Genomic DNA, 72,089 nt, shown 5'->3' with positions numbered 1-72,089 from the left:
AGGTATAAAATTTTATTAAAATCGCTTTAAAGGGCTACATCACAACAAAACGTTTTCGATTTTATAAAAAAAATCATCATCAGTGTTAGATAGATTGGATGCTAGCTGAGCCACCAAAGAAAAATATTCGGGTAAAAACCCTTTAAATATAACATGGATGCATTAAAGGTGCATACTTTAATAAAATGCCTTATGATGGATACATGGCAACAGGATAATGCCCGTAGGTAATGTATTGAATTTACCAAAACGTGGGATGCAAATTGACTTGTTTACATTAGAATGACTTAATAACTCCTCCGTTATTAATACAGATAGAATAACAAATGAGGTGTCAAATGAAAGCTTATAATCCAAGGATGGTATTATAGATGAGAAATTTGACCGCGGACTTACGGTTTTCTAGCTACAACCGGAAGTACCGTGTGAAAGTTACCGAAGTAGTATAAGTGACACATTATTCAACGTGCTTTAGTAAGATGGGAACAAATGTATACATTTGGTTTTTTATATCATTTCCGGTTAAAAAGTTCTAACCGGAAGTGCAGAAATATTACATGTAACACATCAATCGAAGCGTATTGAAAAGTTGAGTTTGAATCTTTATTTCGGTTTTAAAGTAATTTCCGTTTAAACAATAATTATGACCGAAAGTTTAGTAAAACTGACTCAAAATTAGTGAAATCGTATATTAATCAACTCGAAATTTCACGAAGAGTTTAAATATCGACTTTTGGTTCTACTTTCGATCACTTTCGGTGAAAACCTAGGACTTACTTACATAGTCCCAAGCCATTCTACCTTTAGGTGTAAGGCTGGTGGAGTTGAGTTTGACAATGTAGTCTTCATGCTTTCCGATCTCGCGTTAGGTTTCTTGCACTTTCCAATGTCAATCTCTTCTTCTCGACTTCTTTCCTGATTTCATCTACCCATATGGGTAGAAGGAAGACTCTTGGTCTTCCTCTTTTGACCTAGGACTTACGAAGTCCAATTACTTGTTATTGAATGCAGTGGCGTAGCTAGGGTGGGGCGGAGGGGGCGGTCCGCCCCGGGTGTCACCCTTTTGGGGGTGACACCCGAGAGACCCGCTCACAAAAGAATGAATCGTTAATTTGTAACTCTACCCACTTTATAATCAAAATACAATTCGATATTATTTTGTATACACACGAAACCGAGAAAAATCGAGGTCAAAGAGGCATTTCTTTGATTTTTCCGTTAAAAGGAAAAAAACAGTTATTGATCTAAATAACGATATTCTCAAGAAGCTTGATATATGAAGTGCCGTTCACAGGGATACAATAATGCAGCTGTGGAGAGCGGCGTACATGGAGGAATACAAGCTATTATTAAGGGCGTAGGCGCAAAATTTCGCTCAAATTTGTTTTAAATGTTTTAAAAAACATTTTGTTTCGAGTCCTGAGAAAACGAATAAGTATTTTTGGAAAATTTACACGCAGAATGAAAGATTGCATTATTTCCCGGGGCCGAAAGTCCCTGAAAACTTCTATAATGTTTATTTTAATAAGTTACAGGGGTGAAAAAAAGAGAAAATTTAGTGTGATTTTTAATTTTAAATATCTTATTCAAAAGAAACCTTTTGGTTATTTCGAAAGATTTTCGGCCCTAGGTACCTATGTAATAAGGTAATCTTTGATTATGCGTTTAAATTTTTCAAAAATACTTGTTAGTTTTCTAAGGATTCGAAAAAAATGAATTTATTTAAAACACATTGGCGCGAAAATTTGCGCCTACACCCTTAAAGCAAAAAACAAAAAGAACATTTTCGTTGGATGTATTGATCATGATACCAATGATTTTTGTGGCCAGCACTCTTTTGCGAACAATACATCCTGAGTAACTTTTATCAGAACTGTAGAGGAAAATTTTTATTTTTTTTTCTGCTTCCGCTAGCTGCTGGGATGGGATGTGCTTATTTAACACAGCAAAGCATCTGTTAAACGACTTTCCACAACGCGTTTGAGTACTCACTATGCTGCAGTTAAAGGGTTGGGAGAATATTTTGATAGTTTTATTGCTGCAATTGAGGAACTATGTCATCAAAAAGAAAATTTAGACACCAGAAGTGCATATAGACATACCCTATTGATGCCCGACGTGTGTAATTTCACATTTCTTTGTCATCTTTTCCTTTGGAATGATGTTCTAAGAGGAACCAATTTTTGTCAGATTGAATTTCAAAGTTAAGGCATAACCATTGATCAATCTGCGACCAAAATAGGTGCATTTTACATTGAAGAAAAACGTGAGCATATTATAGATGAAGCAATAGATGTTGCCACGAAAAAATATGAGGACGACGATATTCCCACCGAAAAACGAATTCGACGTCAAAAACGAATGGATGGTGACCTAGCTACCGATACAGGACTGACACTTCGAGTCGAACTTCAACAGGATATGTGGGACTGTTTTGACCTATTCAATTTTGAACTCGAAACCTGATCAAAGTCTATTCATAATGTGGCTTCATTGTTCGATGTTGTGCAGACACACACACTTTGATTTTCACGAACAGTTAACAATTGAAGTTAGCTGTTTCAACATTTTTTGACTTCACCATGAAGAGGTATCAGAAGCAGACCTTGTGCTAGAAATATCAAGGATCAGAAGACATTTACAAGCGACCATTATCGTTAGCGTTAGTTGTAGACTTTTTAAGATTCCTTGTGGAGTGGGTTTTCATGGAATATCTCCCAAACTTAATGGTCGCATTAAAATTAATATAACCATTTGTGTATCGGTTACTTCATGTGAGAGATGTTTTAGTAAGCTAAAATTAATCAAGAAATACTTGCGAGCAAAACTGGCGCAAACAAGGCTAAATAACCTCGGTTAACTATAATTCTTAATTTTTTCATTATTCAAAACATACGTTTATAGTATTTCCGTTGATTTTAACAATCCTTAGATATTTTTAGGATTGGGGGTGACACCATGGATTACCGCCCCGGGTGTCACCCATGCTAGCTACGCCACTGATTGAATGTATTATCAAAAATAGTTTTTTGGTTCGAAGCTATAGAAGTTGCATGCGTTAATGCTTAATTAATGCAACGGTGTGCTTTTTATTTTTGGTAAGATGTAGATAAACAATATATATATAAAACTTATTTCAATTAAAGAGTTTAAACACAAAACCATACGTAATTTCTTAAAATAAAACCTTTTAGACGCTTTTAGTTTAGATATTCAAAACATGACTCAGATAAACGATTTACATTCAAGTTTAATATAAGTTTTCTGGAAATTTTTAAAATCTCCAAGGTATGCAAAATATTTACAAAACGCGAATAGTTGCCGTGAACTTTGTTATGGTAGGGGAGCACAAGCGGAGATTTTGCGCGTTACTCGAGTGCGTCAGAAAACCACATGGAGAGAAACCTTGTACCCTGTAAATGTACCACTAACATATATGGACTCTTAATATTTTAATACAAAGGCGTGCGTTGGGGCAGTCAGTAAAATATATTACATCCTTAGAATAATTCGAAAACGTCAGATTAAGATAAAGTAAGTTAAGTACATCAAGAACATATATTTAAAAAATCTGACGATTTAAGGGGGGCGTTTAAAAATGGGCGGGTCACAAAGTTTCACAAAGAAAAGCGAAAATTTCGGGAACTGAACATCAGCTAGAAAAACTGAAACAAACGTGTTAGCGTGTTTAATATTATTCAAAAATCTATCGAATGATACCAATCACGACCACCACGGAGGGGATAACATAAAAATTTTAAATGAGAACCCCGCGATATTTCTCGAGATTAACATCAGATCGAAAAGCTGAAAACACGTGTTCAATATTTTTCAAAAATCTATCGTATGACACCAAACACGACGCCCCACGTAGGGGGGTGATTAGTTACTTTAAAATCTTAAGTAGGAACCCCCGTTTTTTATGGCAAGTTTCGATTTCTTACGTAAAAATAAGCAATTTTTGTTTGAGGCATTTTTTCGAATTATGGATAGATGGCGATAAAATCGGAAAAAAAGATTTTTGGAAATGGAAAATTAAATTTAAAAATGAAAAACCCCACTAAGATGGAAAATATAAATTAACTTGTTTTAGCTTTAGTACTTCATCTTCACAACCCAGTAGGAATGACGCTTTAGTATCAACTGCAAATTTAGTATCCAACGCTCCCCTACTATTAAATTAGAAAGACTAGGTATATTTTCTGTGTTCTATTAGCTACAGCTGTTGTTTTGATGTTTTCATCTTACTGGTGACCTTTAAGCTTACTAATTTTGTAGCAGTTTATGTTTTATATTAATATTAGATAATGCAAAAATTGGCTTGTTTTCCGGATTCTCTTCTATAAAAATAATGCGTTAATTTAGTTTTTCTACGACCGTTTAAAAACTTGCTCATTATTCACTATTTTTGAATAGATAGTAACACCCATTACTTTACGTAACAAAAATCTAGACAGAGACCCAGGAAATAATTTCAACATAGAACAGCAGTGGCAATTCTTCAAAACCTCTACTTTAGAGCCAAGTAAGAAAGTAATTATAACATCCAAATGTAAGAAAAAAGAATGGATGAAGGAGGAAATTCTAGAGTTGATGAATGAAAGAAGAAAAAACAAAACCATCAATAAGACCCGCTATAAACAGCTTCAAAACCAAATAAGAAGAAAAATTAGGGAGACTAAAGAAACCTACTTCTCTGAAAAATGTAAAGAAATAGAAGAACTGCAATACAGATATGACAACTTCAACCTACATAAAAAAGTCAAAGAACTAGCCAGAATAGGAAATAAAAGAACCTCAAATATATTGCTCGACAAAAATGGAAATATAATGGAGACAGAACGAAAACTACGACGATGGAAAGAGTACATCGAGGAGCTATTTCATGACCAGAGAAAAGCTAGTACATCCGTAGATAGCCAAACCGGAGATGTGGGCCCAGAGATAACCAAATAAGAGGTTAGTCAGGCAGTAGACTCTATGAAAACCAACGAATCTGCTGGTCCAGATGAATTACCTAGCGATCTGATGAAGTTGGTCAACGAGAAAAACTTGGACATAATAGTAGAACTGTTCAACGCTATCTATACTACGGGAATCATCCCTAGAGAAATGTTGACAACAGCATTTGTGTGTTTGCCAAAGAAAGTGAATGCCAAAGAATGCAGTGACTCCCGAACCATAAGCTTAATATCATATACATTGAAAATTCTGCTGAAAATTATCCACACCAGAATACACTCTAAACTGGAGCTGGATATTAGTGACACTCAATATAGATTCCGCAATGGTGTGGGTACCAGAGAGGCATTCTTCTCCTTCAACGTGCTGGCACAGAGATGTTTGGATGTTAACCGTCCTCTTTGCGTCTGTTTTATATACTACAATAAAGCGCTTGATAGAGTAAAACATGATCGACTCATGAAAATTCTGAAGACTAAAAACCTAGATGAAAGAGATTTAAGACTAATAACACATCTCTATTACAATCAGCGATCAATAGTAAGAATTGAAAAAGAAACATCTGAAGAAATGGAAATAAAATAGGAGTCCGGCACGGCTGCATACCATCACCTCTATTATTTAACGCTTATTCTGAAGAGGTAATGCGAGAAACTCTGGAAGATGAAACAGTCGGCATAAGAGTAAATGGAGTCTTAGTTAACAGCATCAGATATGCAGATGATACAGTAATAATAGCCGGTAGTTTACAAGAACTGCAAAGACTCATGAGTAAAATAGTAAGGTGTAGTAAGGAGTACTGACTCTCTCTCAATATCAAAAAGACGAAGTTATGAAAATGGGTAAAAACAACCATAATAATAACGAAAGCTTTATAGAAGAGGGCCAGCAGATCGAAAGAGTAAAAAAGTACACTTACCTAGGAATACTTATAACAGAAAATAATGACTACACTGCAGAAATCAAAGTCAGAATCGAAAATGCACGTTCTAATTTTATGAAAATGAAAAAGGTCCTATGTAACAAAGATTTAACATTAGCTCTTAAAGTACGCCTAACAAAATGTTACGTATGCAGTGTACTATACTATGGAGTGGAATCATGGACGTTAAATGTAGAGACAATGAGATGACTTAACGCTTTTGAAATGTGGACCTATAGAAGAATTATGAGGGATTCCTGGGTAGATAGTGTTACGAACAACGAAGTACTAAGAAGAATAGGTAAAGAGAAGGAAGTTTAACTCACAATAAAAGAAAGAAAACTACAATAGCTCGGACATGTGATACGGGGCGAGAAGTATGGCATCCTGCGACTCATAATGCAAGGCTTGCAAGGAAAGATAGATGCCAGAAGAAGCATCGGAATAATACGAATTTCGTGGCTGAAGAACCTGAGAGAATGGTTTGGATGCAGCTCAAAACAACTATTTAGAGCTACTGCCTCAAAAATTAAAATAGCTATGATGATTGCCAACCTCCGTAGCGGAGATGGCACCTGAAGAAGAATAAAATTTTGTCTGGTGAACAAATTATAATTGTGTGTAACACTGATAAATATCTGACAAACTGTTGAAAAATTTAATTCTGAATTATTTCCTCAGTTTCAATCTCCAAGAAAATATCCTTGAATGAAATTAAACCACTTTTCATTCTACTCAGTGTAATGAGATAATTTAGGCAAGGAATATAACGAGATTTATGCATAAAATGAGATTTATTCATTAATTAGACTGTCATTAAGAAGAAAGCTGTCGAATTCTCGAAGCTGGTGCAGCAGAATAACGACGAAATTTCTGCACGATAAGCCAATTTCGAATAAAAGATGGGGTCTTCCTTCCAAACTTAATTGAAAGATGTTTAAAAGTATTATTTTTATTAAATGAGTAGAAAAATGAAAAGATAAGATCTAATAGTACGACATCCCTCTGCATAATCACTATGTTCGTAACTTAGTTATAGGTTATTGATTATGTACTATAGAAATGAACTACAACGTTAACGGGGTTTTATTATTTCATATGGTCAATGAATCTCTATATATGAAAAAACCGCCGAGTGCTATCATTTAAAGGGGTGCGTTTTTGAGAAATGGGTGAACTAGTCCCTGGGCACAGGTTACACTAGGGTGAGTTCTATACACTTTTGGTACAAACACGTCTACATAAAAATTGTTCCTGGTTAAATTTCCTATCTAAATATAACTTTTTAAAGTCAAAGATACTTTTTTTTACAAAAATATATTCAAAAGAAAAAGCACAAAAAGAATCCCAAATGAAAGAAATTTGGTTTTGTCCCATAACTTTTGTCCAGGGGGTATAGGTGTAGACATTGCTTAGCAGGAAAAAAAATTACATATTTTCTGTTTAAAATGATGTTTGGTAGAGGTCATTAGGATTTACAGTTTTCAAAATATTATTTTTCAAAGTTCGCCACTCACAGCAATTTTGGGCAATTTTCCTTGTTATTTCGCAAATATTGTTCTGTAACTTTTTTCTACGTAACTTTAGGTATATTCAATGGTACATGTAAGAGGAATAGAAATCAATTACCTTTAAAATGGTCTACTATATAATGTTGTACGACTTCTTTTAAAGAGGTTATCTTTTTCAAGACTTTATACTTTTAACGAGTTTTTATATTTTTTAAGATTATTTTTTAAATTTCCCATTATAACTTTTTTTTATATATATGGTATATATTATATAACAAAAAAGAAAGCTTATTCTATTTATTTTAAAATGGTGTATTATAAAAAATTCTAGGGTTATTTCTGAATAACATATGCTTTTTTCAAATTGTAATAAGTACTTGCAACGATTTTTGATTTTAGGATTATTTTTTAAATTCCTCATTATAACTTTTTTATGTGATTGTGTGTTATGATTGAATCTTATTTTTTATAAGTAATATTTTGGATCCACTTGACTCGGCCGGGCAAACTTCAAAATATGGATTAATTCCAATATTTACTGTCAAAGCTCCTGCACCACAAGCTTTGCTTCAAAAAATAGCATGTAAATGTACCAAAGGATGCACAAAAAACTGCGGTTGTAGGAAGATAGGAATTAGTTGTTCAATATTCTGCAAAGGGTGCATGTGCATGGGTACTAATTGTGGGAACTCTAAGATAAATGAAGTGTCAGAGGAAGATATTGAAGCTAATGCTAACGAAGAAATGGACTTTGATTTTAAAATTTTTTTAAATGTCAACGTTTAAATAATTTTAACTAAAGTGATGTTTTTCAAGACTAATGTTTATGTAGCTTTTGTAAAAGAAATAATTTTAAATAATGAGGTAAAAAAATATCAAAGAATCACTCGGTTTCCATTATGTATTAAAATATAAATTATACACCATTTTAAAGAACAGAAAGTAAGCCCTCTTTGTTGCGCAATATATAGATAGTATATTGTATATTCATGTACTTACAAGAAAAAAAAGTTATAATGAGAAATTTCAAAAATAATCGTAAAAAATGTAAAATATAATATTTTTTTATATTAGGTATTATATAATATATAATATAATTATATAATAATTTTATTTTATTTTTATATTATAATATAAAAAATCGTTAAAAGTATAAAAAATTTGAAAAACCATAATCTCTTTAAAAAAACTCGTTCAACGTTATACAGTAGACATTTTAAAGGTAATTGATTTCTATTCCTATTACGTGTACCATTGCATATACCTAAAGTTACGTAGAAAAAAGTTACAGAACAATATTTGCGAAATAACAAGGAAAATTGCCCAAAATTGCTGTGAGTGGCGAACTTTGAAAAATCATATTTCGAAAACTGTAAATCCTAATGACCTCTACCAAACACAACTTTAAAGAGAAAATATGTGAGTTTTTTTTTCTGTGAAGCAATGTCTATACCTATATACTCGTGGACAAAAGTTATGGGACAAGAAACAAAATTTCTTTCTTTTGGGTTTCTTTGTGCTTTTTCTTTTGAATATGTTTTTGTAAAAAAAAGTATCTTTGACTTATATTTGATTATATGAGTTATATTTAGATAGGAAATTTAACCAGGAACAATTTTTATGTAGACGTGTTTGAACCAAAAGTGCATAGAACTCACCCTAATGTAACCTGTGCCCAGGGACTAATTCACCCATTTCTCAAAAACGCACCCCTTTAAATGGTAGCACTCCGCGGTTTTTTCATATATGGTCCATTGACCATATAAAATAATACAACCCCGTTAACGTTGTAGTTCCTTTTAGCTATCTTATTTTGAATATAATCAATAGCCTAGTAACTTAGGTAATTAAAATCACATTTTTATATAAATTTAAGAATACGAGAATTATGATAAAAGGTTGCCAATCCAAAAGTAACTGCAAATACTTTTAACTAAATTAGTAGTACAGTGGAACCTCGATAAGTCGGCCCCCGATAACCCGGAAGTCCGGCTAACCCGGCCCATTTTCATCAGACAAACATTTCAACAATAAAAATGTATGAATTATATTAAAACATTTTATCTGTAGCCTCTTCTGGAATGTCTTAAAAATATCGAGTTTTATTGATAAAAATTCGCTTTTACCATAATATAATATTTGAGATATAATGGGTATTTGTGTAATTTGAACTATATGATAGTAAAAATGACTCATGGCACACGGCGGCGGCGGCAGAGCGATGTTAATTATCTGGGACTATCGCAAATAACAGGCACCTGTTACTCCTTTATTTATTTCCAACTGTCTTTTAAAAAATTATTTTTTAAACAATGGTCCTTTAAACAATTAAAAAGCCACTGTTCTTAAATAACCTAACATTGTTCCGATGGCAGACGAAATTGACACAACCCGACACAACCGAAACTGACTGAGTTTTTTACCTAGAAATGAACAATACTCTATACCAGGGGTTACCAATTACCGGACCGCAGTCCGCATCCGGACCGTGGGCGCGGTCCGCATCCGGACCGTGGGCTAGTTTTGTGCGGACCGTCGATAAATTCAGAATATACCTAGTGTTTGGCAATTTTGAAAATGTTTGGCCATGAAATAATTGTGTACTATGTTTGGCTCAACTTATGTGTGCTAAGCCGCTTTATCAAGAATGAACTTTATTAAAAATCGGTAGAGATCTCACTTAACAGTTGAATATCTCAACTCCCTAATGAGACTCAGCTGCACTAAACTCACTCCAAACTTCAGAAGGTTGTACATAAAAAATGTCATTTTTCTCTCTAATAATTTAATTTTATAAAGAGTTTTCCCCCTTATTGTTATACTTACTAATCATTAATTTTAAAATTAAGTAAACTGGAATATAAAATTGTCATGTACATTTTATTATATTCATTTCCTCTTTACCATGTTTCAAGTAGGAGTACTTTTCAGATGTGCATTTAATTAAAATAATTTTCAGATTTAATAAGTTTGCAACAAACACCTTGCATTGAAACTAATGTAGAAAAGATAACATGTTAATTAGCATTTTGTACTATGATTATTTATTTTAAATTCCTCAGTTTCCTTTCTCCAAGTTGAAGATGTCTAAAAATTTCATTAGCATTCGAAATAGAAATTCCTAACTTAAAATAGTCCCAGTAACAATTTACAATACTGCTGTTTTCAAAATATACTGATAATAACATCAAAACAATACACAATGAATTTATATTTTATTTATTGTACCAGGAAAACTTACAAAAAAGTATACAGTAACCGAAAAACAATCAGATATTATTAGTTTTTCTTTCCATATTAGTCCATGTGCGAGGAAATTTTTCCTATAAAAAATGTTTCTGACCCGAATCTTTGCAGATTCCTGTTCAAAAATGTCCCCTTTAAACAAATCAGAAGGGTGCTGGGTGAAACAATTTTTTTAAGCAAATTCAAAATTACTTTTTGTCCCGAAATAGTTATTTTCCTAACAAGTGCAGAAAGTCAGAACTCCCGCTTCGCGTCGTTCGGCAAACTGCAGTCGCGTGCGAAAAAGAGACTTTCTGCAAGAATTAGGAACAATAGTTTTTCTAAGAGTCTTTAAAAAATTACCAAATCCTAATCAATTAATTTAATTAATATGAAAATTCCACACCTGTAATTTTGAACCAATCAAAATACGTTATTTTGACAGATCACCATGGCAACGGAGGTATTTTATCGGAAATTTTTTGCTCGTGGGGTACCCAACAGCGAATTATAGTGGAAATTTTTTGACGTTTACAATAACAGAACATTTTTGACAGACTGGTTTTTATTTGTTTACATAATTTAGTTTTGATTCATTTTAGTTACAAAGCTAAGATGTTTTCTATATTCTTCGGACAACTCCTCTCTTCTTAAGAGGATCGGTACGTATTTTCGGCTGCAATGCTATTCAAATGGGGATTCATTTTTTTCAAATCCTGAGAAAACTAATAAGTATTTTTGAAAAATTTAAACGCAGAATGAAAGATTACGTTATTAGTGAGGGCCGAAAGTCCCTGAGAACTTCTATAATGTTTATTTTAATAAGTTACAGGGGTGAAAAAACTAAGAGAAAATTTAGTGTGATTTTTAATTTCAAATATCTCATTCAAAATAAACTTTTTAGTTATTCTAAGGGACTTTCGGCCCTCGGTAATAATTTAGTCTTTCATTCTGCGTTTAAATTTTTCAAAAATATTTATTGGTTTTTTCAGGATTTGAAAAAAATGAACACAATGCCGTGGTAATATTTTCCAAATCTGTCTTTGTCTTACAACGCACTCAACCGAATATAATATTGTCAGCATATATTGTCAGTCAGACACTGACAATCAGTGACAATTTTAAATATTTGACATTGCATCGGGAATATTTTGAGAAATTGATTAAATATTATTGATATATAGTGTATTTGATAAATAATTGATTTAAGACGTGAACTTAATAAAAAGTTATTTATTGTGTATTATTTGTGGAAGATCCAAGCAGAGAATACATCAGATATATCCTGTGATCCAAGTATTTTGTTGTTAGAGATGTTCAAAATTGTAAGCGTTCCAAAATAACAACATATTATTAAAAAATCACTTTAACACTTTTCCTCTTTTCTCGATTGATTATTAGTTTTTGTTGTACAAATAAATTATTACAACCACTGAAAACATAGTTAGTGAAAAAATTATCACATTTATTAACTGAATTAATAATTTGCAATTATAAAAATAACAGTTATCCAAGAACATTCAAAAGCCATCTCTTTAAATTAATTATGACATTTTCAAGTAGAATGACATTCTAGTAATGTTTACATATCCACACCAGTGTGAATTTTACTACACGTAATTTGCCGTGTAAAGACAGAAAAAGTAGGGATACACGTAAAATATTTGCGAATTATGTACCCATAGCCTTAATGGCGAAAATGCAGGACTTTGAATGTTTTCAATTAAGTGTCTACGTCTAATAAAATATATATAATATTTAGACACTAATTTATTTACCTTTTTCCCATTCAGTACTTTCAATGTTGCGTAGTTTAGTTTTAAAAACGCCAAAAAATAATTTTCTGTCACTTGTAGTTACACAAAACTTATGTAAAATTGAAGAATATACTATTTTCTATCTTGAAATGGTATTCCCATGCAACTACAATGAGTAGAAATTACGAATTTGAAAGCCTAAATAATTGCTGACAAAGCTATGGCGCGCTATTAATCTGTTCATGCAGCTTTGGATTTTCAAATGCAAATTTGGTGTGGAATTTTCTTACCGAATACCACGCGAAGTCAAATTAATATTCGGAAATTTTTTTTGATCATGAATATTTTTAAAAAATTTCCCTCGTCTGCGACTCGGGAAATTTTCAAAATATTCATGATCCCCCGGAAATAATTTGACCTCTAGTGGTATTACTAGTGAAAATACATACACAAATTAATTCTTTGACAAGGTTGTCAAAACCAAACTTTCAATATAATTAGTTAGCATGACGACGATCTTGGTTTCCATGACGATGATTCAAAACGACTGTTATTGTCTACCGATTTGACTTTCGAATATTATGTCAAAATAATTGTATTTCATCGAATTGTCGTGTTAATTTCATTAAAACAGGAACACAATAAGATATATTTGAAATAAATTAGTAAATAATATCTAAATCTTAGTTTATTGCATGTATTATAATTACTTTAAGGCCATATTAACATATCTAAATTAACACTCGTGCGGAAAAGTAGAAACCGCGTGCGGAAAAGTAACACGCGTGCGGAAAAGTGAAACTTTCTAAACTAAAATGCGTGCACGAAAGTAGACATTTTTGCACGCTCGTAGAAAAAATGTATTTTTAGGTTTCTTGGGTAATTATATATAAACAAAAAAGGTCTCTTGTCATATTTTTGAAAAGTTAATAGTTTTCGAGTTATAAGCGGTTAAAATCTAAAATATGACAGAAAATAACAGAGCTTTTTTGTTTAAAATGACCCAAAAATGCTAAAAACATATTTTCGGGGGCAAAAAAGGTGATGTTTTGAATTTGTTAAAAAAATGTTAAACAATTTCTGCCCAAAAATTTCGCCCGACACCCTTCTGATTTGTTTATAGGGCATATTTTTAACAAGAATCCGCAAAGAAACCGAATCAGAACAGCCAGATACAGGCAGTATAAATCCGGTCCCCGGAAGTGTCATAGGTTTTCGAAACGGACCCTCAGGGAAATTAATTGGTGACCCCTGCTCTATACTGTCTATACTATACTCTATCTATACAACTATAGGTAAGTTAGATGTGTACTGTGCATATATATTTCATGTTATTTTAATTATAACGGACTTTATCTATAAATATACCGTATTTTATTAATTTTTACCATGCTCTCCGGCTAACTCGGATTTTCGATAACCCGGTTCGGCCGCGGTCCCGATTATTCCGAGTTATCGAGGTTATACTGTAATTCATTTAACAAATTCGTGCATGACTTAAATTCATGTTTTTTACATTAAATTAAAGCAATTTTTTTTATAATACAATGAAATAAGATTTCCTATTAGTCTCTCTCTCTTCAATCCTGACCTACCGGAGGGAGTGTAGTGGTCGAGGTGATGTCGTGTATTGTGCGTCTCCAAAGATTTCTGTCTCTGGTCATTTCTTTTAATTCATGCATAGGTCTTTTGCATATTCCTGTAATCTGATCGATCCATCTTGTTGGGGATCTTCCTCGTGATCTTAACAGCTGTTAGTCTATCAGCTGTTAAAAACCCGAGCTATCACAGAAAATGTGAAAGAAAGCTGGCGCGCAACGCCACTGCTTTGACAAGGTTGACAATGTTTTATGGAGAATGTATTCACAGAATAATCTGTAAAAAAATTAGCTCATTGCATAGTATATTTTTGCTTTTACTATTACTTGAAATAATCGTTTTAAAATTATTTGAAATTGAAATGTTAAGTGGCCGTAATGAACTTATTTATCCTGTAAATTGTTTTTCTTAATAACAAGTCAATAGTAAACTTTGTTCATCATTATTATAAGAGATATATCCGTTTTCACACGAAAGTGTGAAAGTCAAGTTATAATTATATAATTCAAATACAATAGTGTTTTCCCATAATATTTTGATATTGTTCTGAAGCTATTTTCTTATGACATATTAATGGAATTTACTGTTTTAGTTGAGAATAAGCCACAAATTTACTTTGAAATTCAAAGTGAATTTCAAATGTTAATTTCAAAGTAAAGTTCTGGCGCATTGCTAATGTCAAAATATCAAGTTTTATCTAGTTAATATTAAATTTACTATTTTACATTCAAAATGTTCTTTCTAAGGAAATTTACCGGGGTATCTGCTTCTCAATAAATAATTTAAATAAATGTGATATAAATATGAGATACAAGTATGATATCAGATACATTTAAAAATAATCATTATATTGGCATGTAAGTAAAAACCATAATATATCATTACAACTATTGTACACACAAGTGTTATCCCCCTTAATAACTTATTTATTAATAGCACATAAGCAAAATGCTCGGACAGGTCGATTTTTAAAATAATCAAAGTATATTATAACATCAATGTTTCGAACTTTACGTGATCCCTCTTCAGGTGACAGGCAAAACTTTGATTTTTTTTAATGGTAAAGTACATCATATGATAGCTCATTTAAAATCGTTTGAAATACCGATTAGAAAAATGTACAACACTTTAATCATTTTTAAGAGCTTAGGCGCAAAATTTCGATCGAATTATTTTTAAACGCATTCATTTTTTTCGAATCCTGAGAAAAGTAATAAGTATTTTTGAAAAATTTAAACGCAGAATAAAATATTATATTATTACCGAGTGCTGAAAGTCCCTTAGAATAAACAAAAATTTCTTTTGAATTATATATTTGAAATTAAAGGTCCGAATAAATTTTCTTTTTTTTTTTCACCCTTGTGACTTATTAAAATAATCATTATAGAAGTTCTCAGGGACTTTTGACCCTTGATAATACTGGAATATTTCATTCTGCGTTTAAATTTTTCCAAAAAAACTTATTAGCTTTCTCAGGATTCAAAAAAAGATGAATACATTTCAAAATAATTTGACCGAAATTTTGCGCCTACGGTCTCAATAAGGATAAAAGTATTATACATTTTTGTAATCAGTCTTTCAAAAGCTTTTAAATGCGGTGTCACATGATGGACTTTCCAATTTAAAAAATTCAAAGTTATCACTGTCACCTGAAGAGGGACCGCGTAAAGTTTGAAACGTTGATGTTATAATATACTATGATTATTTTAAAAATCGACCTGTCCGAGCGTTTTGCTTAAGTGCTAAAAATAAATAAGTTAGTAAGGGGCGTAACACTTATTGCAGCGCACTGTATAATATTAACTGATCGTAATAAGGGTTATTATAAGTTTAGAATTAAAATTTTGATCTACCGGAGACCTGATGATGCTTTGTAAATTATAGAAAACAAAACCAGTCGTCCAGTTTAAAACCAAGTGACTTAAAATCTTCGGCAACATATTCAACAATTACCTATTTTCTGTAAACGTATATTGTTTAAAATCAATTATTGACCATTTAGTTAATTTGTATAACTATGTTTAATTAAGAATAGTACAAAAACTCAAAGCACAATAGGGATAAAAATCAATTGCCACGTGTTTCTCTCTTCAACAAAATCCATTCATGATTTTGGGTTTGTTTTTTTTTATTATTAGTGTGGGTTGATAAAAAGCTATGAAAATATTCACCTCAATTTTTTTTGTCATTAGTTTAATCCAGTTGTTGATCACAATCATCGAATACACATATGATTACACCTAAACTTATGATTGTAGAGGCCATTTACGTGAATATGAAATAAATAAAAACCCCTGTTAATGACATTCATAGCCAGTATAATATGTCTATACAGGGTGTCTCGGAAAATACTGCGTTCCTTTAAGGTATGGATAGAATACACAATTTAGAACAAAAAAGTCCATTACCATTTTTCTCTAAAGTTAACAGTTTCCAAAAAAAAGATTACATTGTTTTCCATATACCTGCATTTTAATGTTTAGAAATTTAAATAGCCTAACAACATCGTACGCACTACGAAATAATAAAAGATAATAAGAACCCGTTTGTGATTTTTTACAGTACATATGTTATAGTCAAAGCCCGAATTTCAGGCACTCCTAGGTTTGACTAGGCAATCCTCAGGTCTGACTGACGGTCTTAGTCAAAGCCCGAAATAAATTACAGTTTCGGCCTTTGACTAGTCAAACCTAGGAGAGACTAAGTTGGTCAGGCAAAGGTCGAGATTTAATTTTATGAAATCGGGGTTTGACTAGTCAAACCCCGATCTAGCTTAAAATGTCGCAATTTATTAGATTAGGTTTAATAAAACGTCATTTTTTAATTTTAGTGTTTATTATTTTTACATTGTCGTAATCAAAATAAAAAAAATTAGTGTTTATTCTCACATGTTGAGACATTATGGCATTTAGAGTTGCACAATACGTTAGATCTTTACACTTGCATAATTTTGAGGAGCATTTCTTATTGCAGTAGCATTTTATAAAGCCTTGTCATCCAAATTTAGAATCTTTTGTACCAATTTCTCTTAGAGACAGCTTAACGTCTGAAACATCTTCGAAATTAAGAAAATTCTCTTATTTAATTTCTTGAAAAAAGTGTGTTTATTGTTCCGTATTTCGTACCAACTCTATATAAACCGTCAATTATTGTTTTATCTTGTATGATACCCAAAATATTTCGAGCATCTGCTTTGGCTGTATCAAATCTAGGGATCGGTATTGTTACAGTTTTTCCGATAGAAATTAGAGGATTTTTGTTTCACTTAATTGTTCCATAGCATTAGCCTGGGCATAAGGACCTTCAATCGCCTTTGCTTTATTTATTTTAATCTTTTCTGTGTGTGCACAAAGCATGCAAGTAACTTTTCTTTCAAAACCTTCATAATATGCACCAAGTGTGCTATCAGCGTATACAACATGTACCACCAGACTACAAATTATGCACGTATGTACGTCAGAGCTCTCTTTTTGGCAAATACAACAAACCACATCTGAAGAAGTAATCTGAATTGTTTGACAATTTTCTTCCTCTCCTAGTGACGACGGTCCAGGGGCTTCGTTAGTATTATGGTGATACTGAGTTTTTTCTCCGATTGCAATATCTTCTTTCACAGTTGACGATAAAACAACTGACGGTTTATAAAGAGTTGGTACGAAATAAGGAAAAATAAACACACTTTTTTCAAGAAATCAAATAAGAGAATGCAAAGAGAATTTACTTAATTTCGAAGATATTCTAGACGTTAAGCTGTCTCTAAGAGAAATTAGTACAAAAGATTCTAAATTTGGAGGACAAGGCTTTATAAAACGCTACTGCAATAAGAAATGCTCTTCAAAATTGTGTAAAAGGTCTAACGTATTGTGCAAATCTAAATGCCATAGTGCCTCAACATGTGAGAATAAACACTAATTTTTTTATAAAAATGTATACCATTTTTATTCAGTTGCAATGCGAAGCCAAAACCGTCTTATTTTTACTTAGATTAGAGAATGATCAATTAAAAATATTTTATTTTATTAGGTTGAAAAACTTAGTCTACTAATTTTTTTATTTTAATTACGACCATATAACAATACTAAACATTAAATTTAAAAAATGACGTTTTATTAAACCTAATATAACAAATTACGACATTTTAATAGCTGATCGGGGTTTGACTAGTCAAACCCTGATTTCATAAAATTGAATTTCGACTTTTGGCTGACCAACTTAGTCTCTCCTAGGTTTGACTAGTCGAAGGCCGAAACTGTAATTTATTTCGGGCTTTGACTAAGACCGTTAGTCAGACCTGAGGATTGCCTAGTCAATCCTAGGAGTGCCTGAAATTCGGGCTTTGACGATAACACATATATTATTTAAAATAATCCAACCTAATAGTACTTATGAACTATTATTTCTTTTTTTTGTTATTGGTTTACTGTAATTATTTTTTTAATGTATTGAAATACTTGTTGCACAATTTTAAACGAATTATACATCTTTTAACATAAAAACACATCTTATAACTGAACTAGTATTATGTATTTAGTATGCTTTAAATGTGTTGAATGCCGAGGGCTTTAACATAGCTTACAGTGGAAATTAAATACACCAGATTAAGTTGTATGTACTTACTTGAAAATAATTTTTATACCCAATAAATTTTCAAAGTAACTCACTTTCACGAACACATAAGTACATTCATACGACGAGAAATACCGACAAAGCGTTTTGAAAGAATTTATAGTATGTTTCTAGAGATCTGCCATAAATAATCAACATAATAACATAATAGGTAATGAACTCACGATTCGAAAACATTTTAGGCATTGGCACTTGGCACTAAACAGGATCCTTCCAAACTATTTGTTTACTAAACATGGGACTGTCTACGGTCAAATTTTCGTACCTCGCAGAGTTGCCAGATTTTAATTTGCATACCAAAATATATTTTGGTTTTTTAGTCAAACGGTTGCATTTAGAAAAAAATGTTATAAGACTTTTTTGCTCTACCTATACCTTTAAGGAAAGCATTATTTTCAGGGACACCCTGTATAGGTTGTTGGGTGTTAAAATCGAACAAATAAACAATTTAATGAACTTGGGATGATAATTGTAGCAAGCGGAGTAAGTTATGCAGGCAGATGATAACATGTGATAATATAAACACTCAATAAATTCATTGTAATCATATTGTAATTTTATCGTTACATTTTGCTATACCGGAGACCTGATGATGCTTTGTAAGTTGTATAAAGCGAAACTGGTCGTCTGTGTTAAAATCAGGTGACTGATTAAGTCTTTCATTTATTCCACTTTACCAAAATTTGAAATGGACTTACAATAGGCAACATATTTAACAATGAAATATTTTTTAATTCTAAATGTCTGCAAACATATTCCAATGTACTGGAAATAAACAACCACCGAATGAACATTGAAAAAACTAAAAAAAAATCTATTTTTCCATTCGCGAATCAACACGCTAATCACACACACAGATCGCCAAAATTCATTTATCGGTTTACAAACCCATCCTCCATCATGGCTGTGGATGCATTTAAAAAAAGCTAATTAAAGCCGTTTCGTCGGTGCTATTTGTACTATTTCTAAAACTTTTCAATAATCTGGTTTTTTTGACCACGTTTTGCAAACTTTTGTACAATTCGTTTTTCAATTCTTTACTATCAAACAAGCCATCGAAATACACTCACCGGCACAAAACTCCGTCACCCAAATTTTTTGATTAAGTTTGACAATCTATAACTTTATTATTTATACTCCTATTTTCAAGATTCTTGCACCAGTTTGTAGGTATATGTATTAATGTCGCGTGTTATTATTCCGGTAACAAAATTTTTTTGCCTAGGTGACATTATGCGGGGTTCAAGGGAAATGTTGTATTTTCTCCAAACTTTAAAAAATTCTGTGGAAAAATTGGAGGGCTGATTTTATTTCATATTCCTTTTGTATTATCCTGGAGGTACCTATCCCTAAGATTTTGTTTTTTGAATTATCCGAATATCTCTTTTCTTGTAAAAGCTGTAAAAAACACTGCTTTGAAGGTTTATTTAATTAGAACTATCAAACGCACTAGAATTAATAACACAAAACCAAATTAACAACAAAACAACACAATTCAATAGCGGGCATGTCCACCTCTCGCAGCAACGACTGCTCGCAATCTGTTTGGCATCGAATAAAGATGTGTTATTCTTTCCTGGGGAATAGCCCGATATTCCTCTGCCAGGGCCATAATTGTACCAAGTTTTCTGTTCTAGCTATTTTTATTCTTTCTATAAATTCTCAATAGGATTGAGATCTGGGCAACATGCGAGCCATTCTAACCTTATCAATCCAACCTTTATTTAAGATATTTATTTTTATGGGTCAAAGTTTTTATTTACGAAAAATTATACAGCTCTTACAAAAAAAGAGATATTTGGATAATTCAAAAATCAAAATTTTAGTAATGCCTCCTTGATTCCTAGTGAATGTTTTTTAGTTTTTCCAATGTTCATCCAGTGGTTGTTTATGTCCAGTAGATTGGAATATGTTTGCAGACATTTAGAATTAAAAGAAGAATGTGTGTGTACTTTGTACGCACGTAAGAAGTTATACACTTCTATTATATGATTTAAACGAAATTAATATACTTTTTATTTATATTTTGTTTAAATATTAAACTAATTTATACTTACTACTTCTCAAACATTTTTATTAGAACAGTGCCAAAAATTAAAAGAATAAAACACACACAAACACATTAAACAAGCCACAAATGATGTCTGAACATTAATTGTCGAAAATGTTTTTAACTAAATACGTATTTTCTGAAAATGCAATTATATAATAAATATACTTACAATCATAAAATGTATTAAAAAAAAACAAAAAAGAAAGTTTCTATTGGGACTCGAACCAGCGCTGATAAGCGCGGTTGGTATAGGAATTCATTCGCCTTCAACGCTTAGCCACGGACACTATGTGTCATTATTTACGAAGATCGACTAACTAAACGGATTAAACGTGATATTTTGATATTTTGAAAATTGATCAAATAATTTTAATTTTGAATTGAAATGATTTAGAATTGAAAAAATACAACAAAACATAGAGTAAGAAAACAATATATTAGGTGAATATTGATAGAAATTTTGATGGGAATCAAATTATATAAATAAAAGTATTACATACTATGTATTTTGGCAGATCAAATAGGTAGGTTTATACCCATGATACATTCACAATTATTACGTACCTGTTGCTTTTAAAAACTATTTAAAAGTCACTACAATATTATAAACTTTTTTGTTTCTGTCCTCACAACAATAAAACTAATATATTATACATTTGTTTACCTTTACCTTTACCTCCAAACCACAGCTGTCCTACAGCTGCCATATCGGATAATTTTTGACATGTCATTTGAACATCCAATCAGAACAAAGTTATAATGCGCATGCGCCGGGCTGATAGGTTTTAACATATAAAAATTCACCCTCTGTCGCCGGTAAAGAAGTATAACTTCAAAAATTTCATTGATGAATATGTTGCCTATTGTAGGTCCATTTAAAATTTTGTTAAAGTGGAATAAATGAAAAACTTACTCAAAATCGCCTTATTTTACCATAAACGACCGGTTTCACTTTATACAATTTACAAAGCATCATTAGGTCTCCTGTTTAGCAAAATGTAATGGTAAAATTACAACATAATTATGTACTATGAAATTATTGAGTGTCTATATTATCACATGTTATCTGCCTACATAACTTGCTATCCGGGATAATATGACAGGACTATGAAACAAAAACAGCTCTTTAATTTTTCCACATAATTTTTTAAATTGAGGAGAAAATACAACGCTTCCATTCACTCCCGTATACTGCCATGTAAACATTTTTTTGTTACTGGAATAATAACAAACGATATCAATACATGTACCTAAAAACTTATGCAAGAATCTTAAAAATCGGAGTACAAATAATAAAGTTCTAAATTGTCAAACCTAATTAAAAATTTTGGGTGGCGGAATTTTGTGCCAGTGAGTATAGAATCTATTCACTTCTGTATAGTACATTTTGACCTTATCTATATTATACAGGGTGATTGATTAGTAGGGAAAAGCTCAATAGCTCCGCTATAGTAATAGATAGCAACAAAAGTTAATAACAAAATTTTTAGCCACCTTTGAGCTTCACATTACAAAATTAGTTAGAATGTTACAGGGTGTTCGATAACACAGTGGCAGACCTAACTTTTGTTTTTTTATATAGAACACCCTATATTTTATTTTATATTCGAAATCCTGTTAACTTCTCCATCACAAAAATATAAAGGTTTGTAATGTTACACAGGGTATTTACAAAGTTATAACCAATTTTGTATGAAAATCGTAACAAGTTCACCTTCCTGTATAAATAAAAATAAGCATAACAGCAATGGTTTATTAATGCCATATTTTTTTATTTATTTTCAAAATTTTTAAGAATTATTGATATTGCTAATTTTCTTTATATCAAATACAGGGTGAGTCAAAACGCAAATACATTATTTTCTCAGTAATGTTAAATAGAACACCCTCTGTTTTATATCATTATTAAAAAGTAACATTAACGTACTTTAATTTTTATATAACATTTCCTATGCCCAAATTTATTAGTTTTCGAGATATTTTTATGTTTCAGAGCAAATTATTTTATTTGTTTAAATAATTTGTCTAAATTTTAAGTAAGCCATGACTGAATTAACAATTGAAGATTACCGATTATCAGTCCGGTAATCAATGTAACAATGTAGCAAATAAAGAAATAAAAATAATTTATTAGTAATACATTTTACAAACAAAAACACAACCACTACAAGCAACATTTTTGAAACAATTAAAAACTATCTTTTTATGTAAATGCAACAAATAAACAAAGAAAATTAGTAATAAATTTTACAAAAAAAAACACACAAACACAAAATACAATATTTTGTTAAGACAATTAAACACTACTTTTGTATGTATATGTAACAATGTAAAAGCCACTTTACACGATGCAAGTAATTGCGCAATTAATTGCACAATTTCTTGCGCAAGAACTTGTGCAATAAGTTGCAACTAACTTTCTGCAATAAAGTGATTACACGGTGCAAACAATTGCATAAACTGACATGAAATAGACAGAAACTTTGACAAAATAGCATAAATTTTAGGTTATGTTTGTTTTTACAAATTAAATGTAATTTTTTGAGTAGAATTATCAGATATTAGATTAAAGATGTTAGATTATAATTTGAGAAAATTATAATATTATGTATTGAGTATAACAAAATCAATTAATACCTAATCCAAGTATGTAATACATATTATTCATTTACAAAAGGAAACAAGTTGTAAGAAATAAAATAGTTTTTTTTAATCCCTATGTTGCATAATTAAAGTTATTCACCTGAATAATATTATCTGTGAAGCTTGAAATTGGTAAAAAGTTCCTCTAGTTTTGTTAATAAATTGTTTGGTTTGAAATTTAAGATGACAGAAGTTGAGAAGTTCAATGTCATCAAAATCTTTTATTTGTTGACAGCAGAAAAGTAAAAACAAACACTGTAGCCTTAAAAGTTACTAAAAATATAACCAAATTGCAGAAAAAATTGCATGAAAAATAGGACATGTTCTATTTAGCTGCAACTTATTCTTGCAGCAAGGAGTTGCAGCTTTTCTGTGCAATTCGCGTATGACACGATGCAATTTCTATTGCTGCAAGAAATTGTGCAATTAATTGCGCAATTAGTTGCATGGTGTAAAGTGGCTATAACAAATAAAGAACGAATCATAATTTATCAGTAATACATTTTGCAAAAAAACATGCTTGAAAAAATTTGAAGCCACTTTTAATAAAATATTTTTAATATTGAATTACATAAGGTGTTCAAAATTATCTCCTAACACATTTATGTACCCCTAAAAAAGATCATTGAATGAGCTACTTACTCTACGGAGCATTTGTAAATTAGCACATCGAAATACACTTTGTATTCTATTTTTCATCTCATCCCTTGTTGTTGGAGGTATTTTATAAACTTCATTATTAACGTAAACCCAAAACAATCAGTCCAGTTTATTAAATTCTGGTGATTTGGGTGGCCACGCTACTGGTCCATTGATAAATGAAAATATCTCGAAAACTAATAAATTTAGACATAGGGAATGTTATCTAAAAATTAAAGTACGGTAATGGTACTTTTCAATAGTGATATAAAATACAGGGTGTTCCATTTAAAATTACTTAGAAAATAATGTACTTGCGTTTTGACTCACCCTGTGTTTGATATAAAGAAAATTAGCAATGTCGACAATTCTTGAAAATTTTGACAATACGTTAAAAAGTATGGCATTAATAAACCATTGTTGTTTTGCTTACTTTTATTTATACAGGGAGTTGAACTTGTTACGATTTTCATATAAAATTGGTTATAACTTTGTAAATACCCTGTATAACACAACAAACCTTTATATTTTTGTGATGGAGAAGTTAACAGGATTTCGAATTTATAATAAAATATAGGGTGTCCCATTTAAAAAAAAAACATAAGTTTGGTCTGTCACTCTGTTATCGAACACCCTGTAACATTATAGCTAATTTTGTAATGTGAAGCTCAAAGGTGGCTAAAATTTTTGTTATTAACTTTTGTTGCTATCTATTACTTCTTCTTCTTAAGGTGCCGAGACCGCTTGTCGATCGTTGGCTCTCATGTTGCGCAGCATATTAACAATCACTGTCTTATTTACAGCCACACGAAATAGTTCAGTGCTAGTTTTCCCAAACCATTGGCGTAGGTTTTTAAGCCAAGAAGTTGTACGGCGGCCCACACTTCTTTTTCCCATTATTTTACCTTGCATGACAAGGTGAAGTATGTCATATTTTTCTGGGTGACGCATTATATGACCAAAGTATTCCAATTTGCGCCTTTTTACCGTGTTCACTACTTCGCAACTTTTATTCAAACGTTGCAAAACCCTTTCGTTTGTGACTCTTTCTACCCAACTGATCTTCAGAATACGGCGGTAGACCCACATTTCAAATGCTTCTAGGTTTTTTAAAAGCGATTCTGTCAGTGTCCATGCTTCAACCCCGTAAAGTAGTACTGAGAATATATAACATCGGACAATTCTTATGCGAAGTTCCAAATTTAGATCATGACTGCACAGGATTTTCTTAAATTTCATAAAACTTGTTCTTGCTTTGGCATTCTACTTTTTATTTCTGTACTAGGGTTCCAGCTTTCATTAATATGAGTACCCAGATATACAAGATTACTTACTCGTTCAATTGAGTCATTACCGATTGTTACGTTATAGTTATTATTATTTACGGCTGCCTGTTTACTAATAACCATAAAATTTGTTTTTCTTGCGTTGAGTTTGAGTCCATATATCGCGCAGAATGCCACCATTCGATTCAATAACGCTTGAAGATGTTCAATTGATCCAGTCAGCAACAAGGTGTCATCTGCGTATCTGATATTGTTCATAAGCATACCATTAATGAGTATTCCCTCTTTTGCGTTTTCCAAGACTTCATTTAAGATTGTTTCAGCGTAAAGATTAAACAACATTGGTGACAATATACAGCCTTGTCGAACTCCGCGCTTGATTTTTACTTCTTCAGAGCACTGATTCGCAACCCTAATACATGCAGCCTGGCCCCAATACAAATTTGCGATTATTCTAATGTCCCTACCGTCCAGACCGGTAGTTTTGAGAATATGTAGCATTTTTTCATGGCGAACTTTATCAAAGGCCTTTTCAAAATCAATCGCGCACATGAAAACGTCATGATTTACATCTCTGCATCTTTGAATTAAAACTTGGGTTGCGAATAGTGCATCACGCGTTCCAAGGAAACAGCGAAAACCGAATTGAGTACTTGAGATTCTTTCCTCAATCTTTCTATATGGTCTTTGATGAATGATTCTAAGAAACGTTTTCAATACATGACTCATTAGGCTGATGGTGCGATAGTCGCTGCATTTTGTGGCTCTGTGTTTTTTTGGTAGTACAACAAATGAGGATTTAAGCCAATCTTTAGGAATTTTTCCGCTTTCATAGATTAAGTTGAACAATTTCGTAAGTATCTTAATGCCCTCGACACCTAAAAGCTTTAGTGTTTCTACGTAAATCCCATCTGGTCCGATCGCCTTCCCGTTTTTTGCGTTCTTTATAGCGTATTGCACTTCTTCTTATCTATCTATTATCTATCTATTATCTCTATCTATTACTATAGCGGAGCTATTGAGCTTTACCCTACTAATCAATCACCCTGTATGTATAGCATCTCTATTGATTTCAAATAGTTCGAATATTTCACATTGAAAATAGGAAAATATGCAGAGATGAGAGATGATGAGTGTCGAGATTCGAAAAGAAATAAGATCGAGACAATATGAGAGACACTTGTAGGAGACACGAACGTGATTGTAAATGTTGGAATTTATTGATGAGTTCCACAATAGAAATATTCCATACGCTTTCATATACCAATACCAAATAAACCAAATAAAAACGGGACATACTCAGTTAATACAGTAAAAAAAGTCTGTTTTAGACTATAACATAAAATGATATAAGAAAATGGTATAACAAAAACTTACATTAAATGATTGTGTACAATATTAATACAAGAAGTTTTGTGTATTACATTGTCACATTTTGGTATCAAAATATGTTATGTGATTCTGCGAATTACATCCTAAAAAAGTACTTTTTTATATTTTTGTCATCGTACATGTACGGTTAACCTCAATTTTCTTCTTCTTATTTTCTTTTAAGAATATTTTAACCTCATTTTACCCAACATTTAACCTAGTTAGTTTTATCTTTGATATTTTATATTACAAAGATATGTTATATGATGGATAAGAAAACTATATTATTATCAGCTGCTTCCATTGCAACCATATTGCAACATTTCTTAAAAGAAAAGTTAACCTTAAAAGCACCAATGTGACAGTATAACGAAAATAACCTAAGTGCGCATGCATGTGTACTAAAAATTGTTATCAAATAGGACATGTTCTAATTTGTATAACATTTTCTGTTAACAGATTTTGTTTCCTGTTTTACATTGTAACAAAACTTAGTATACCATTATCGTATATAATTTTATGTTATAGTCTAAAACAGACTTTGTCGGAACGACATTTGAAATAGTCGATCAATATAAAAGTTCGACATACATAAATTATAGCGATGTTAAGATAGGCATGTATAAAATATCGTTCAACTACCTATGTATATTAGGCTATGAATTATGTTCAAAATATAGACGAGGCAACGAAGAATTAAACCCAGGAATTTTGTGCAGTGAGATGAATCGTCATCCAACTTTTTGCATTCGATTCGTGAGAGTGTCAGGCAATTTTGTGAACTAAACTAATCTCCGGCAAAAAATTTTTGTGCATGAGAAAAAGCATCATTATAGTGCATCTCGATGAGATGGAAAATAAAAAATTTAGGAAACTTTTAACTGACTCAGGAAACATTGACGGAAATGAGTTCAATTTTTATACTTAGGTGGGGTAACCCCACCACACCTGAAGGTGGGGTGGGGTTACTTTAAAATATTAAATAGAAACCACACTTGTTATTGCAGATTTGGATTGCTTACGTAAAAGTAAGCAACTCTTATTCGAGACATTTTTTAGAATTGTGGATAGATGACGCTATAATCAGAAAAAACGATTTTTTCGTGATACCATAAGTAAATTATAGAAACGGTCTAATATCTCGAGAAATACACTTCCAAAGAAAAAACCAAACAATATTTTTTTATATTTTTTAAGAATCTCTCGAATAACATAAAACACCCTCCACTCCACCCCCTGGAGGTGTGGTGGGTGTAACTTTAAAATCTTAAATAGGAGCCCCATTTTTTATTGCAGATGTGGATTCCTTATGTAAAAATAATTAACTTTTATTCAAGACATTTTTTCGAATTATTGATAGATGGCGCTATAATCGGAAAAACACTATTTATTAGCACCATCTATTACCAATCCTAAAAAATGTTTCGAATAAATATTACTCATTTTTCATGAGGAATCCACATCTGCAATAAAACATGGAGATTCCCATTTAATATTTTAAAGTTAACCCCCACCCCACCTCCAGGGGGTGGAGTGGAGAATCGTATTGGATGTTAATCGATAGGTTCTTGAAAAATATTAAATACGTAATTTTTGGTCTTTTATTTGGAAGTGTATTTCCCAAGATATTAGACCGTTTCTATAATTTACCTATGGTATCACGATAAATCGTTTTTTTTTCGATTAAAGCGCTATCTATCCACAATTCGAAAAAATTTCTCGAATAAAAGTTGCTTATTTTTACGTAAGCAATCCAAATCTGTAATAACAAAAGGGGTTTCCGTTTAAAATTTTAAAGTTACCCCCACCCCACCTCCAGGAAGTTGAGTGGGGATCGTCTTTAGTGTCATTATCGCGAATTATTCGATCCTCCCGCGAATTATTCGATTGCCCCAGCGACGAGCTCCACCCTGGGCACCAGGTACCTCGGAGACCATCGTCGTCATGAAATTTGTGTTCATTGACCTCCAAAACCCCCAGATATAAAAATTGAACGCATTTCCGTCAATATTCCCTAGAGTTCTAAATTTTTCATTTTCCATCTCTTCGAGATGCACTTTGAAAATGCATTTTCTTATGCACAAAATTTTTTGCCGGAGATTAATTTAGTTTACAAAATTGCCTGACACTCTCTCGAATTGAATGCAAAATGTTGCATGACAATTCATCTTACTGCACAAAATTCCTAGGTTTTTGGGCTTTTTAGTGCTTCGTTGCTTCGTCTAATAAGAGAGATAAAAGGAACTACAACGTTAACGGAGTTTTATTGCCTCATATAGTCAACGGACCTCTAAGTTTGAAAAAACCTCGAAGTGCTACCATTTAAATAGGTGCGTTTTTGAGAAAGGGGTGAATTAGTCCCTAGGCACAGGGTGAATTAGGGTGAGTTCTATGCACTTTTGGTACAAGAAATTAAAAAAAAGTGTGCTTATATGAAAACCATAAAATGAAACTATTTCAAATAACAAGCAAGTTCATCGTTAAACATTATAGGTAACTACTTACACAATTAAAGTTCAATGTACAGCACTATAGTTCACCAAGCAATATTTACCTGCAACAGAAATAAATCAATTTAGAATTGTAGTAGCTTCCTGTATTTAAAAACAAACATAAAAAATTTAAAATTTATTGCTCAATAGATAGTTCTCTATCTTATATTAGATAATAAAAACTATAGATAACACGTGTTTAAAGTATAACGCAGTCTAATATTAATAAATCATCCTTTAAATATGTTAAAGATTTGATGAGTATATCAATAACTAATTCCCAGATTATTTTTCTGATTTTATATTTTGTTCAAGGATAAAACTGATTGCGTGAAAATTCATCTGTTATTTTTAAGTTATCCATGCTTAAAAGCAAAAATACAGATATTTTTCGGAAGTACTAACTTAATTTAACTAAATCTATAGTTGAACGCAAGTTAAAAAATAGTATGTTAAAATATAACAAGGAACTAAAATAACGCATTTTATCCCACAATCAAAGTTAATCGAGGATTCTCTATGAGAGAAAAACTGCACAATACACGTATTCAATATTTTTGAAAAATCTATCGAATAGCATTAAACACGACACCACACGGTGGTGGAGTAGGGGGTTGCTTTAAAATTTTAAATAGGAGCCCCCAAGTTTTATTGAAGATTTGGATTCTTTACGTAAAAATAAGCAACTTTTATTCGAGACATTTTTTTTAATTATGGATAGATGGCACTTTAATGACTTTAAAATCCATTCTCTTACCGCAAATTCCCCAAGAAAAATGCGGATTCGTCCCAGGTAGGGGAACAAGAAAACACATTCTTAATTTTCGTCAAATTATCGACAAATCTCGAGAGTTTAACATAGAAACATATTTGTGCTTTGTTTACTACTGCAAGGCCTTCGATAACGTAAAATGGGATAAAATGTGGCATATTTATACTTAAAGAAATGGGTAAGCCAGATGATCTAATCTATCTATTACAAGCACTTTATGTAAATAACACTGCTAATGTAAGAGTTAATAATGTGGCTTCGAAAAACTTCAAATTAAAATCTGGAGTGCGGCAGGGATGTATAATATCCCCCATTCTATTCAACATATATATTGAAAACATTATGCGTCAAGTTTTTGAGGAATGGCAAGGTGGAGCAACGATAGGAGGAAGAAAAATAAAAAACTTACGTTATGCTGATGACACTATTATATTGGCGTCTTCACCAGAAGAACTGGAAGAAATTATGAATAGGCTAGGAACGGTGAGTACGTAATATGGTTTGAAAATAAATATACAGAAAACCAAAGTAATGATCATCGATAGAATCAGAAACAACCAACCGGAGATAAGAGACTTGGCAGGTTACAAAGTGGTCAGACCGTTATTACTAACAGTGGAGAATGCGAAGACGAGATCCGTAGGCGCATCATAATGGCCAGATCGGCAATAGCCAAACTAACAAAAATATGGAAGGATACTGATATTACAAAAAACACAAAATTACGCGTTATTCGAGCGTTAATATTTCCTATCGCCACCTACGCTTCAGAGACCTGGACCATCAAAAAAGTAGATTCAAAACGTATAATTACATTTGAAATGTGGGTCTACCGGAGAATGTTGCGCATACCATGGACCGCACATCGCACAAATAATTCAATATTAGCCGAACTTTACATAAAAACTAGACTCAGCACAACTATCAACCAAAATATACTGAGATATTTTGGACATATAACTAGAAGAAGAGAAGGCATGGAACGAATGATAGTTGAAGGCAACGTAGAGTTCATAAGATCCTGAGGAAGATCTCCATTACGATGGTCGGACCAAATAAAGGACATGACTGGTTACTCATTCTCCGAAGCAAAACAACACGCACAGGAGAGAGAGAGAGAGAGAGAGAGAGAGAGAGAGAGAGAGAGAGTGAGAGAATTGGGCAGAAATAGTCAAACGACTTACATGACGCCACTACATCCTTACGAACAGGGGCGTAACAGAGGCCCCTGCAGCATGAAGCTTGCGGGGGGCCCCAATATATCAGGGGCTGCATCTTGTCGTCTAACATATTATGTAAAAATATGTCATTGATATATTTTTTAAACATGCATACGCATCGTTTTTCAGCAGTGCCTGGAAATCTTCAAAAATTTCCCTCGATTCGATTTAGCAAACAATGCAGAAAAACGTCCAACTAAAATCGCTTACTCTAAAAACGTTATCGGTGACTAGGTGGTCATCCAGACTACAAACTGTGCTTGGTGTAAAGCAGAACTACATGACAAGATTAAAAACATTGTCTAAAATAATATTAACTGTCACAGATCGTGAGTAGAGAATGACAACTAATAATATTATGGAACAGTTTGAATTTGTCTTCCCATCTATTTTACAAAATAAAGTACTATTTTTACATTACAACTGTAAAGAATTTTTATCAAATCTTTAGACGAAACTATACGTCATTTTTACAAGAATCCAAAGATTTTGCTACTAATTGTGGCTTTCCCTGTACTTTTAAAAACAAAAGGTTTGATAGAGTTATGTAAGAAGCATTTTGTTGAATTATAGGCATGTTTTTCGGAAATCTCGATGTAATCATTGAACAAATTCAAGCTGGATTTATAAGTATGTACAAGGTGAACAACGATTTTAAAGTCTTACATCCTATAAGTGGATATCTTTTCAAATAGGATCCAGAAATTTTTGCAGGAGTCAGTAAATTAGTTGCTACGTACCGGTCAGATTTAAGTAATGAGTTTTTGGAGCAACTGCAATTTGTTAGAAAATCATTGAGAACACAGTTGGAATCGGCGAACTCTATTATTTATGATGCAGCCAAAATTATTCTTATAGATTTTCATTACACTAGTGCTTGCATCTTGCATACCAGAAGTGTGTCATGCGTACATTTTGTTTTCAACTTTACCCGTCACGACCACTAGTTCAGAGAGATATTTTTCTGAGCTTAAATTAATAAAATCATATCTTCGTAGTACAATGTCAGAAGCTCTCTAGCGCTATAAGTATTGAAAACGAAGTTGCCCATCAGATAGATATTAATAAAATAATTGTAGATATATTCGCTGATAGTAGTGCACGAAGAAAGTTGTTCATCTCGTAGAAAAATACTATGTTATCATCATCTTCATCATCATCATCAACAGCTATTCCATCCATCATATTCTTTCATTCTTCCGACTGTATACGTTTTTGTTACACAAGTCGCATTTAGTAATTTTTTAAAGGGGGCCCTATTTTCAATTCTGCGGGGGGGCCGACGGAGTTTGTTACGCCACTGCTTACGAAGGAGAACAGATAGAGGAGGGAGGGGCACTTTAATCGAAAAAAACGATTATTGGAAATGGAATATTAAATTAAAAATGGAAAATCTCCACTAAAATGGAAAACATAACGTAAGAAGTTTTTTTGGTTTTAGGACATACTAATCTTCACAACCCAATAGGTCCCCAATATGACGCTTTAGACCGGGGATTAAATTGCCAGCTCAGGCGAGAACATCGAGACATTTTTTAATGCCTGCAGGCTCCAGGTCGACTCAGCCTGAATAAAATAAGTACCTTGGGGAAACCCAGGGGGTAATAACAAGCAATTGGAGCGTAACACTGGACCTTTTATCTTCCTTGTATACCGTAGGCCCTAGAAATAGCAGACTACCCTGCCATAATTCCAATTTCAATATAACGCGAATGATGAATGTTCTTTGAAAAAACACTTTTTTAAAAACACAACACTCAGAAAAAAACTTTCATTTTCACTAGCAAAGATTTTAGTTATCAATTCAAAATATTAAAATCAGACTTTTATTATCAGATTTTTATCAGGTGATTTTGACATGATTTTTTTTAATAATTACAATTATGCTGTTGTGATTATGCTGTTCCAGTAAGTCGCAATTAGTGTTGCAAGAGTCCAGAATGTTCAATGTTGACAGGAGGTTGTCCAGAATGTTCAATGCAGACTATTGAATTCGCGTGGTAGAATATACTGGATCGTAGTGGTCATTAAAGTGTACAATGCTGACAGGCCGTAGCCTCCTATTGAATTCGCGTGGTACAATATTCTGTATCGTGTAGCGGTCATTGTACTGTAACTCACGCTATAAGAAGTAGTCACTTCTGTAGCAAGTGCCACGCACCGTTATTTATTGTCTTTCAAGACAATGTGTTTTTAGTCCAGAGAAATAAGGTTTTTGTCGGGACACTTGAGCAGCTAGGTTGGAAACGGATTTTTTGGGTACTATTATATACCTTATTCATTATAAATACAAAAATGCCCGTCACAGTTCGGACGAGAAACATAGTTATTAACATATAAGGGTCAAACATGGCAGTTTTTTCGTTTAAATCGCCACAGGTAAAAATAGGGTAAATAAATATATTATTTATAATATTTTTCTTTTAGTAGATGAGCCAAGGTTTAAAATGGCACTATTTTAATTTTGGTCCGATCATTTGTTGCTTCGGATATTGAAAAATAAGACTAAAATTTAAAAAATAAAAAATGTGCTATAACTTGTGCGAAAATGGCCTTGTGACTTTCATATTTCATGAAAAGTTGAGTCAAACATTCCATATAATGTACAAAAAAATTTTAAGGCGATTCGTCAATTAGTTTAAACTTTATTCAATTTGTTTATCGCAAAGAGATAACAATAATTTAATAACATTTTTCGCGATGTTATTGTTCAGAAAATAATAATGATATAGCAATTATGTGCAAACCACGTGCAAAAAGAATAGTTATATTTTTAAAGTAATAAAAAAAATCATTAAAAAGTCGTTTTTATCTTTCCGAACACAGTTTAGTAAAAGAGAGTCATTTTTGGCTTATAAACAATTTGAACAGCTTTGTTAATATTGAATATAGAGTAAATCTACTTTAGGATTTCAAACAGTGATATTTCTACACGAATTTTCAGAAAAAACTTTTTGCCTAGGTTAATTAGGGTCAAAGTTAGCCACTTTTATTATTTAATTCACAGTTATTTCTACATACATCAAATTCTCTTGTAATAGTGTTAGCTACCATACTACTCCGAAACTGCTTGTCCGGTTTTTATGAAATTTTACATGTTTATCCTATAGGACGGAGAATAGGATTTAATCTATTTTTTATACCCATAAGTTAGTTATAAGGGGGTTGCTCCCCTGACATTTTTTTTTATTATTTTGGACAAAATTACCTACCTTAATTTTTTTATGATGTAGAATTAAAGAATACATACAGCCCTTAAATTTTACTCTTCTATCACCAACCCCTATTTGTCAATAGTCATCTATATATTTACATCTATAAAATTCTCCTGTCAAGGTGTTAGTTTCCATACTCCTCCGAGACCGCTTCACCGATTTTTATGAAATTATATATGTATATTCGGTAGGTCTTAGAATCGGTTTTAATCGATTTTTCATATCCCTGAGTGATAAGCGGAGTTGCCCCTAACATTTTGTAATGTTAGGTGGGGATGTGTGCACATAACGTACTCTATAAGACTACGAGTACATATAAATTAAAAAAATTATGATCAAAATCCATCAACAAGCTCCGGAGATATTAATCCGGAGATAATGTTTGAAGAATCAGTTTCATTTTTGAGTGCCGGATTTTAATAATTCCCCTCTACCGACCACGAATCCATTCCGTTAGGACGCCATTTTTAAAACTTTATTAACCACTCTGTTCAGTTTTAAACTTTACTCAAATTTTTACACATAAACTATATACCTTCAACTTCAAAGTGGCTCTAGTTAGGTTGCTTAATTGGTATAAACAAAGTAGCCGTCAATTAAATAAAAAAAGTGGCTAACTTTGACCGTAATTAACCTCGGCGAATAGTTTTTCTTTGAAAATTCGTATAAAAATACCAGTATTTCAAATCTCCTTGCATTTTTAGCCTGAAGTCATTATTAACAAAGTTATTCAAGTTAGTCCTGTCGCCAGGGGGGGTACAACGGCCTCGTTAATTCAGATGGACTTACCCAAGTTTTTTTTATGTATTTTGACCCGTAGAACACGAATTTTTTGGGTAACAGTTGATCCGGATGTCGATAAGATTGTTATAGACCAAGAACTTGAGGAATCAAATAACAGCGATTTTTGGCAAAACAAAACAATATTTTGTATTTTTTGGGTCATTTTAAGCAAAAAATATTTCTACAAGTTTTTTAGTAGGATGCACAGTTTTCGAGATAAACGCGGTTGAACTTTCAAAAAATCGAAAAACTGCAATTTTTAAACCCGAATAACTTTTGATTAAAAAATAAAATAGCAATTCTGCTTAGCGCCTTTGAAAGTTCAAGTCAAATTATGTCGGTTTTGATTATTTGCATTGCTAAAAATTTATTGTGTTATTGTTAAACAAAGCTACAAACAACTAGTGCGTGAGTGATGTTTCTATGATTTCTCATTTAAAATCGAACGAGTAGGTAGAATAGGTACTAGTGCAATCAAGACTATTTCTACGTTACATGCGTTAAAACACATGTAAAAGCACGGGAAACCCTACGTGTTTATAGCTTTGTTAAACAATAAAAAAATAAATTTTTACCAATGGAAATAATCAAAACCGATATAATTTGACTTAAACTTTTAAATGCGGTAAGCAGACTTGCTATTTTATTTTTTAATCAAAAGTTATTCGGGTTCAAAAATTGCAATTTTTCGATTTTTTTAAAGTTCAACCGCGTTTATCTCGAAAACTGTGCATCCTACGAAAAAACTTGTAGAAATATTTTTTACTTAAAATGGCCCAAAAAATACAAAATAGTGTTTTGTTTTGCCAAAAATCGCTGTTATTTGATTCCTCAAGTTCTTGGTCTATAACAATCTTATCGACATCCGGATCAACTGTTACCCAAAAAATTCGTGTTCTACGGGTCAAAATACATAAAAAAAACTTGAGTAAGTCCATCTGAATTAACGAGGCCGTTGTACCCCCCCTGGCGACAGGACTAAGTTGCTTATAAGCCAGAAATGAGTCTATTTTAGTAAAATGTTTTCAAAGTGATAAAAATATGACTATTCTTCTTTCATGTTGTTTCCACGTAATTGCTATATCATTATTATTTTCTGTACAATAACATTGCGAAAAAAAAGCTCTTTGGGATAAATAAATTGAATAAAATTTAAACTAATTGACGAATCGTCTTGAAAATTTTTGTGTGTTGTGTGGACTGTTTGACTCAACTTTTCGTGCAATATGAAAGTCTTACACTGTTACTAATAAACGAAGTATAAAAGTTATACTGAGAATAAATCAGGTATAGGCAAAATCACTACCAATAAACATGGAATAACTTAGGTATAAGTTATACTTGGTATAAGAATTTAGTCCAAGTTTATACCGACCCACACCCTTGTTTAAGTCTGGTATAACCTATTTTATGACTGTCAAAGTCATCAGAGACAAAAATATATTATTTTTTTTATTTGTTTTGTGAGTAGATATACAATAAAAAATGTGTTTAAGAGGTATTGCGGCTAACGAGGAAGTTGATAATTTAATTAACATGATGGAAAATACACGAAAAAGGAAAACTTTCAAAGAAAGCATAAATTCTTTTTCAAACAAAGCAGAATAAAAATCCGATTTCCTAAAGATGATGTAAGATTTATAGAAAAATTAGTAGGTGATTCACTTATTGTGAATAAGCGAGGAGGAGGCTTATCCTCCACTCTACAAGAAAAATAAGGTCTTTATTTTCTATAATATGTAGAAAATCTCTCACAATATTCTTCAAAATATGCTGAAATTAACATATTTACATTGCATTTATAAGTCAAATAAATAAAGTTTACTTTTTCTTCACTTTCCCATTTAATGTAACGTTCTGTTTTATTTGAAGCCATTTTATGAAATGCTCAAACATAACATACAACATACGAAATAACGATTTATTACAATACAACAGAAAATACAAAGTTCCTTTTATTCGAAACCATTTTATGAAATGCTCAAACTCAACATAAAATATAAGAAATAACGATTTATTAAAATATAGCAGAGAATACAACGGCCATAGTCCATCAAAAAATTATGTAATCTACATATTTTTTGAGTTTATACGACTCATAAAGGGAAAAGCAACTGCGGGTAGTTCATCAAAAAATGACGGAATTTGGTGTATTATTTGTAGAAAAAAGTCAAAATTGACATATTTTACCCAATATATCGTTGTTTTATGCATTTGTGTAGAAGATTGCGTCGTTGCCAAACTAATATTTCGGAATAAAGTGGGAATACTTATAACTAACTTATACGGAGTTTATTGGTAACAAATTATTTTTGTATTATATCTACCTTATACTTAGAATAACTATTCTAGATATAAATACGGAATAACCTTAGAATACGAGTGTTTTATTAGTAAGGCAGTTAAATTCATTTTCGAAAAAGTTATAGCAAATTTTTTATTTTCGAAATTTTAGCCTTATTTTGCAATATCCGAAGCAACAAATGATCGGACCAAAATTAAAATAGTGCCATTTTAAACCTTGGCTCATCTACTAAAAGAAAAATATTATAAATAAGATATTTAATTACCCTATTTTTGCCAGTAGCGATTCGAAAAACTCCCATTTTTGACTTTTATTTGTTAATAACTAAATTTCTCGTCCAAACTGTGACGGGCATTTTTGTATTTATAATTAAAGACCGGATTATATGTTCCTATTTTGACTGAAATATGTGCATATATATGTCTGAAATATGAGTAAAATATGTTGAAAATATTCCCAAAAAGTTTAAAATATGTTCCAAATATGTGGAATATGTGAAAAACATTTTAAAATAACAAGAAAATATGCATTAAAAAATGTATAAAAGTTTTATTAAATCACGGTAAGTACATATATTGACAAAATTAACTTAAATATACCAAACCTATCTATAGTACCTATTACTTACGTTTCTACAATTTTATTCCTTCTTATAAAAACAATTCACAATCAAATGGTTTTCAATATTTTCAATAGTAAAATTATGTCGCCTATCCGTTAGTAGTAATTTGTATGTTGAAAAGCTTCGTTCAATATCAACTGATGTGATTGGTGCAAATTTTAAAACATTAACAATCTCCGCATTTAAATTGGTATTAACATCAAAATCGCAACAAAGAATTTGGTTTGATTTCTGTAATAATTTTAAATCACTATTTTTCTGTAAAGTTTCAATACATTTTTATTTATTGATTGTCCAATTTTTCCAGAAAGTTCTTTAGCGTTTTCCTTAAATTTCTGAATTAAATTAAGAGACTCTTGCAGTGAAAGCGATTCAGTTTCAAGATTGAGGATGGTTTTATAAACAAATTCATAATTCGATTTAATAAAACAAATCTCATTGTGCAGTGATCTATTTTCTAAAATTGATTTGCATTTTGAAATCGCACCAATATTTGTTTCTTCAAAACTTAAAATTATATAGTTCTTTTATAGGAAGAAAATATTACGCATAAAAACAGGCAGCTTTTAACCATGTTCCCCATCTTGTGATTATAGGCTCCGGTGGCAAAGTAGTATTAGGTAATTTTTCTTATATATCTGAATCCTTAAAGGCGATTTTAAAAATATTTTCTTCACGTTGCTAATTAAACTATTAACTGTAGGAAATAAATTTCGAATTTCTTCCGCCCCTCTGTTTAAACCATGCGCCAAACACGTCACATGAATTAAATTGGGATATAAAACTTTTAGTTGTTGGCCAGCTTTGACCATGTATGACGCAGCATCGGAAACCACAAGCAAGATTTTGTTAGTTGGAACAATGTCGGGAAGGGAAAAGTTCATGAAAGCATCATTTATAAACCTAACCATTGTTACATGGTTAACTGTGTCAAGCTGTTTACAAGCAATCAAATATGATTTACCAGGGCCGCTCTCATTTAAACAACCTATTAATAAATTTGCCATATAGCGGCCACAACCGTCGTTTCATCTACTATAAAATATATATAATTGTTATCTATAATTTGGTGGGTTTTTCCGTAGGTCTGCGACGATTCTTGTGACATCAACAAAAATTTCGCTAAAATTTATTAAAAATATGCCAAAAAATGTCAAACGGTCGAAAATATGTTTAAACCATCAAAATATGTTAAAAAAACGAAAATATTCCAAATATGTAAAATTACATTAGTGTCAAACGCCTTTAATTATCATAATTCGTCCACATCCTGAAGCGTTTGATTGTATCTTTGATGGTTATCGATATGCAAAAAACATATAATCCGGTCTTTATTTATAATGTATTAGGTATGTAGTACCCAAAAAAACCCATTTGCAACCTGGCTGCTCAAGTGTCCCGAACATGGCATATTTCCCTGGCGTATTTGTGTGAGTCAGAAAAAAGAGGAAGTCAGAAAAATTGGAGAGAGATATGATAGAATAGGAGGAAGTAAAAAAATGAGTGGAGTGTCTGTAGTGGGCAATAGGGCTTTTCATCGATTGTCATTTGTTTCGAGCTTCTGTCATGTGTCACATAATATTAATATATCTACGTCATACGTCTTTGGTTTGTATCATTGGTACAGTGGAACCCCGATAAGTCGGCCTCCGATAACCCGGAAATCCGGCTAACCCGGACCGATTTTGATCAGACAAAACAAACATTTTGTCACATTTTGTCACAACAAGAAATAAACAATACTGTATACAACCAAATACTATGGACGTTTTATATACAAAACGTCCATAGTATTTGATACAACTGTACGTAATTTAGATGTACTGTGGATATGTATTTCATGTTTTTGCAATTATAATGGAATGTATCTGTAATTATACCGTATTGTATTAATTTTTACCATAATCTCCGGTTAACCCGGATTTTCGATAACCCGGATCGGCCGCGGTTCAGATTAATCCGACTTATCGAGGTTCCACTGTATATCCAATAACGTACGACGTAGATATATTAATATTATGTGACACATGACAGAAGCTCGAAACAAATGACTGTGAATGAAAAGCCCTATTGATTGTATCGCATGGCGACGAGTAGAATCACAATTTTTTAAATATTTTAATCCTTCTAACATTTCCTACCTATTGGAGAGTGGGGAGGGAAGTCAATTAATATTACTGAAGTTTTTACACATTTTCGGCAAAAATCAGAATGTCACCTCTCACATCAAAATGTAGTTGTTTTTTTCTTACAGATCCGCCCTGGTCTATCGTGGATAATTATTGTAATAAATGGGTAAAAGTAAATATCAAAGCTTCAGCCTATTAACGCAATTCGATAGAAACGTGTAATAAATACAGTAAAACCTCGATATAAGGGACTAATTGGGGGGACGGTATGTCCGTTAAAGCCGAAAGTCCGTTATATAAAAATAGGTTTAAAATCAATCAATTTTTTTTTAAATATATGCCGTAGTACTTTAGATACAGTGTACAAATCTCTAAGTTAAGAGAGGAATGAAGTTTTGTTTGGTACTTTTTTACTTCTCGACTTCATCCCAAAACTTTTTACAATATACTCGTTTGGTTGCCAAAATTATTCACTGATACATGCGTTGAATAGGCATGGAAAAAACGATTCAATTAAAGTTACCATCTTCTGAATGACGAATATTTTCAGGGGGATAAGCAGGAGTGTTGTCTAAAATCAATAAACAATTCACCTCGTTCGGCGGTATTTCCAGTTTCTTCTCTTGAAATTTTCCCACTGCAGTTACAAATTCTTAAAAAACCAATTTTTGAAAATATCTGTGGTGAATCATGCGTTATTAGAGCGATAATATGAAACGGGCAGATGATGCATATCTTTGACAACTCTACATATATTTACGAGATTTTCCAATAACAAACTAGTGCCGCGATCCTTTCCTTGCTAATTTTTCTTCCAGAATTCGGTTTTTCATATTTCTTTTGCATTCAATTTTTTTTTTCGTTCGATCGGATTTTTTGTCCGTTATATCCAAAGTCCGTTAAATAAAGGTCCGTTCTATCGAGGTTTTACTGTACTTAAATTAAATCGTAAATACTTAAGACAAAATATATTGTCTAGGTGCGATAAAAAACGGCACAGCTGCTGGTAATAAAAGACTTGCAACATTTTTACAGTTTTCTGATAGGTAAATTATTTGGGGATTGGCACTAAAACTGTTTTATGACGGTGTTGATCGTTTCATAATAGCAAATAAAATATCTATTAGGACGCCTTACCAATACGCTCCTATAAAACTCAGCTCATGATTTTTTGCTGTTTGAAAACAAAATAAAATAATAAAAATTGCTTTTTTGTAAGTTTCATACTTAGGCCCGTGTAGTTTATTATCCAGAATATGAAAAGAGTCTCGACAATGGTGAAATATCGTTTAATAAAAGAAAGGGTGTAGAAACAAATCCCGTCTTCTCCAAAATTTTCATTTGTCACAAAACTCAAAAAAGTTGTTAATAACAAACCATTACAGTTATCACACGGATTTAGGTTTCATGTTATACAATTTGATCAGAGAAATTGATATTACATAATGAAAGGAATCAAACTGTGGTCAATAATGAAATAATTAATATTTTTTTGGAGAAAGTGAGTTATGAAACAAACCTTTGGAGTAAGCAAGTACATATTGAAACAAACTCGTTTGAAGAAAGCAAGTTTTGAAACAATTTCCTTTTTGGAGATAAAATTTTATAGCTTTTGTTTTGGCTGACTTTAACAGAATAACAGTAATATTCTTGTTCTGCCCAATACAGCCATCACACATAAGCTTTATAGTGGTGTTCATCTAGTAACTTTGCCAAAGGCTGATTTTTCTGACAATCAAATGACAATATAAGAATACTGTCGGCTTTCAGTAAGTCATAAAAAGTACCAGACCCCAACTTGTGTAGCCTTTTCTGAGTCATGAGTGTAGTATTTTCTTGTTAGTCATAAAAGAACTAATGTAAATAACTGTAAATAATTATTATTGGCTGATTAAAGGCTGATTATTATAAAGTTATTGGCTGATTAAAGAAACAAACACTGACATTGCATCAGACTAAGTGGGTGATTCAATCTGAGTGAGTCCCCTTCGTCCACTTTGCAAGTTTCCTATTGGTGGGTTGGAGAAAGACGGTTTCCATGCAGAACTGTCATAGGAGAGAGAAATAACGCTGTTGAGATATTTTTTGTTTTATGTTTATTTTTTGTTTAACAATAATAAATGTTGATTTTCACCTTTCTTTGCAAAAAAAATTCGTTGTTTTGATTTCTGAGTGATATCAAAAAGTCAAAATTCGACAAAACTAAAAAACTTGACAGCGTTACCTCGAAAAACTCGTAAGCTAATAAATATTTTTGAATTTTTTGTTTACCATGATTCAATGATGAGTTCTGATGTCCACCGCAAAATTCATTGTTTTTGCGGTGTCTTTAAAAATTTGCCACCGTTGGCTTATTTTTCAATATTTTTCCTTGAATTTTTCTTGAGTAATCTATGAATTATACTGAATATGCCTATTTAATTTAAAAATAAAATAATTCTACCACACTCCAAAAAAATGAGCTTGAAATATTGATTTCAACCCCTACGGCCCCCCCTTATGATACCATTTTGATAGGCAACCCATGCTATAAATATTTGTCTAGGTATGAAATTTAATAAAAACAATGTTTCATCCGGCAAGCAGATGGCTACAGATCGACCTACATATATTCGCATCCCGTACTAAACCTGGACTAAAATTTTAAGATCCCGTAATCTTGGATTATTAGTCAATTTCACTTTAAAATAATAAATATTTTGAAAATATTTTATAACATAAATACCTTGATTTATTAAAACCGGTCTTCTAAAAATACTACAGTCGAACCCGCTTATTAGAATACCGGGTAAAGGAATATCCCGGTTTAAGGAATAGAAATTTGAGGTCACGAAACGTTTATACTAGCAACCAATGATCGGTTATTAGAATATCCCGGTTATAGGAATACTTTTGCTTGGCTCGAAGGCTATTCCAATAAGCGGGTTCGACTGTATCAGAATTATGACTACTAAACTTCATAATAGAGACAAAAAAGGTACCCCGACAAAATAGCCCCGACACAATATCCCGCAAACAAAATAGCTCCGACAAAATAGCCTGCAGACAAAATAGCCGCGGAATAATAGCCCGCCGACAAAATAGCCCCGACAAAATAACCCCGACAAAAAAGCTCCCTTCAGAATTCATCATGAAATAATCCCTTAAAAATACATTTTTTCGGAAATGGTAATTATCCTCTATTTAGATGTTTATCTTAACCACATTAAATAAAAATGGTCTTTTCAGAGAACTCGAGTCCTGTCTTCTCTGCCTCTTGGAAGTCTGAACATTTAATTTAAGCAAAAATCAATGTTTATTTGTGATATAAACATTTTTTTCTGTTTTTGGGCAACAGTAAAATGCATTTTAAATTAAATAAATTACATATTTTATAACTACCCGCGCATCAAATTATAACATAACTACACGCGTGGCGTACTTTATACGCCACAAGAAAATACACTTAAAACAAGCAGATTTCTTTATTTTTTTTAAATACACTTAGTTGTTTGTTATAAACCTTATTCGGCATCAGTGAATACTTGGAGTTCCTTCTTAATAAGCCAATTGGGATTTATAACTGGAATCCTGTAATAACTAGATTCCATGATAAATAAAATTACTAATAAAAATTTTTTTGAAATGTGATTTTTTACAGGAGAAAAAGTATTGTTTATAAAGAAATATATATTTTGTGCCAAAATGACTAAAAAACAATTGAAATATGTACTCATATTATTACGACTTATATCAATATAATCGTGGCGTATATTGTCCACCACCGGAAACAACAAATAATAAACTGTAAATTACGATCTTCCCAGAATGCCGATTATAACGAAACTAAAACCAAATTGTAAAGCACATTCCAGTGATAGGTTAGAGAGATAAACAAGGTCAAAAATTAAATTTTTAAATATGTTTGCAGTAGAATTCTTATATTATCTGGCGTACAAAATATGCCAGCGCGTGTAGTTAAAGGTTAAACTAAAAAAAAGTTTTTGGACACCTTGTATAAATAATTATGTAATTGTTTAAATTACTAAATAGACAATTAAATAACCTTTCAAATGAGCTAGCAGACGACCCCTATTCTCATTTAAAAAATCATCGATTACGTCATTACGCCCAGGTGGATGACGTCACTAGTATGACATATATAACAGAATATCGTAATTTAAAAATAAAAATCGATATATTGCAGGATTTTTCCTTAAAGTCGCGGGTTTACGAAATAACGAATTTATTCCTTCCATTTGCACCATACTGTACGTCTGAATTGCCGATATGAATGAGTCAGATTAAATTAGAAGAATTTTTTTACTGAGCAACAACATTTTTGTTTGATTTATTAATATTTTGTATTATGACAACGACGTCCGAAGTGGAAGTCGAAACGAAAATAAAATAATTTTTTTAAGTAAATTGTGGCTTATTTCCCTACTAGAAAAGTAATTTAAAATAAATGGTGCTCCGTTAAAAGGTAAAACTTTTTATTGGGGGTGTTTTCTAAGAGGCTCTTTTAGCCGGGGCTATTTTAGCCCGGGCTGTTTTGACCGGGGCTATTTTGTGTGCGATCTATTTTGTCGGGGCTATTTTGTTTGCGGGCTATTTTGTCGAGGCTATTTTGTGTGCGGGCTATTTTGACGGGGCTTTTTTGACGGGGCTGTTTTGACCGGGCTATTTTGACGGGTCACGGACAAAAAAAAGGTCCCAATAATGTAATTATAACAACCGTTTTAATTAATCTTTTGGGTGTTTTTTTTTTAATTATGTTCTTCTCATTTACTCTATATTGTTTAAATTTAATATGAATCTCGTTCAACAACCTAGCCCTTACCTTTTTCACCTAAGCCCAGGCCAAGTGCTAAAATGTCTATAAAAAAATAGGAAAAAGTCTGTAAAAACAAGGGAATGAAATAAATTTAAACCTTTTTGTTTCAAAAGTGTGATCTTTTCCCGAATATCGTATACTTAAACTTTATTATTAATTTAATCTTCTAAGTGGGTCTGGTTCGACGATCAGGTTTCCAGGAATAATAATTATAAAGTACAGTATGCGGCAAAATAAACAATACTGAAATGAATATTGTAATGTTTATGATTATTTATACAGGGTGTCCTGAAAAGATTGGTCATAAATTATACCACACATTCTGGAGTCAAAAAGAGTTCGATTGAACCTAACTTACCTTAGTACAAATGTTTTCATAAAAAAAGTTACAGCCCTTTGAAGTTAGAAAATTAAAATCGATTTTTTTCAATATATCGAAAACTGTTAGAGATTTTTTATTGAAAATAGGGATGTATCATTCTTATAGCAAGATCATTTTAAAACAAAATTATAGTGAGATTTGTCTACACCATAAAAATTTTATGGGGGTTTTGTTCCCTTATACCCCCCCCCAAACTTTTGTCTACGTTCCAATTAATTCATTATTGTGATACCATTAGTTAAACACAATATTTTTGAAACTTTTTTGCCTCTTGGTATTTTTTCGATAAGCGAGTTGTTATCGAGATGCGGCTTCTTTTTTAATATATTTAGATAAAAATTGTATGGGGGTTTTGTTCCTTTAAACCCCCCAAATATTTGTGTACGTTCCAATTAAACTATTGTTGTGATACCATTAGTTAAACACAGTGTTTTTAAAATTTTTTTGCCTTAGTCTTTTTTTGATAAGTCACCTTTTATCGAGATGTGGCTTCTTTTTCAAAATATACCTAAAAATATAAATTATAAATAAATTTTCAGATTATCAACAGGTCTCTATAATCGTACTTACCATATACAAATATGTGGTGGATTTGACAAATATTCAAAATATCTCGATAAACACTGGCTTATCGAAAAATTACTGAGAGGCAAAAAAGATTTAAAAACTTTGTGTTTGACTAAAAGTGCCACAATAATAATTTAATTGGAATGTACACAAAAGTTTGGGGGGGTTTAAGGGAACAAAACCCCCATAAAATTTTTATGGGGTGCTCAAATTTCACTTTATTTTTTTTTCAAGATTCTGCTGCCATAAGAATGCCACATGTCCATTTTCAATAAAAAATCTCTAAGAGTTTTCGATATATGAAAAAATATCGATTTTCATTTTGTAACTTCAAAGGGCTGTAACTTTTTTTGGGTGCACTATTGTATATAGGTAAGTGAGGTTGAATCAACCTATTTTTGACCCCAGAATTTGTGCTATAATTTATGACCAATCTTTTCGGGACACCCTGTATATCTATAATACATGAGAATATATAGACCAGGGCGCATCTGTAAAAATATTAGTACATTTGGACGTTGAGAGGTGACTCAAATTTTTTTGCAGAAATTGCTTGAAAATGACTCAAATAATAATATTTGAATTATCCTCCCTCTCAAAGAAGTCCGGAACATTGTTTAAATAATCAAAATGTCAAAAAATGAAGGAAAAATCCGATTTTTTTCTTCGTTTCTTGATTATATCTTTACAAGTATTCATTTCCAAGAAAAGTTGTACTAACATAAAAGTTGCGTAATTAAATTTCCTACAATATAGAATTGGCTAAAAATTTAATAAACAGTCACCATGGTTGCAAAATAGCAATAATTGCGAAAAGACCATATAAAAACAAGTATTTGCATTTTACGTTTTTCAACCATTTATGCTAGACTTAGGACCTTCATATTTTAACCAGAAAAACTGTATAATAGAGTTAAACAATACTGTAAATTTCATTAAGATCGGTTCAACAGATTTTGCAAAATCAATTTTGAAATCCAGCTTTCGCAAAAAAAATTCATTTTTTCAAAATGTTACAGAACTGAAAATAAAGCAGATAGCAAGTTCAAATTTTTTTTGCATATAGAAGTGTACCGTACCTTTCATTTTCAATTTGCAAAAATTAAAATCGATTAACTACCACGGCGTCAGGAATTTTTTTAAATAAACATTAATTATTGGTGCTACGCGCAGGACAGCGGATAGTTTGCTCTGATTGGGCATTCCAATGACCTTTGATAATGATTGATACATTTTAATTTTTATTACATTTCGATATAAATAAATAAATTTGTTTATTGCAAAATAAAAACACATACTATATCCTTTGAAATAACACTTTTTTTAGCAAAAATTTTCTTTGTTCTTATATTTTAACTTAGAGAATAAAAGATTATTATTTTTAAACATATTCAATTGATTAAACAATACTTCACAAACAATAATAAAATTAGTTTGATTTTTGTGGAATTAAAGTAGTAAAATACAGCAAAATATAGAGTAAGAAAATAATATATTACATAAAGATTTGAAGAAATTTTGGTGGAAATCAACTTGTGTGAAGCGCGTAGCACCAAAAATTAATGTTTATTTAAAACATTTCCTGACGCCGTGATAATTAATCGATTTTAATTTTGCAAATTGCAAATGAAAGGTACAGTACACTTCTATAAGCAAAAAAAAATTCAACTTGCTATGTGCTTTATTTTTAGTCCTTGAACATTTTAAAAAATGAATTTGCGAAAACTGGATTGCAAAATTTATTTTGCAAAATCTATTAAACCGATCTTAATGAAATATACAGTGTTGGTTTACTATATCATGAAGTTTATCTGGGTAAAATATGAAGGTCCTAAGTGTAGCACAAATGATTGAAAAACGTAAAATGCGAATACTTGTTTTTGTATGGCTTTTTTCGCAATTATTGCTATTTTGCAACAAGGGTGACTATTTATTAAATTATTGACCAATTTTATGTTATAGGAAATTTAATTACGCAACTTTTATACCAGTGCAACTTTTCTCAAAAATGAACAGTTTTAAAGTTATAATCAAAAAACCAATAAAAAAAATCGAATTTTTCCTTCATATTTTGAATTTTGACTATTTAAACAATGTTCCGGGCCATTTTGAGTGGGAGGATAACTCAAATATTATTATTTGAGCTATTTTTAAGCAATTTCTGCAAAAAAATTTGAGTCACCTCTCAACGTCCATCTCAAAACAGATCCGCTCTGGACTAATACCCTTGCAAACATCAATCACGACGATACACGTTACCGATAAAACAGTTGAAGAACTCAGGGCTAAAAGGATGAGGTTCCAAAAAAACAAGTTTTGCGAAATTAGGGATTTAAGTTTTAAAACTAAATATAAAAATAATTAACAAAAAGGGCACTTAATTTTGGATACTAATTCATGTAATAACTAGTACAGGGAATGTATAGGTTATGTTTTTGGGTTACCAATTTTCAAATTACTATAAATATAAATTGATTTATCTTTTTATGTCATAAAATCTCAGGCTAAATGGATTAGGGTCCACTAACCCACTAATGAAACTGAAAATACAGATAACGTAGTCTATATTTTCAAAAGTAATATCATACAGATATGATCCTTACATAGTAAGGATATCCTTATAGTATAGTATAGTTGATCCAAAAGATGGCATAACCCAGACATCCAAAGTGAAAGTTATCCTTCAACACCAAATTGTTCTATATGGTCCACATAATGTCCAGAAAAAAGTCACACCATTTTGAGCGTCGGGTTTGGGGGGAGAGGGGGGAGAAATCGGTAAATTCGTAGTTTTTTTTAGTTTTTCGCCAGTATTTCTAAAACTATGCGGTTTAGCATGAACAACCCTCTATACAAAATTGTTCTACATTAAATTTGAAATAAAAAAGGCCCTATGCATAATCTAAAATGAATGGTTGCAAAATTACGGAGGTAGTATAGTATAACTGGTCCAAAAAAAGGCCTAACCCAAACATCCAAAGTAAAAGTTTTCCTCCAACAGCAAAATGTTCTATATGGTCCACATATTGTTCAGTAAAAAGTTACACCATTTTGAGCGTCCGGTTTGGGAGGGAGATGGGAGAGAAGCCGGTAATTAGTAGTTTTTTTAAGTTTTTCGTCAATATGTCTAAAACTATGCTTTAGCGTAAACAATATTATATATCAAAATGTTCTACATGAAATTTAAAATAAAAAATGTTGTATACATAAATGTTATAAAGTCAACGGTTCCAGAGTTACGGAGGGTGAAAGTCGAGGTTTTCGATACTTTTTATATGTTTTGGGCAATATTTATGATATAACTATACCAAAAACCCAGACATCCAAAGTGAAAGTTATCCTCCAACACCAAATTGTTCTATATGGTCCACATAATGTTCAGAAAAAAGTAACACCATTTTGAGCGTTGGGTTTGGGGGGAGAGGGGGAGAAATCGGTAAATATAAAAAGTATCGAAAACCTTCACTTTTCACCATCCGTAACTCTGGAAACGTTGATTTTATAACAATTATGGAGAGAATCTTTTTTGTTTTAAATTTTTTGTAGAACATTTTTATATAAAAAATTCCTTACGCTAAAGCATAGTTTTAGAAATATTGACGAAAAACTTAAAAAAACTACTAATTTAGCGACTTCTCCCCCATCTCCCCCCAAACCGGACGCTCAAAATGGTGTAACTTTTTACTGAACAATATGAGGACCATATAGAACAATTTGGTGTTGAAGGAAATCTTTTACTTTGAATGTCTGGGTTAGGCCTTTTTTGGACCAGTTTACTATACTACCTCCGTAACTTTGAAACCGTTCATTTTAGAAGGGTTATGCATAGGGCCTTTTTTATTTCAAATTTAATATAGAACACTTTTGTGTAGAAGGTTGTTCATGCTAAACCGCTTAGTTTTAGAAATATTGACGAAAAACTTAAAAAACTAGGAACTTGCAGATTTCTCCCCCCTCTCCCCCCCCAAACCCGACGCTCAAAATGGTGTGACTTTTTTCTGAACATTATGTGGACCATATAGAACAATTTGGTGTTGGAGGATAACTTTCACTTTGGATGTCTGGGTTTGGGTCTAACTATACCCTACTATTAGTACCTACTTACCGTTAGTAATGCATACAATGAAAAACTTTAAGCATGTGACAGTGCGTCAAAATATGAGAACTGAGACTTTACAGAGCAAGATTTTTCAAATGCTGAATATCATCGTATTTTGTTTTATTTAAGGGTACAAGTCCACAATATGCTAGCTCTGGCAGGTGAAAATAGCCTTCTGGTAGTGTAGTTTGTTTCCTCTTAGGCTTAGTAAAAATATTCTCTTCATCTAGGCCATTAACAGTCTGATGATGTAACATCATTCGAGGGTGATGAGAAACGATGCTTAGTTGCCGTACAGGTCGTGTTTTGAAAGGACAACATTTGTATACAAAGGAGAAAGAAACTTAATCCATGTTTTAAATATTTCCTGGTTCTCGCAAGAAATAACTCTAAATGGTGTTGGTTTGGATCTGGAGTTTTCAATAATTTCGTTCCACTCAGAAGGAGTCTCAACCACAGATTTTTGATTGATAAGGCCCATGTTCCTGTCACATTTAAGGTAGGTACAAATGGCCTCTGATTGGATTTTTGTTCTCACCTGGGCAGAAATCGCAGAAAATTTTAAGCTCTTTTACTTGCAAGTCAAGGTGATTAAAAAATAAAATCCCAAAGCAAGGAAAAAACATCTGAGTAACAAACAGCACTAACAGCAGAGACCTCCGTGGTGAGCAATCTGAACTAGGTGGACTAGCATCCTTTTAGCCTGCATATGTAGCACCTTCATTCTTTTATCCTAGAAGACGTATTTTTCAAAGCTGAATGGCTTGTACTCCTTCATCTTTTTTGCTTAGTTAGATACCATGCAATATTTTACATGAGATAAAGTACAAAAAATAAGTATTATCTCCATAATGACAAATAATGGACCCTCATCCTTTTAGCTTTGAGTTCTTCAGTTGTTAAAGATGGGCTCTGGCCAGTGGCGGATGTACGGGGAGGAAAAATGAGGAAATTTCCACTCTAACAAGGTTAAACATTAAAGAAATAGAAAGTAGAAGCCTCGGAGGTGTAACCAGAGAAGATTCCCATTGTTTTCATTCTGATGGGATGTTCTATATGCCATTAGAGTGAAAACTTAGTCTTTTTGCTAGCAGTTGCCGCTAGGGCATCTATACCATTTCGTTCATTGCAATTCGGGACTGCACGCTGGGGTTTGTTTTGGTTGGATCAAGTAGAGCAGCATATGTGCCTCCTGATGAGAGACTAATAAGTTTCGAAACCGGTAGAGGTGCTTGCAGCACTCTCTGATTGGACTAGAATATGGTTCGGCTGTATTTTCGTTTCGCAACGAAATTGAAAATGGTTATTCATTTTTTATTTACATTTACTCTGTGTGGAGTATGAAGGGAACCATTCTCGTTGGAACTTTACCGCGCTGAGCAGATGGGACGTGAATTGTAAATTGTAGAATTCCCTCATCTTCCTTAGTCTCAGCATCCGTATAGCTTGCAAATTGTAGAAGCCTCTGAGGTGTAACCAGAGAAGGTTCCCATTGTTTTCATTCTGGTGGGATGTTCTATATGCCATTATAGTGAAAACTAGTCTTTTTATTAAAGAAAAAGATTTGTTCAAACATAGAAATATATTAGCTCACATGAAACCGAAACCACAGAAAGACAAATTCAACCCAATAAACACCCTAGTTAGGAAAATTAATGGAACTTAATGGGGATAAGGTATTCTTTATGTCTTATGTAATCTGAGTTTATCTTTTTTATGTCTTTTGGTTGGTTTTTCATTGGAAGTTCCCGCGTAAAGCAAATTTTCCTCCTAAGGCAAATTTCTAGATCCGCCACTGCCTCTGGCACGAAAAAAATCTTTAATTCTAGTCCTCAATTCCAAAATGGCAGACGTTGACCCCTTCAGCATTCCCCATATGTACGCATCTGGTGGCGTTAGTTCTGGTGAGTGGCAGCTTCAAAAATGATCGCACAGTATTCCAAGAGACTCCCTGGCAGTGTGACAGGTTATCCCGTCCTGTTGAAACCATTGTTGATTTTAAGCTTGGACCAGTTTCGTGACCTTTTCCGTATGGACGAAAATAGTACTTCACTATAAAAAAAATTTCTTCAAAACTGAGAACCATCCCGAAATATCTAACATTAACGTGATATTGGCAAACGTTATAACAACGTTCAGAAGCCACTCAATACGTTTCGGCATATGACACATATATAAATTTGAGGCATATGAATTTCAGTACTGTTTATTTTGGCGCATACCGTATATTGACTTACACTATTTATTAATCACTAGATCATTTAGGCCACTACTTGTACATGAGATAACGTACATCTTGGGATAAGCCAAACGGGATACGTCGGCCTTTATCTTCGTATTTTTTCTGTATTTTTAATTCAATGTCAGGTCGTGACACTTTGAATAATTTGCTTAATGTGCAAGGTATGCATCATTACAAGGTAACATATTTTTTCTACGAGCGTGCAAAAATGTCTACTTTCGCGCACGCATTTTAGTTTAGAAAGTTTCACTTTTCCGCACGCGTGTTACCTTTCCGCACGCGTGTTACTTTTCCGCACGCGGTTTTTACTTTTCCGCACGCGTGTTAATTTAGATATGTTAATATGGCCTTAAAATAATTATAATACATGCAATGAACTAATATTTAGATATTATTTACTAATTTATTTCAAATATATCTTATTGTGTTCCTGTTTTAATGAAATTAACGCGACAATTCGATGAAATAAAATTACTTTGACATAATATTCGAAAGTCAAATCGGTAGACAATAACAGTCGTTTTGAATCATCGTCATGGAAACCAAGATCGTCGTCATGCTAACTAATCATATTGAAAGTTTGGTTTTGACAACCTTGTCAAAGAATTAATTTGTGTATGTATTTTCATATTAATTAAGTTAATTGATTAAGATTTGGTAATTTTTTAAAGACTCTTAGAAAAAATATTGTTCCTAACTCTTGCAGAAAGTCTCTTTTCCACACTCGACTGCTTGCCGAACTCCCGCTTCGCGTCGTTCGGCAAACCGCAGTCGCGTGCGGAAAAGAATGACTTTCTGCACTTGTTAGGAAAATAACTATTTCTAATGTTTACAAACAGTCAATACAATACTTTTAAAAATTCTTCTACCAAAAAATTATATTGAATTGATATACATATAGTGAAGTTATATAATCTTTTATTTGCTCTGATATAACACTTATATAATACCACACTTTATTCTCAGTAATTACTTTTTTGTGTTTTCTTTGTTTAATTTTGTTTCTCCGTTTACTGTAGGCCCTTCCCTTTGTCACCTAAGACCAGGTCAAGTGCTAATATTGTCTGTAAAAAAATCGAAAAATGCTCTGTAAAAATGCGGGAATGAAATAAATTGAAACCCTTTTGTTTCAGAAGTGAGACCCTTTTCTCAAAAATGAACAGTTTTAAAGTTATAATCAAAAAACCAATAAAAAAAATCGAATTTTTCCTTCATATTTTGAATTTTGACTATTTAAACAATGTTCCGGGCCATTTTGAGTGGGAGGATAACTCAAATATTATTATTTGAGCTATTTTTAAGCAATTTCTGCAAAAAAATTTGAGTCACCTCTCAACGTCCATCTCAAAACAGATCCGCTCTGGACTAATACCCTTGCAAACATCAATCACGACGATACACGTTACCGATAAAACAGTTGAAGAACTCAGGGCTAAAAGGATGAGGTTCCAAAAAAACAAGTTTTGCGAAATTAGGGATTTAAGTTTTAAAACTAAATATAAAAATAATTAACAAAAAGGGCACTTAATTTTGGATACTAATTCATGTAGTAACTAGTACAGGGAATGTATAGGTTATGTTTTTGGGTTACCAATTTTCAAATTACTATAAATATAAATTGATTTATCTTTTTATGTCATAAAATCTCAGGCTAAATGGATTAGGGTCCACTAACCCACTAATGAAACTGAAAATACAGATAACGTAGTCTATATTTTCAAAAGTAATATCATACAGATATGATCCTTACATAGTAAGGATATCCTTATAGTATAGTATAGTTGATCCAAAAGATGGCATAACCCAGACATCCAAAGTGAAAGTTATCCTTCAACACCAAATTGTTCTATATGGTCCACATAATGTCCAGAAAAAAGTCACACCATTTTGAGCGTCGGGTTTGTGGGGAGAGGGGGGAGAAATCGGTAAATTCGTAGTTTTTTTTAGTTTTTCGCCAATATTTCTAAAACTATGCGGTTTAGCATGAACAACCCTCTATACAAAATTGTTCTACATTAAATTTGAAATAAAAAAGGCCCTATGCATAATCTAAAATGAATGGTTGCAAAATTACGGAGGTAGTATAGTATAACTGGTCCAAAAAAAGGCCTAACCCAAACATCCAAAGTAAAAGTTTTCCTCCAACAGCAAAATGTTCTATATGGTCCACATATTGTTCAGTAAAAAGTTACACCATTTTGAGCGTCCGGTTTGGGAGGGAGATGGGAGAGAAGCCGGTAATTAGTAGTTTTTTTACGTTTTTCGTCAATATGTCTAAAACTATGCTTTAGCGTAAACAATATTATATACCAAAATGTTCTACATGAAATTTAAAATAAAAAATGTTGTATACATAAATGTTATAAAGTCAACGGTAACATATTTTTTCTACGAGCGTGCAAAAATGTCTACTTTCGCGCACGCATTTTAGTTTAGAAAGTTTCACTTTTCCGCACGCGTGTTACCTTTCCGCACGCGTGTTACTTTTCCGCACGCGGTTTTTACTTTTCCGCACGCGTGTTAATTTAGATATGTTAATATGGCCTTAAAGTAATTATAATACATGCAATGAACTAATATTTAGATATTATTTACTAATTTATTTCAAATATATCTTATTGTGTTCCTGTTTTAATGAAATTAACGCGACAATTCGATGAAATAAAATTACTTTGACATAATATTCGAAAGTCAAATCGGTAGACAATAACAGTCGTTTTGAATCATCGTCATGGAAACCAAGATCGTCGTCATGCTAACTAATCATATTGAAAGTTTGGTTTTGACAACCTTGTCAAAGAATTAATTTGTGTATGTATTTTCATATTAATTAAGTTAATTGATTAAGATTTGGTAATTTTTTAAAGACTCTTAGAAAAAATATTGTTCCTAACTCTTGCAGAAAGTCTCTTTTCCACACTCGACTGCTTGCCGAACTCCCGCTTCGCGTCGTTCGGCAAACCGCAGTCGCGTGCGGAAAAGAATGACTTTCTGCACTTGTTAGGAAAATAACTATTTCTAATGTTTACAAACAGTCAATACAATACTTTTAAAAATTCTTCTACCAAAAAATTATATTGAATTGATATACATATAGTGAAGTTATATAATCTTTTATTTGCTCTGATATAACACTTATATAATACCACACTTTATTCTCAGTAATTACTTTTTTGTGTTTTCTTTGTTTAATTTTGTTTCTCCGTTTACTGTAGGCCCTTCCCTTTGTCACCTAAGACCAGGTCAAGTGCTAATATTGTCTGTAAAAAAATCGAAAAATGCTCTGTAAAAATGCGGGAATGAAATAAATTGAAACCCTTTTGTTTCAGAAGTGAGGCCCTTTCCTGAATATCGTTAAAGCAAAAAGTGTTACGAGCTATTTATGTTAATGCGACGTGCCACAACGCAACAAACTCAGATTGCGTAAAAATAAACGCGGAAGATTGCGGCTTTTTTCCGCCTAATGGAAATTTAAAACTCACTCATGTTTTTTTCATGATATGGTTAAAAGGTGCTGCTGTTAAAGGGAAATATTTTACAGAAAAAAAAAACAAATAATCAAGTGATTGATGTTTAGATAAACAAAAGGCAATAAACAATTGTAGCCATCGAAAAAATTATGAATGGACAGGTCTTGGAATAACCCTTCTCTTGAAATGTTAGTCTACTTCAACCAAGTTAGTTTTTTTTATGATTTTGTTGAAAGGTGCTGCTTTAAGTGCAAATATTTTACAAAAAAAAACATATCAATTTATTGATGTTTAGATAAACAAAATGGTGCTAAAAATTCAGAGTCATAGAAAAAATTATGAATAGACCGGCCTTGGAATAAGCGTTCTTTAGAATTGTTAGTCTATTTCACCAGGGGCGTAATAGAGGCCCCCGCAGCATGAAGCTTGCGGGGGGGGGGGGGAGGTAAGGCAATATGCCATGGGCCGCATGTTGTCGTCTAATATAACGTAAAAATGTGTTATTGTTATATTATTTTGCGCATACATACGCAACGTTTTTTAAGCAATGTAGTAATGAAAACGAAGTTGTTCATCAGATAGATACAATGTATCGTATGTATGTTTTGTATGTATTAATAAAATTGTAGATAATTCGCTGATATTAGTGCAGGAAAAAAGTTGTTCATCTCATAGAATACTACATGTAATAATGTAGTCGTTTATTTATATAGAAAAGATGAAAAATGTAAATTGTTATAAACAGTGCATGAATACAATAATAGCCCAATAAATGACCGTTTTGGAGTGTAATTATGAGCGTCACGACGTATTTGCTTTGCAATTTGGATTTCGATTCTACTTCCTTCACTTCAAAGTTTGAGTTGTGCCGTTGGTTGCTTTACTTGGGGGGTGAAAGTCACCCCTTCTCGGGGGTGAAAAATATACGTTTAAAATAAGTTCGGAAATGGATAAATTGACTAATTATAAAAAACTTTTGTTCTATAGAGCTGCTTTATCTAAGTCAATACTTTTCAAGTGACTTGCGAGTGAATATGATTATTTTTCAACAAAAAAAAACACGTATTCAGGCGGTTTTTCACAAATAACTCAAAACATAAGTATTTTATCGAATTAAATATTTTAGAAAAGTTATCGAAAAAATATGTTTAGCAAAAATGTAGCTCATAAAAAACAAAAAAAAAATGGTGTACGTACATATTCATAAAGTCTATCGACACAGTAAAAGGAAAATTTTAGTTCATGAAAAAATGTTCTTATTCGTTCAATTTCATAACGAATATTTCAACGTGAAATAACCATCAAACGAAGCACTTTTCGGGAAAAACTCATTGAAACTTTTTTTTAATGTTTAAAAAGAGCTTTATTTTTATTTTTTAAATCATTTTTATAACATTTTAAAGCAAGCTTCTAGCATCAAAACTAAGCGAGTTACGCTCAAAATAACGTTTACTCTTTTTTTTTGCTAAAAAAACGTGAAAATCTCCCTCGAATTTGGATCGGTTCGAAGTTCTTATTTTTGAAAAAAATTGGTTTTATAATAAAAAAAGTATTTTATTTTGAAAAAATGGCATTTTTCTAATATTAAATGCAGAATGGCAGAAAAATGCCATTTTTTCAAAATAACTTAAAAAATATTAGCAAGGGCGGATCCACAGAGCCCCCACGAGAATTTAAAATAATATTAATTTAAATATTTGCAGATCAAATGTTTTTAGTTTCAAACACATATCCCGCTTGCTACGAGAAAAATGTTTTTAGCTTTGTGCTGAACGGTAGTAAAGGTTGTGCTGAACGAGGTAAAGTGTGAGGTAACCTAAGCTATGCATGTATCATAAAAAAGTTCATGCCCCCCACCCCGAAAATCGGTCTTGGATTCGCCCTTGAGTATTAGTGATACGATTTTACTTTTTTTAAGAAATGTAGGTTTTGCTTTTATAAATATTTTGGTTTTTTTTTTGTTTTCCGTAAGACAAAAATTGGTTAAGATATGGCTTTTTAAAATATGTATAGACTCGTAATGAGTGACTCGTTAGAGCCCTTTCAAACAAAACCCATTTTAAAAATAAGCACTTTGAACCGGTGAAACTTACAGGTCATATAATAAAAGTTAAGTAATTTGTAAAGCGGTAATGATTAGTTTCATTTGGGGTGCTAAATAGTTGAGATTTTCACAAATTTTCTTTACCAAAAAAGGCTTTTACTTTGTATTAAGCGTAACTCGCTTAGTTTTGATGATAGAAATTTTTTTTAAAAAGTAAAAATACCTAAAACTTTTTTTAAACACTTTAAAAAACTTTTAATGAGTTTTCTCCGAAAAGTGCTTCATTTTTTGGTTATTTCATATTGAAATATTCGATTTGGAATTTAACGAATAAGACAAATTTTTCATGAGCTACAAATTTGCATTTATTTATTTTGCTACTTATTACGAATACTTACTTTTTGATTTGTTTGCGAAAAACCGCCTGAAAGCGTGGTTTTTTGGTTGAACAATGTTGAACATTTTCACTCGTAAATAACTCGAAAAGTATTGACTGGACCACTTCGCGGTGGTGACATTGAAAATTACACGGTATCGCCGTATTTCACGTTCATTTACTGGGCTATAACACATACAAGTTTTTGTTACACATGTCGCATTTAGTACCTAATATTTTTTAAAGGGGGCCCCATTTCCAATTCTGCGGGGGGGAGCCCGACGGATTTTGTTACGCCATATAATTTAAACACAATACATATTTCATAACCTAACTTTGGTACGTAATTGTCTGTGTTTTATGTCAACGTTAAAGTAATAAATTAGCCCTAAAAACTAGGGATGGGAAAAACCTACCGGTTATAACCTAAAATCGGTTTTTTAGTTCGCAATAACCGGTTTTAGCGGTTGTTTTTTTTTTCTCCCGGTTATAACCGGTTTTTTCTTTTTACGGTAATAACCGGTAAAAACCGGATAAGTTACTTCTGAAAAAAATAAGGAATTCGAAGAAAAAATATTGTTTGCTTAAATTCATCAATAATTCTTGATTTGTTTAGTGTTTATATATATTCGTTAACGACTCTCGCAGTCACTGAAATATGTTTAAGGAATGTGATAAGCTGAATTGGCTATTTTGATGAACTTGAGAATAAGCATATTTCTTGCTTGTATACCTACACAAACGAGAACTTATATTTATAAATCCAGGAGAAAAAAACATTCCTCTGGAATCACTTAAAAAAAATGAAAATAATAGAATTGTTTTGTGTATGCTGTGCAAAAAGGATTTTTGTTTTTTCGGAAATACAAAACACATACAAATTGAAGACAATAATACATCCTGTTCATAATTTTAAGGTTGATTTTATAAGTTTTACCATTTTTGATGTTACATTTTTGTTTTTATAATTCATATGTATATACCTCTACACATTATATTATAATGTGCTTCACAATTTATTACGTTTATAGTCTTATGCCTAATTTCACCACCATTTGTATTTTGCAAATTATTTGATATTATTTGGAGCCGAAATTTTCATTGCGTCAGTTTACTATAAAGGGTGTAACGAAAAGGTAGGTAAGAAATTAAATCACATATTCTGGGACCAAAAATAGATCGATTGAACCTAGCTTACATTAGTACAAAAGTGCACATAAAAAAGTTGCTGCACTTAGAAGTTCCAAAGTGAAAATATCTTTTTTGCAATATATCGAAAACTGTTAGGGATTTTAGATTAAAAATGGGCATATGGAGTATCACAAACTAAAGTGCAATACAAATTTAACGTTTTAACCTATTGGGTATTGAATATTGATTCAATAAACCGAAAACCGGTTTTTGGAATAACCGGTTTTTTGACCGGTTATAACCGCCAAGTTAAACCGTAAGTAAAAAAACCAGGTATAACCGAAAACAGGTGTTTTCACAAAAACCGCCATCCCTACTAAAAACTGCTAAGCCCTTTTGTTTTCTCTTGTAAAATACATTATAATTTACAATGACAATTATTTAATGATAAATTCATTATTTCATAATAAATAAATTCATAAGAAAAGTCGTTAAAATTTAAATGAGTGAAAATAATTTCGACCACGAATCAGTAATCTGTTAGCCGAGATACAGTAGTACCAAGCGGCGCTGCTAGGAGAACACTCCAATAATGTCATTTGTACTCTTAAACCGAGTAAGGTATACCAAAAAACAAAATAATCGTTTCGTTTTGATTCAATTCGAGTCTCTTGCCATCCCCTGACACCTGGTATTTCTGAATCTATCCCTTGTCAAAGAGGCTTTACAAGAAGACTGAATTGCACCATAACGAAACGAAAAATAACTGCAGATATTAAAATATTTGCAGCGGAGTGTGGTTAGACTGTCCTCTAACGGGAATGACGAAATGTCATTTCGTCATTCCCCGTTAGAGGACAGTCTAACCACACTCCGCTGCAAATATTTTAATATCTGCAGTTATTTTTCGTTTCATTATGGTGCAATTCAGTCTTCTTGTAAAGCCTCTTTGACAAGGGATAAATTCCGAAACACCAGGTGTCCGGGAATGGCAAGAGATTATTTTGTTTTTTGTTAAAATTTAAACCTCATTTGAATCTTTTGTTCTTCTTCGGGTTCTTTATTTTCACTGGCGTCTGTTCCTTACTCTTCTTTGCCACTCATTTCTATCCATCGTGTCTTCATCACCTAAACCTTGCTTCCTCAAATCCTTTGCCACGCAGTCCTTTCATCTTCTCCTCCATTTTCCTTTACCTCTCCTTCCATCAACTTCTAACAGATATATCCTCCGTCATACATAGTTTCCTTGTTCGTCTAACGTGACCAAACCATTGCAATTTTTGTTCTTAAATTTTTTGAGACTGTAGTGCCCCAGGCTCTTTCCCTACTCAAGTCCTCTCTAATCCTGTCATTAAGGTAGCACTCCTTAGATGGATAGGGTATGTAATCAGGCGAAAGGAAAGTGCAACAGTTAGAAAAGTTTTTTTTTCCGAAAAGGGACCAACCAGATAACGAGCTAGAGTAAGACTGAGACTAATGTTTAGTTTACACACAAAGATTTAAGATCGGTCTCAAGCATCGACGAGGTATTAAGACTCGAAGATTAATACGGGCATTAGATATCAAGACAAATTACACGAATATTTAAAATCTATTCAAATTAGAGCATATAGAAGAGTTACCAGAGAGAAGGGCGAATGGAGGATTGTTCTGAAAGCTTTAGTTTATAAGAAACTGTGATGCCGATAATAATGGTAATTATTTTTTTTGCGAAATTTACTCCATTACTTACCCTATTGTTGGCTAATATTTTGTAGGTCACGTAAATAGAGTATGTCTCAATAAATCAAAAATGTAGCCTTGCTTTTATCTACTACATCTACTTTTTTTTAATTTTTGAACATCAGTTCTTATTTCCACAGTTCTTATTTCCAGTTTCCTTAGCGACCCGTACTGTATGAAAAATCTGCTGACGAACTACGCGACTACATCTGTAAGTGGAGTGATATTAAGGAGACAGGTGAAATCAAATTGTTTCATTTTGTGAGCGTGGCGCGTCGTGTCGCTTGTCGCGCCGCCGCGCCGTAAGGAAATTATTTGACATTCGCATATGACATTGAATCGCTCGCCTGCTTGGATGATAAAGTTGCTACTATTCAATTCAGTTTTTTATGATTTGACTAGGGCTCATCGGGCCCGATTTGTATTTATACCTAAAGTCTAAATCTTTGTTATTAAAGTTAATTCTGGCAGTCAGGTAATGTTTTTGTGGATCATCTAAACGACTATTATGATTCCGGAAATCGAATAATAAAGTATAAACGTGTAACAAACAATGTAAACGTCTCTTTAATGCGAACGTCAAAGAGATACTTATAATAGGTGTTATATCTATTCTAAATGAATTTTAAAAACTAATAATCATTGTTGAATACAATAATATTGTTAGGTAGGTACCTTACATATTTTGAAATAAATAATGCATCTGCTATCAGTCGTTTGATATCGATGTTAGTGTCGACAACTAAGCTCCTAAAATTATATTGAATTACAGTGAAAGTAGATAGTGTGAATAAAATGTTCCGCAAACCATTATCAGCTGCAGAACTGCAAGATATTGCTAATAATTTATTATGGGATTCCGATGATGAGGAATTTCCTGAAGTAGGAGGCATTGAAAGTGACTCTGAAATTTAAGATCATCTTTCGGAAGCAAGTGAAGAGGATGATCAGCAAGTAGTATTGAGTGATAATGAAGAAGAATGTGTAGCTACAAGTTCCCAGATTTCAGAGTGTGTAATTTTTGAAACTAAGGATGGAATTAACTGGAAAAGTCAACCACAACCGACAGGACGTATGCGATCATACGACATAATAAAAAGCAAAGTGCACAAAGTAATGTTAGCCCCTGGTCAAAATGTAGATGATCCTGTTGATTCCTTTTGTTTGTTTGTGGACGAAAAAATTGTGAACGAAATAGTGAAGTGTACAAATAAATAAGCCGAAAAAGTCCTGGGGATAGAGAACTGGAAATATTGCGACTATACAGAACTATATGCCTTTATTAGACTACTACTAATTGCAGGGCACATGAGTGCCAAAATCCATAATGTAGATATACTTTGGAGTAAATTTTATGGACCTACTATATTTAAAGCTACCATGGGGTTAAAACGATTCAAAAATTTGCTAAGATTTGTTCGATTTGACGATAAGGACACGAGGTGTGAAGGAAGAATGAACGACAAATTAGCAGCAATACGTGATGTGTGGAATCAAGTCAACCAAAACTTTCAGAAATACTATTTACTATTATGTGAATAAATATTTTTTCTACAAAGTTTTCTTGCATTTCATTATTTTGTGCAAATCCTTCAGGTAGATCGCACCCTCGAGTAGACCGCATACTATAGTAGCACTTTTTTTTAATCTAGATAATTTAAATTTAATTTTAGTAAAACATCAAAAAAGAATATTAGAAATATATGGTCAAATAGGAATAGTACATTCAAGAACAGTGGTGGGCCCAACAGACCCGAGTTGCCTGGTTACGTAAGTAAAATGTGTTGCCCGGATAATAAGGGTTATATAAGGGTTAAACAATCTCGAAAATCAAATTAGATGTATGTGTCAATTATCGCTACATAAATATATACTGGACGTCCCTTAGAAACTGAAAAGGTACATTTATGGTAGGGGAGCAAAGTATTCGAAATTTGCAGTCACTCGAGGTTATGGTTAATTAGGTCCTATAACCAAAAAAATGGAAAGTAAAACTTTCCATTTAAGTGGCGACTTTTCATTTTTAAAATGTTTTTATATACTTAGCTTGGTTTGTGTCACGGTCTCCGCAAATTTTGTAATCCATTTTAAAAATAGTAATAGGCTACCTAGGTACATGAAATTTTTAGCATAGCTCAGAGATGGCTAACAATGCAATATTTGACTACTATTATACGGATAAATCAATTTTTTTTAATTTCAAACTATTTTAAAATGTGACTGATGGTATGGCATTTGAATTCAATTTTAACGTAAATTAAGACATCAGTAAATCGTAGCTCAGTGGTAGAGAGTTATACCGGAGATCGAGAGGTCCTGAGTTCGAAACCAGTGTTGCTTCCTTTTTTTAATTTTTTTAATACATAATTAAAAGTTAATATACTTTTTTTCAGTTACAACGGTTTTTGAAGCTCTACAAAATAGTGTATTATTTTGCTAAAAATATTTAAAAAAGTTGTGGCACTATACAGATAAAATAACGCAAAATTTACGAAATAATATTTATCAAAATCGTATTCTAGAAATTTGAAGAAAACTAAAAATATCTCGGAAAGTACATAATAAGTTTTGAATATAGGAAATTATTCTTAAAACTGAAAGAGATTTTGAAAAAATTAAATATAGGTTGTACATTCATAAAACATGAGAAAATCGTAATTTTTTGTAGTTCATCCTGTATACTGTGTATACGAATATTTTTCAATGATTTCTATTAAACTTAATTTGAAAACTAACACAAATTGATTTTAATAACCTAGAAAAACCAAACAAAAATAGTTCGAATAAAAAAGTAGAAGACGAAATCCAACAATTGATTCAATAAAATTGTGTTTTCACTAGGAAAGATTTGGGGTAGCTCTGATTTTTTCATTATATATGGATTTTGGGCTGCTGAATCCAAATATGAGGTTTGCGGACAAAATTTCTTGCCGGAACATTGAAAAAATCGCGAAAAAAGCGAAAAATTTTAGCTTTTTTCCGCTTTTTTGCTCAAATCTCGAAAACTATAAACTTTTAGTAAATGGTCTGTTAACAAAAACTAAAGTAGGTACTTAAAATTATCTACAAATATCACTATTTACTTTTTTTTTCAGACGAACCGTTCGGTCTAAAGTGCAAGTTGAAAATTGCCAATTTTTAACGGTCTCGTCAAAACCCACTTTTTACATTCCAAAACTTTATTTTTTATTAGAATGCTGTCATTTAATAAATTTGTCCTAGTTTTTTGGACAAATAATAATTGTTAGTTCATAGGTATGGTATGTCTCTTGTGACAGCTTCCATGAGTCCATTCCGTCCAAGAGGCCGGGAATGTCTCTGATTTTCCCTTAGAGCCACAGAAGATTAGGCACAGATGGAGTCACAGTTTCAGTTGGTGTGAACATTTCCTTCGAATCTGTTATCTTGATTTCTGATAAACCTTGGGGTTTTTTTTAAATGAATTAGTTGAACAGCTCCCTGACTTCCATAAACCTCAGGCGCGGTTTTCTTTTTTATCCGAGGAATGGATTGCTTAGGAGCTACTGCATGTTTTGGTGCAATACAAGAAATGCCACATATGACGTGAAAAGTACGGTATTCGTCGATTGTATGTACGTTAAAATCAGCGTTATCGTACACCTGCTGTGTAACGCACGGCAGGTCAATTTTCTGCGGATCGCCTGCTAATGCTGACACTTCCAGGCGAATAGTTTCTGTATAGGATGAACAAAACCCCAAAGAGGAAACTACATCAACCTATTTTCTTGAGCCGTACTTTTTGTAGAGAAAACGGCCAACCCTGCAAGGAATGGTGAGACGAACTATCTGGGCCTTACTGCCGCTACAAGACTTTGAGCAAGCGTGTTGCTTATCTGGAAGTGTCAGCAATCGCAGGCGATCCGCAAAAAATTGACCAGCCGTGCTTTACACAACAGGTGTACGAAAACGCTGATGGCAGGCCTTAATTTGCATGTTGGTCCATCAATCCCAAAGGTCTTTTCATGCTTAGAGTCCCATTGCCTTATATATACGTCGCATATAAATAAACAAATAAATGACCAAAACATGTTTTTGATGAGTTTTTTTTAACCAACTTAAACGTTTTCTTTTCAAAAGTACTCATCAGAGAGCAAAACCAACTTGAAAAAATGTAACTAACTTAAAAAAAATATTGTAATGTAAATTAACATTAAAAGTTTTCTTTTGTGTGGTACTCCTCAAAACATGGCACTATGCAAAGGCAGACTCCGCATTTTGCACACGTGTATCTCGATTCGCTTCTTTTTTTTTCTGGTCTTTTCTGTAGCTACAAACGCTTCACCTTCTAGCAGCCACCTATGAGCGTTGCCACCAGTGCTACAATATAGCACATATCTAAAATATGTGAACAAATATATACGGCAATGGGTCCGCATGACCTGTCTTAGGTGCCAATATTTTGAGGCTTTGGGAACAATAATCTAACATTTTCGGACATATTTCTACCGGCATATTTCTTCGGAATTAAGACACCAATGAGTCTAAAATTTTACAAGTAACGCATATTTTCGGCTTTGGTAAATTGAGACCATACCACCTTGAACGTATATATACGGCGGCTGGGAATACAGACCAACTTTTTCAAAAACATATTATATATGCAGCGTTGGGACAGAAAGGGTTAACGTACATACAATCGACGGATACCACACTTTTTACGTCATGGGTGGCATTTCTTGTATTGCACCAAAACATGCAATAGCTCCTAACCAATCCATTCCTCGGCTAAAAACTAAACCCGCACCTGAGGTTTATGGAAGTCAGAGAGCTGTTAAACTAATACATTTTGAAAGGACAAAACCTCAAGGTTTCTCAAAAATCAAGATCCGAAGGGAATGTTCACACCAACTAAAACTGCGATTGCATCTGTGCCTGATCTTCTGTGACTCTAAGGGAAAAGCAGAGACATTCTCGGTATTTTAGGATGGAATGGATTAATGGAAACTGTGAGAAGAAACATACCATATTCATATTATGAAGTAACATTTATTATTTGTACAGAAAACTAGGAGAAATTTATCGAATGACAGCATTCTAATAAAAACTAAAGTTTTGGAATGTAAAAAGTGGGTTTCGCCGAGACCATTAAAAATTGGCAATTTTCAACTTGCACTTTAGACCGAACGGTTCGTCTGAAAAAAAAAAGTAAATAGTGATAGTTGTAGATAATTTTAGGTACTTTAATTTCTGTTAACAGACCATTTACTTGTCCATTGATTTGAAAAGAAGTGAAAAATGCCATTTTTTGACACTTAATTGTTTATAAATAAAAATGGCCGCCAGATCCTACGCAGGAAGTAGTTACAATTTGTTCTTATAGGTATTACCTGTCAAAAAAACGCTTCAGTACCCTGGCTGCCGAAGTGTCACGAATAGGGTATATTTTTGTCTTATTACCCTGGCCTAAAATGAGTTATTTTAGACCGGGGCAAGGTGCGAGTGCGACGGACGAGGTGCGGGATGCGAGTGCGAGGGGCGAGGAGCAAGGTGCGAGGTGCGAGTGCGAGGTGCTAGGTGGTCGAAAAAATGCTTCAGTATCCTGGCTGTTCAAGTGTCATGGAAAAAACCTTATTACCATGGACTATTTTAATAATTCCACATACATGAATACTATAAAATAATGCATTGCTGTTTATTTAAAATAAAACTAAAAAGACAAATATGAAAAATGTGTTTTTAACAAAAGAAAATTGCTTAAGTCTTAAAAAAATATAACAATCGTTCCGATTATTCATAGTTGCTAGATATTTAAATGATAATTTGAAAGTAAAATTTCCGTATCTGCCATTGGCCTATTAAAATTTAAATAAGCTAACAGTTATTTATTTGTCTGGCCATGAACTGTTGCTAATATTGTGGCTTAGTAAATTCCTGCTTAGAGTTTGTTTCCAATCGAAAAGGCAAATAGAAAAGATACATATTTATTGAATATCAAATTATTTCATTTATTTGTTATATTGGTTGCCCAAAAGTCAATATGATTTATGTGCTGATTATATTATTGAGTATATGTGTAGTTTAGAGATAGAGTCAGTTTATTCTGGTTTCTATTGCAGTAACTGTATTGTATTTTTGGTTTAAGTATTGGGAATTAGTGCAATCACTGAAGGTTTTCACCTCCGATTGCGTTGAACCTCCATAGATTTTCATAAAAATTGGTAAGCAGTTAGAGGATACCCCAAGTAACAAACGTGACATGATGCCAACTTGCGCTTTTATCCTGGGGGTGGAGGCCACCCATTCTCGGGGTGAAAATTATTTCATTAAAAATAATACCAAAAATCGATAGTGGAATAAATTCTAAGCAAAATTTGTTATATAAAGTTATTAATATAAATTAATACTTTTTAAGTTATTAAAGGTCAAAAATTTAATTTTTTCGTAAAAAAAACTGCATGTTTTAAAACTGTTTTTTACTTATAACTCAATAACTATACGCTTTGACAAATAAGTTATTATTACCAAAATTGAAGATAATAAAAAATTGAATACACACTTAAAAATCTAAACTAATGTAAATTCAAAGTGAGTTAGTGGTAATTAAATATATAGATATTTTTTTCGACGAGTACTCAAATCTAAGTATTCAAGCTTAAATAACGGGAAAACGATGCATTTAACAAAATATACCTGTTCAGCACTTGTCAAAGAACTTTGAAATAGGTACCTATCAAATGATCTCCCTAAGAAATTAATATCGTGAAAATTAAGCAAGTTATGATGAAAATAAGGGAACCATTTCGATTTTTTTAGGAAAAAGTGAAAAATAATACATACGCCATTTCCACAAAAATTAAAATTTATAGTATTCCTTACAAGAGTTTATTTATATTAGCATAAGTAATGATTTCAACAAATTTGACCGGTTTAGAATGCATATTTTTGAAAAAAAAGATATAATTTTAAAAAATTAGAATTTTTAAAATTACCCTAATTTTAATATTCTTTTAATAATAACCCCCAAAATTCTCAATATACGTAAAAAATTATAAACAATCAAATTTTAGTTTTTTCTGTATAAAATGTTTTACCTATTTTACTATTTATGTAGGGTAAAAAATAACCGAGATAGAAACGTTTAAGCTTAAATTTTGCTGCGAAAACCATGTAACCAGGGCCATTTAACCTTTTATTTTTAAAAAGTAAGGTGTTTAAAAGATTATGTTTAATGTGGTTTAATAGCCCTTGGAATAAACTTTTAAATGGTTTTTAGGCGAACCTGATATCGTAAAAATTAACGGAGTTATTAAAAAAAAACAATAACATTATTTGGAAAAATTTTGAAAAGATAAATTTTGAAAAAGATTTGTAGCATAAATTTTAATGCTATCAGCTTGTTCGGGAGCTCATTTGATAGATATTTTAAGTACTTTGACAAATGTTTAATAAGTTTGTGCTAAGAAATGCATCATTTTCCCGTTATATTTAAGCTTGAATACTTAGATTTGGGTACTTGCCAAAAAAAAATATATTCATATTCAATTACCTATAACTCACTTTTAGTTAACATTAAGGCCATCGGTACATAATTCGCAAATATTTTATGGCTATCACTACTTTTTTTGTCTTTACACGGCAAATTACGTGTAGTAAAATTCACACTGGTATGGATATGTAAACATTACTAGAATGTCATTCTACTTGACAATGTCATCATTAACTTTAAAGAGACGGCTTTTGAATGTTCTTGGATAACCGTTATTTGTATAATTGCAAATTATTAATTCAGTTAATAAATGTGATATTTTTTTCACTAACTATGTATTCAGTGATTGTAATAATTTATAAGTACAACAAAAACTAATACTCAATCGAGAAAAAAGGAAAAGTGTTAAAGTGATTTTTTAATAATACAGTACGTAAATCGTTCAGCTGGACATACGGAATATACATTGAGAGAATTGTGGCAACAGCGCTAACCTGTGTTAGTTGAAGCACCTGTTCGAGTACGAGTTTTTGGTGCAATAAAGCTATTAGAACAAATAGAATGAGTGAGTTTTGAAGCAACGCTGTCCATAAATAAATCACAAACTAAGTTTATGATGAATGAGTGAATAATTTTACTTTAATTTTTAAAAATAATGTTACTTTTATTTAAAAACTAATTTCAAAACTAAAAGATTGGTCATAAATTATACCACAGATTCTGCGGTCAAAAATAGTTTGATTGAACCTGACTTACCTATATACAATAGGGCACACAAAAAAAGTTACAACCCTTTGAAATTACAAAATGAAAATGGTTTTATTTTCATATATCGAAAACTCTTAGAGATTTTTTATTGAAAATGGACATGGGTACCCCCATAAAAATTTTATGGGGGTTTTGTTCCTGTAAACCCCCCAAATTTTGTGTACGTTCCAATTAAATTATTATTGTGGCACCATTAGTTAAGCACAATATTTTAAAAACGTTTTTGCTTCTCAGTACTTTTTCGATAAGCTAGTGTTTATCGATATATTTTGAATATTTTTCAACCACCATTTGTCAATTTGTAATCCACCACATATTTGTATATGGTTAAGTACGATTATAGAAACCTGTTAATAATCTAAAAATTTATTTATAATTTATATTTTTAGGTATATTTTGAAAAAGAAGCCACACCTCGATAAAAGGTGACTTATCAAAAAAAGACTAAGAGGCAAAAAAGTTTTAAAACACTGTGTTTAACTAATGGTACCGCAATAATAGTTTAATTGGAACGTTCACAAACATTTCGGGGGTTTAAAGGAACAAAACCCCCATAAAATTTTTGTGTAAATATATTAAAAAAGAAGCCGCATCTCGATAAAAACTGGCTTATTGAAAAAATACTAAGAGGCAAAAAAGTTTTATAAACGCTGTGTTTAACTAATGGTACCACAATAATGAATTAATTGAAACGTACAGAAAAGTCTGGGGGGGGGGGGTTAAGGGAACAACACCCCCATAAAATTTTTTATGGGGTGGACAAATTTCACTATAATTTTGTTTTAAGATGTTCGTGCCATAAAAATGATACATGTCCATTTTCAATAAAATATCTCTAATAGTTTTCGATATATTGAAAAAATCGATTTTCATTTTTTATCTTCAAAGGGATGTAACTTTTTTTATGAGCACATTTGTACTAAGATAAGTTAGATTGAATCGAACTATTTTTAACAGCAGAATGTGTGGTATAATTTATGACCAATCTTTTCGGGATACCCTGTATTTAGCTACTACATTTTCACATTTTGACGTTTATTTGTGTCAGTCGAAATTATTTGTCAATTTTGAGGTTAATGTCCCTTAATGCTAACAACCATATAGTCATCGAGAGAGCTCAGTTGCCACAATTATCTCAATATAATACAATGTATGTATTTATGTATCTAAATATATACAATGTATGTTCCCTCTGTCCAGCTGAACGATTTAGTATATTGTTAGATACTATGGAACGCTTACAATTTTGAACATCTATAAAAAAAAAAAACTTGGATCACAGAATATATCCTGATTTATTCTCTGCTTGGATCTTCCATAAATAATAAACAATAAATAACTTTTTATTAAGTTTACGTCTTACATCAATTATTTATCAAATACTCGATGCCATGTCAAATACAAAAAATATTCCCGATGCCACGTCAAATATTTAAAACTGTCACTATCTTGTCATCATATTCTATTTGACTCAGTGCGTTGTATGACAAAGATAGCGAATGTTCGATTTGGAAAATATCACCACGAACAATGTGTCTATTTTTTTTGGAATCCTGAAAAAACTAATAAATATTTTTAAAAAATTTAAAAACAGAATTGTTGTTGTTTATTTGGGTTTATATGACTGCGGACACTAAATCCATTCGCCATAAAAACAGAATGAAAGACTATATTAAAAAATAAACTTTTTATTTATTCTAAGGGACTTTCGGCCCTCGATAATAATATAAAAACAGAATGAAAGACTATATTATTATCGAGGGCCGAAAGTCCCTTAGAATAAATAAAAAGTTTATTTTGAATGAGATATTTGAAATTAAAAATCACAATACATTTTCTCTTAGTTTTTCACCCCTGTAATTTATTAAAATAAACATTATAGAAGTTTTCTGGGACTCTCGGCCCTCGGTAAGAACGTAATAATTCATTCTGCGTTTAAATTTTTAAAAAATACTTATTAGATTTATCAGGATTCGAAAAAAATAAATCCCCATTTGAATAGCATTGCAGCTGAAAATACGTACCCATCCCCTTAAAAGGTTTTTCTAGTAAGAAGTTTATTTCATTTTTTATTGCCTTTAATTTTGGTAATAATAATAATAATAATTTAGTTTTGGATCCAAGCCTAAGAGCCATAAAGCACAAGAGATAAACCTGGTAAGGACATGTTGGAAGACCTTACAAAAAACGTTGGATAAACATAACAGAGTGGAGTCTGATAGGTAGAAGGAAAAAAACCAGACCGCAAATATATTTCAGATATGAAGTGGACGAAGCAAAGAAAAGAAGAAATCTGTACTAAAGGGACTGGTAAAACAAAAAAAACTGGAGAGAACGGTTGAGTGAAGGAATACAATGAAAACTGTGGAAATATTTTGTAATGTATAACAGGAGAAAAACTCTGGGGATTATCTTGTTGAGTGGACTGTTTTCCACAGAGAGAAATCTTATTTGGGAAAAAAAGTTGTATCTCAAGTATGATTTAATTATCACGGTTACTTGCTTATTTGTGTAGATAAGCAGCTCAAAAAAGATTGAAACATTGTAATAGTTATTATTCAACGAGCATGTAATGATGGCTATTACTCACGGTGATGAAGTTTACGGCGACACGAGCCGTAGGCGAGTGTCGTAATTCATCAGAGTGAGTAATAGCCATTACATGCGAGTAGAATACTATACTTTTTCTATGACCCTTTTTATTTTAATTAATAAAAAATTTAATTATCAACTACTTGAGATTTAAATTATAATAATTTACAAAAATACCTAAATGCTATTTACCCCTAGTACGTGGCTGAATAATTAGTTGCCTACTATTACCAAATTCTTATTTATTGTAAAAATACAACTAGAAATAATCAATATAAGTTCTATACGTTTCCGAGAAATT

The sequence above is a fragment of the Diabrotica virgifera genome, chromosome 6 (genome assembly GCF_917563875.1).
Source record: "Diabrotica virgifera virgifera chromosome 6, PGI_DIABVI_V3a".
In the NCBI taxonomy this organism is placed as follows: Eukaryota; Metazoa; Arthropoda; class Insecta; order Coleoptera; family Chrysomelidae; genus Diabrotica; species Diabrotica virgifera.
This window is presented reverse-complemented; position numbering follows the sequence as displayed.